Raw genomic sequence first — 72089 nt, forward strand, 5'->3', positions numbered from 1 at the left:
AAATTGATGCTTTATTTTATGACACTCCGGCAATTTACAGGCAAACCCAGTTATAATTCACTAGGTACGGTGAAGTTCCAGCACCACAAAACGAAAGCCAAACAAAATTAAACTCCCGCCCGTCTGGGCTCTAACTAATACAGATTAGTTTCTAGCTCACCTATTGAGTGCAGGTCACACACAGAGATTCCGGCATCTCTAGCCAGCAAGGCAGCCGGCCTACTAGACTTTTCCAGGCATAATTCTCTCAGACTGACAGACTGGGATGTGCTTTTATTTCCCCCTAACGATCCCAGCTGGGTACACCTGGGGATCCCTCAAGATAGGAGGAAATCTGCCCTGGAATGGGGGTGGACTGGGGAGGTCCCACTACCAAACCTACCTTCCCAGTCCAAATAAAATCCAGTCCTTGAACTTGTAACAAAACTGTCTCAGCAAGCTACACCCTGCTGAAACCACTTTAGCTTTTCTGGATTTTACTTACCTCACTTAGTTGAGGAACCTGGGTGAGATATAAACCCCTTCCAAGACTTTTCCATACACTTTACCACAGCGTTGTACAGTTGTATCAAATCTAAATAATGCTCTGTGACCAAAACAGCATGAACTCCTGATTGATACATTGTAGAAAACTGTCAGATTTACTGTACAGTACAGGTTTACTGCCCCTGAATGGAAATGAGTGTTTTCATTCACTGACAACAAACTAGGTGAGAAACTGAAACATAAAACATACTAGAACGTGTAGAGCTTTTCATTTATATAGTGGTTAAGCTTTCCTAACTGTACGCATTAAAGGGCTTTGTGATCAAGCATTTTTTAATTTTGGGGTACACAACTCATTGATCAAACTTTAATTAAAGTGGTATTCTGGTTGTCCACAGGATAGAGGATAACTATTAGATCGGTGGGGGACCACCACCGATCACTGGAACGGGGGCCCAGTATCCCTTGCAGCCCCCCTGAAATGACCAGAGCTGCTAGTGGCCACTCCATTCATTTCTATAGGAGTTCCGAAGATAGCAGAGTACAACGCCCCGCTATGTCCGGAATTCCCATAGAAATGAATGGAGCGGCCGCACACATGCCCCACCAGCCACTCCGTTAATTTCAGGGGGTACGGGGCTTCCGTTCTCGTGATTGGTGGTGGTCCAAACAGTAGAACCTCCACCAATCTAATTGTTATCCCCCAAACTGTTTCTGGGGAGTTTGGGAAAAAAAGAGCAGTACAGCCAACAACTTTGGGATGATAACATAATCACTTTACTCTCTGGGTGTCACGGCTGAGGGTGGGGAAAACCCTCAGCCGTGCGGTGTAAATAATAAAGGGGAGCTGCTGGGCCAGGACAGGAAACAGGTCCCCTCCTATAACGTCCCTAAATCTGACCCTGACTCCTAGCTGTATGAGCCAACCCTGATAGTAGGAGGGCTCATACTCCGTAACCTAGGGTCCCTACTAGCCCTCAGGATAGCCCTGGAACTAGGAGCAGGGTAAGACTACCTGTTCCTCCTAGGCACGGATGAACAGGAGTCTCACTGGCCAAGCTGCAAGGAATGGGGAACATATACAGCAGATGGCAATGGCAGGTAGTGAGACTAGTACAACACCTACCTGCCACAGACTGGAACCCGTGCAGAAGTGCTAATGTCCACACCAAACACAAAAGGACACAGCACACACACAAAGCACACAGGAACCCAGAAACCATAAGCTGCAATAAACAGAGACACCACTAGACATATAATAAGATAAGAACATCTATGTCTAAACATAACTTATGACCACAAGGGTGGCCCTCACAGGATTGATTTTTTTTAAATTCTTTTATGCCCTCACAGGATTGATGATATAATACCAGGAGGATGACTCCAGCATACAGCATGGCTGAAGTACCCCTCAGCTACAGGCAGAGGCTAAATAGCCCAAGTAGCCACACCCACACACAGACACACCCAGTGTTCACACACTAAGGCCTAGTGCGAGTGTACGAGTGTACGGGCCGTTTTTTTGTGTTCCGTATACGGTCCGTATACGGAACCATTCATTTCAATGGTTCCGCAAAAAAAACGGAATGTGTTCCGTATGCATTCCGTATTTCCGTTTTTCCGTTCCGTTGAAAGATAGAGCTTGTCCTATATTTGGCCGTAAATCACGGGTCGTGCCTCCAATCAAGTCAATGGGTCCGCAAAAAAAATGGAACACATATGGAAATGCATCCGTATGTCTTCCGTTTCCGTTCTTTCTGAACCATCTATTGAAAATGTTATGGCCAGCCCAATTTTTTCTATGTAATTACTGTATACTGTACATGGCATACGGAAAAACGGAACGGAAAAACGGAAAGAAAACGGAAACACAACGGAACTCAAAAACGGAACAACGGATCCGTGAAAAACGGACCGCAAAAAACAATAAAAGCCATACGGTCGTGTGAACTAGGCCTAAGAAGGGAATTAACCCTTTCTACACCAGGCAAAGAACGGAAACCACTTAAAGGGAAATACACACATAAACACCACACTCCACCTGTTACCGCTGGCAACGACATGCGTGGCAACCATGTCCTGGGAATCAGCCAGAAGGCCGAGACACTGCCACCACATGCACACAACACCACACGTTACCGCGAGCAACCTCAAGTGAAGGGGAAATGTCACAGTGCACACCATACAGACAAAAGGCACACCTACAAAGACAGATTGCGATGTGCAACCGCATGCCCTTAACAGCAAGCTGCCTAGCAACAGCTCAGGCCGCTATACTGTGAATAACATCATGTTGCCAGCGGCAACCACACGTGAGGCCAAATACTTCAGCCCTCACCTGTGATTGATAACAAGACCAGACCGCGGCAACAGCATGCGGGTCCAGGAGTCACGACTATTAGCATGGTCGTGACACTGGGCAAGTTCGATACTAAATAAAACATTTTTTTTAACTTTTTACTACTTTTGCACAATAAAACTCTTTAAAAAAAATTGTGTTTGCATCCATAACTCATAACTTTTTTTTTTTTTTATTTCTACAGAACTGTGCGATGGCTTGATTTTTGTGAAACAGCTTGTATTTTTCACTTTTTGATTGCTTTTTATTCCGTTTTTTTGGTAGCCAATAAGCAAAAAAAAACAGCAATTCTGCCATACATTTTTCTTCGGTTGTTTTTTATGGTGTTCACCGGGTCGCTACAGACGCTGTGATGCCAAATATATGAAAGGAGTTGACATAAAGCTGTGGAGGCTGTTGACATAAAGCTCGTTCAGATGCTACCAACCATGCAAACTCTGCTTCTCTGAACATGCACGTTTATATGGAGAGAGAGCATCTCTGCAGGAGCAAACATTTAGGCATGGGGCAATCCATCATCCTGATGGGAGACCTACATATACAGTACAGACCAAAAGTTTGGACACACCTTCTCATTCAAAGAGTTTTCTTTATTTTCATGACTATGAAGGCATCAAAACTATGAATTAACACATGTGGAATTATATACATAACAAACAAGTGTGAAACAACTGAAAATATGTCATATTCTAGGTTCTTCAAAGTAGCCACCTTTTGCTTTGATTACTGCTTTGCACACTCTTGGCATTCTCTTGATGAGCTTCAAGAGGTAGTCCCCTGAAATGGTTTTCACTTCACAGGTGTGCCCTGTCAGGTTTAATAAGTGGGATTTCTTGCCTTATAAATGGCGTTGAGGAGAAGTCAGGTGGATAAACAGCTGATAGTCCTACTGAATAGATGTTAGAATTTGTATTATGGCAAGAAAAAAGCAGCTAAGTAAAGAAAAACGAGTGGCCATCATTACTTTAAGAAATGAAGGTCAGCCAGTCAGCCGAAAAATTGGGAAAACTTTGAAAGTAAGGGCTATTTTACCATGAAGGAGAGTGATGGGGTGCTGCACCAGATGACCTGGCCTCCACAGTCACCGGACCTGAACCCAATCGAGATGGTTTGGGGTGAGCTGGACCGCAGAGTGAAGGCAAAAGGGCCAACAAGTGCTAAGCATCTCTGGGAACTCCTTCAAGACTGTTGGAAGACCATTTCAGGGGACTACCTCTTGAAGCTCATCAAGAGAATGCCAAGAGTGTGCAAAGCAGTAATCAAAGCAAAAGGTGGCTACTTTGAAGAACCTAGAATATGACATATTTTCAGTTGTTTCAAACTTGTTTGTTATGTATATAATTCCACATGTGTTAATTCATAGTTTTGATGCCTTCATAGTCATGAAAATAAAGAAAACTCTTTGAATGAGAAGGTGTGTCCAAACTTTTGGTCTGTACTGTATACTGGGTTAGATTGTCACCATTTCTGCCCCCTGCACTTTACAGTAAGAAAATAGCTGCTCATCTTCAAATCTGAATTTTCAATTAAATTTGTTTGAAAAATAAACTTTATTCAATATTAAAGGGGTTGTCCCACAAAAAATAGTCTACATTACTTTTGTAATTGCGTCTTATTAAAAATGTAACATACCCACTGAGTTATTCAAGAAAATCTATTTGTATAGCGCCACCTGCTGTTTGTTCTTTTCCTTATTTCTCTGTGTACCTCACTGATGGGGTCGCACATGCTCAGTTCCATCCTTCATCTGCCATATCTTGTTAGACGCTGAGACAGTTACAGGGAGAGAGCTGCAGCAGAAAGTACACACCTCCTGAGAAAGGACATGCCCCTGAGCTACAGCAGAAAGTACACACCTCCTGAGAAAGGACATGCCCCTGAGCTACATGAGAAAGTACACACCTCCTGAGAAAGGACATGCCCCTGAGCAACAGCAGAAAGTATACACCTCCTGAGAAAGGACACGCCCCTGAGCTGCAGCAGAAAGTACACACCTCCTGAGAAAGGACATGCCCCTGAGCTGCAGCAGAAAGGACGCACTGGCCTGAAAAATATTTAGCAATTAAGCAATGAATGAGAAGATCTCTGGATCCATGTGAGGTACAGGGCTGATTCATTAGTCATTTACTATATGATGTCTGATTGTCATTTTTATATTAACTCTTTTAAAGTTTAGTATTGGTGACCTATCCTCATCGGTGAGGGACGACACCTGACACCCCCACCGATCAGCTCCTGCGTGTGCCACAGCCTTCTCGCAGCTTATCAAGCACAGCGCCATCCATTTGATAGTGACTGTGTTTGGTATTGCAGCTCATACCCATTCACTTGACCACACAGACATAAGATATAATGGAAAGATTGGATCCCGTTCTGTGTTTTTGACCCGCACCCGGTTTGGGCTCACAATCGCTGATGAAAATCAAACACAGACATGTGTGAAAGCGGCCTTGATCTCAGTGGTTGGAGGGCCCATTTAATGATCATAAAATAGATATTTTTAAATAGTAGAACAGGGGTCAGCAACCTTTTGCACTCCAGCTGTTGTGAAACTACAACTCCCAGCATGCACACTTGCTCGGCTGTTCTTATAAGGGCATATGCACACGACCGTATGTATTTTGCGGTCCACAAAACACGGATCCGCAAAAAATACAGATGACGTCCGTGTGCATTCCGTATTTTGCGGAACGGAACAGCTGTCCCCTAATAGAACAGTACTATCCTTCTCCGTTATGCGGACAATAATAGGACATGTTCTATTTTTTTTGCAGAATGGACATGCAGACATACGGAAACGGAATGCACGCGGAGTAACTTCCGTTTTTTGCGGACCCATTGAAATGAATGGTTCCGCATACAATCAGCAAAAAAAGGAGCGAACATGGAAAGAAAATACGTTCCTGTGCATGAGCCCTAACTCCCATAGAAGTGAAATAAGCATGCTGGGAGTTGTAATATCAAAACAGCTGGAGGTTGCTGATCCGCGCAGTAGAATATAATAATGCCACTGGCGGAATTTATCCCAATTATCCCTTTTTTAATGGTCGTGTGACAATATTAGGTTGCACGGCTGGTGTTGAAAAGTTTTCAACAGTTGAACGGGACAGGGGCGGAGCGGTGGCATCAGGGGCAGGGACTCCGTCTCTGGTAAATTTACAGGCTGGAAACAGGTGTACATGTTGCCTAAAAACTACACCAGCCTGGGGCATGGCTGCCAGAGGATTAGCCAAATTTATGGCAAGGGAGTGCAAGGGGAAACAAAGTGCACACGGCTGGTGCCAGGGCATTGTGGACCGCAGTTTGCGGTCTGCAGCACGGGCATGGAGCCCTTACGTTTGTCTGAATGAGCCCTCAATGTCAGCCATTTATCCTTAACGCAATCACCGGCCTGACTGTTTACTCTTATCCTAAATATTACAGACAGCACAAGATGTAATGTAATCTAAGAGGATCTAATGTCATCTGCGCCCCGGTGGACGAGCGCTGTCATGCAGCGTAGGATCAGGACGTGGTTAATGGTACACAGCGGTGGCGGGGTGTATCCCTAGTGACCTGAAGATGCAGGAATGTGGTGGAACCTGCCCCACGAGCTGGTGATAGAGTAACTTATGTTTCAGCCTGACCGAAACTAGGTCCCTTTAAACTGGCACTTAGCTCGAAGAAAATATTTAGCTACGTAGTAAACGCTCTTTCCTTTAGGGCTCGTTCACACGACCGTGTGAAGCCCGTGCCCATGCTGTGGACCGCATATTGCGATCCGCAATGCACGGGCACCTTCCGTAGGGCAGGCGCATGGGGATCGCAGACCCATTCACTTGAATGGGTCCGTGATCCCTCCGTTCCGCAAAAAGATAGAGTATGTTCTATCTTTTTGCGGTGCGGAGGCACGGAACGGAACCCCAGAAAGCACTCTGCAGTGCTTTCTTCCGTAGTGCTTTCTTCCGTAGTGTTCCGTTCAGTGCTTCCATTCCGCACCCTTCCGCATCTCCGGACCCATTGAAATGAATGGGTCTGTATCCGTGATACGGGAATGGGACACCAACGGTCATGTGAAGAGCTGAGAAAAGATAGGTTACAATCTGCCACTCAGATAGGATTATGAAACCAGAGACCTTCAATAACAGCCGACATGTCTATCAATACAATAGATTTTAAGCAGGTTTCAAAACCATAGGAACTGCACTGGAAGAGGGGAAGGGAGTGTATCGGGACTGGTTTTAGAAAAAACCCAGGCAAAAAATAAATAAAAAATGGCATAAATGACCCCCACAGTGCCCAAATAATACTTCTTTAAGGGCCATCATAATACCGCCATATATAGTTTCTACATCCATATTCGTGCAATCCAATTCTCAGATCATACCGCCATACACCACTAAATAATGCGGGGTGATCTTTAGATCATTCTTGGGTTTCTCCTTCTTGAGAGTCCCCTAGAAAACAAGGGCCTTGGGCCCATTGCTTAGTTTGCCAACCCATAAAACCAGACCCTGAGCTTGAGTGCTCATCTTGGGTACCACTAGAGGTAAGTGCTCTGACCAGTCTGTCGTTTATTGCAGCACACTGCCATACTGAATCATAAAGGGCATCTGTCAGCAGTTTTGTACCTATGACACTGGCTGACCTGTTACGTGTGCACTTGGCAGCTGAAGGCATCTGTGTTGGTCCCATGTTCATATGTGCCCGCATTACTGAGAAACATGATGTTTTAATATATGCAAATTAGCCTCTAGGAGCAACGGGGGCGTTGTCATTACACCTAGAGGCTCAGCTCTCTCTGTAACTGCCACGTCCTCTGGTATGTGGAACCATTCAATTCAATGAGGCCGCAGAAAAACGGACATGACGTGTGCATTCCGTGTCCGCATGGCCATTCCACAAAAAAAATAGAACATGCCCTATTACTGTCCACATTGCGGACAAGGACAGGACTGTTCTATTAGGGACACGACCGGTATCATTGTTTTGCGGACCCTCTGTTTGCGGGCCACAATACGGGCATCACGGCCATACGGTGGTGTACAGTCGTGGCCAAAAGTTTTGAGAATGACACAAAAATTAGTTTTCACAAAGTTTGCTGCTAAACTGCTTTTAGATCTTTGTTTCAGTTGTTTCTGTGATATTGAAATATAATTACACGCACTTCATAAGTTTTAAAGGCTTTTATCGACAATTACATGACATTTATGCAAAGAGTCAGTATTTGCAGTGTTGGCCCTTCTTTTTCAGGACCTCTGCAATCCGACTGGGCATGCTCTCAATCAACTTCTGGGCCAATTCCTGACTGATAGCAACCCATTCTTTCATAATCACTTCTTGGAGTTTGTCAGAATTAGTGGGTTTTTGTTTGTCCACCCAATGGGATTAAGATCTGGGGAGTTTCCAGGCCATGGACCCAAAATGTCAACGTTTTGGTCCTCGAGCCACTTAGTTATCACTTTTGCCTTATGGCACGGTGCTCCATCGTGCTGGAAAATGCATTGTTCTTCACCAAACTGTTGTTGGATTGTTGGAAGAAGTTGCTGTTGGAGGGTGTTTTGGTACCATTCTTTATTCATGGCTGTGTTTTTGGGAAAAATTGTGAGTGAGCCCACTCCCTTGGATGAGAAGCAACCCCACACATGAATGGTCTCAGGATGCTTTACTGTTGGCATGACACAGGACTGATGGTAGCGCTCACCTTTTCTTCTCCGGACAAGCCTTTTTCCAGATGCCCCAAACAATTGGAAAGAGGCTTCACCGGAGAATATGACTTTGCCTCAGTCCTCCGCAGTCCATTCACCATACTTTCTGCAGAAGATCAATCTGTCCCTGATGTTTTTTTTGGAAAGAAGTGGCTTCTTTGCTGCCCTTCTTGACACCAGGCCATCTTCCAAAAGTCTTCGCCTCACTGTGCGTACAGATGCACTCACACCTGCCTGCTGCCATTCCTGAGCAAGCTCTGCACTGGTGGAACTCCGATCCCACAGCTGAATCCTCTTTAGGAGACGACCCTGGCGCTTGCTGGACTTTCTTGGACGCCCTGAAGCCTTCTTAACAAGAATTGAACCTCTTTCCTTGAAGTTCTTGATGATCCTATAAATTGTTGATTGAGGTGCAATCTTAGTAGCCACAATATCCTTGCCTGTGAAGCCATTTTTATGCAACGCAATGATGGCTGCACGCGTTTCTTTGCAGGTCACCATGGTTAACAATGGAAGAACAATGATTTCAAGCATCACCCTCCTTTTAACATGTCAAGTCTGCCATTTTAACCCAATCAGCCTGACATAATGATCTCCAGCCTTGTGCTCGTCAACATTCTCACCTGAGTTAACAAGACGATTACTGAAATGATCTCAGCAGGTCCTTTAATGACAGCAATGAAATGCAGTGGAAAGCTTTTTTTTGGTATTAAGTTAATTTTCATGGCAAAGAAGGACTATGCAATTCATCTGATCACTCTTCATAACATTCTGGAGTATATGCAAATTGCTATTATAAAAGCTTAAGCAGCAACTTTTCCAATTTCCAATATTTATGTAATTCTCAAAATTTTGGCCACGACTGTACATGAGCCAAAAGGCATAAGTTTGGGTCTCATGTACTAAAATGTAATTTCCTTTCACAGAGATGCATCGGATTGCCGCAATGTTCTCACGTGACACTAGATGGAGCCTGTGTGCAGCGACACCTGTGCTGCACATAGGGGGAGAGCGCATCCCACCAGCCTCCCCCATTGTGTGCATTCACCTGCCATGAGGAGACACAGGATGGGACTGCCTCATTCTGCAGGCGGCCTGCCCATCGCCACCCACTGCACAGCTCAATCACAGCCAAGACTACACATCCCAGAACCCTCTGCTTTGCCAGGGGAGGGGCCGGCTGCCTGCCTGTGTCTGAGCAAAGGTTGTGCGGCGGTGGAACAGGTTAATGTCGTGAGCCGGGCAGGTTACACATTAAAGCGCGTAGAGCCACGAGGGTGGGGCCCTGACGCCAGGGGCCAGGACGTCTCTGGGCCTGGGTGACCTGTTCTCACCGGTGACAGTTATCACAAAACATGAATGCGGCGTCATGTTTACCCTTCAAAGCCCAATTATAGCAAGCAATATTCCGTCCTTCAGAAAGTCACTCAATAAGGGCTCATGCACACGACCGTATGTATTTTGTGGTCCGCAAAAAACGAATGGCGTGCGTGTGACATCCCTATTGCATCAGGTTTTTTTTTTGCGGATCTGTTGCAACTATGTCTATCCTTGTCTGCAAAATGGACAAGAATAGGACAATTTCTATCTTTTTTGCGGAACGGCCATGCGGACATATGAAAACGGAATGCACATGGAGTAATTTCCGTTTTTTGGAGGACCCATTGAAGTGAAAGGTTCTGCATACGGGCCGCAAAGAAAAACAGAACGGATACGGAAAAAAATACGTTTGTGTGCAGGAGCCCTAAAGAAAATTAGAAAATGTATTTAGTGTGCAAAAATGTTCATGCTTTACCATGTAAGCATAGGAATCCTGATATAGGTATATGGTGCAATTAAAGGGGTAGTCCAGTTGTGACTATCCACAGGGGATAACTGTTAGGTCGGTGGGGGTCCTACTGCTGGGAACCCCACTAATCTAATAGTTATCCCCCATCCTGTGGGTAGGGGATAACCTGTCACAACCAGGTATTATAAGGAAATTAGCGGGTGTTTATGTCTGTATCTAAAGTGGGTCTTAAAGGAGTTGTCCAGGATTAGAAGAACACGGCTGCTTTCTTCCAAAACAGCACCACCCCTGTCCACGGGTTGTGTGTGGTATTGCAGCATGGCCTTATTGACTCCAATGGAGCCAAGCTACAATACCAGAGACAACCCATGGACAGGGGTGGTGCTGTTTTCCTAATCCTGGACAACTCCTTTAAGGGTACCGACACACACCACATGTGGGGTTACTCTAAGGCTACATGCACACGACCGTATGTGTTTTGCTGTCTGCAAATTGCCGGCTTTCTCACTGCGCCGAAAACTGAACGGGACGGCGCAGGCGCGAGATTTACAAGGCAGACGGGGCCAGCAGCAGAACCAATGGTGGCCTGGCCCTGTCAATCAAGACAGAAGGGCGTGGAAATGAGGTGGGCGAACGGAGCCTCTAGGAGCAGGTGCTTGCGGATGCTTGCTATTTTCACACAGACTCATTCACTTCTATGGGGCCTGCGTTGCGTGAAAAACGCACAGTATAGAACATGCTGCGATTTTCACGCAACGCACAAGTGATGCGTGAAAATCACAGCTCATCTGAACAGCCCTGATAAAGTGAACGGGTCCGGATTCAGTGCGGGTGCAATGCGTTCACCTCACGCATCGCATCCGTGCGGAATACTCGACCGTGTGAAAGGGGCCTAAGAAGCAAACTCTGTCAGACAGAGCAAAAACACTAAATTTCAAAAAGGCTAAGGGCTCATGCACACGACAGTATTTTGCGTTCAGTATACTGGCCGTTTTTTTAGTTCAGTATGCGGTACATATACTGAACCATTCATTTCAATGGTCCAGCAAAAAAAAACTGAAGTGTCTCCGTGTGCATTCCGTTTCAGTATTACCGTATTTCCCTACCGTGAAAAGATAGAACATGTCCTATTCTTGTCCGCAAATCACGGTGCTTGGCTCCATTCAAGTCAATGGGTCCGCAAAAAAAAAAACTGAACACATACGGAAATGCATCTGTATGTCTTCCGTATCCGTTCCGTTTTTGCGGAACCATTTATTGAAAATGTTATGCCCAGCCCAATTTTTTCTATGTAACTACTGTATACTGTATATGGCATACGTAAAAACGGAAAGGAAACGGAAACAAAAAACGGATCCGTAAAAGACGGACCGCAAAACACTGAAAAAGCCATACGGTCGTGTGCATGAGCCCTAATTCCCCTGGGTTGAGGGCAGCATTTCAGGGCATAGACTGGGAGCAGCTACTGTCACATAATAAGGCCTCTTGCACACGACCGTATGTATTTTATAGTATATTGCGGTCTGTTTTTCACGGATCCATTGTTTCATTTTTTTGTTTCCATTGTGTTTCCATTTTCGTACCGTATTTCCGTAAAAACATCTCCGTATGGTTTTCGTATGCGATCCGTTTTTTGCAATTAACGTTCGTGTGCAAGAGGCCTAAGGGCTTGTTCACACAAACGTATGGGTTCCGTTGCGATATTGCGGACCGCATATGCGGATCTGCAGTAAACGGACACCGTTCCGTGTGCATTCCGCATCACGGAAGCGGACCCATTCACTTGAATGGGTCCGCAAATCCAGAGATGCGGAGCGGTGCGGAATAGTAGCACGGAACGGAAAACCACAGAAGCTAGCTTGCGCATGGCAAGATTACGGCGCTCTAGTTTTGTGACGTCGGGGAGCAAGGAGGAGATTCGGAGGATGTGGGGCGGTTCTGGGCTCCTACGCAGTGGGCGTGACTGGGCTCAGAGAACGCTGGACTCATCTCTGAGGCATGGAGGAGACAGGACTCATCTAAGGTTCATTTACATATCTATTTTTTTACACAATAAAAGCACACAGAGCTATGGGGACTGAATATTGCGGATGTGCTTTAGGCCATCTAGCAACCCATGTCCTCAGCTATACCATGTCTTAGAACCCACCCTTACTTGTATATTTGACGCGGATCTCACCCTTTAGGGTATATGCACACAGTGCGTATTACACACGGATTTTCCGCACAAAATTTCATACAGAAAATCCACAGTGTAAGGGCTGCGTGCCGGTATTGTGGACCGTGCCCGAAATGAATGGGTCCTTATTCAATCTGCAAAAAAGATGCGGACAAAGATTATGGGCGTGTGCATGAAGCTGGTACTGTATTAGGGCTCATGCCCACGAATGTAAGTGCTCCGTGCCCGTATTGCAGACTGCAAACGGCGGGTTGGCAATATACGGGAACTGGCTCACTTGAATGGGTCCGCGATCTGTAAGATATCTTTGGTCATATCTTTGGCTATATCTTGCAGATCGCGGACCCATTCAAGTCAATCCGCACCACAGAGTGCACACGGCCGGTGCCAGTATATTGCAGACCCGCTGTTTGCAGTCTGCAATACAGGCACGGAGCCCTTACATTTGTGGGCATAAGCCCTAATACAGTACAAGCTTCATGCACACGGCCATAATTTCTGTCCGCATCTTTTTTGCAGATTGAATAAGGACCCATTCATTTCGGGCACGGTCCACAATACCGGCACGCAGCCCTTACACTGTGGATTTTCTGTATGAAATTTTGTGCGGAAAATCCGTGTGTAATACGCACTGTGTGCATATACCCTAAAGGGTGAGATCCGCGTCAAATCTACAAGTAAGGGTGGGTTCACACTAGCGTTAGGGATTCTGTTATGGCTTTCCATTATAACATGGTTATAACAGAAAATAACAGAATCCATAAGACGGAAGGACGGATCCGTTCTTCTGCCCATAGGCTTGTATTATGACGGAATGCAAAACGGAAGCCTTTAAAAGCCATTCCGTTTGCTCTCCGTCCTAATAGAAGTCTATGGGAATCAAAACGGATCCGTCTGGGTCCTGTCGACAGGACTTTGTTTTCCGTCTTGCATAAAGGGACCCAGACGGATCCGTTTTGATTCCCATAGACTTCTCTTAGGACGGAAAGCAAACGGAATGCCTTTTAAAGGCTTCCGTTTTACAATCTGTCTGGGCATTCCGTTATTTTCCGTTATAACCATGTTATAATGGAAAGCCAGAACGGAATCCCTAACGCTAGTGTGAACCCACCCTAACACGTGCAGAAACGCAGTGAAAAATGCATTAAAAACTGTGCAAAAAATCCACGTAAACCACACTGCTGTGTGCATGCACTCTTAGGGCTCATGCACACGACAGTATTTTGCGTTCAGTATACTGGCCGTTTTTTGAGTTCAGTATGCGGTACATATACTGAACCATTCATTTCAATGGTTCAGCAAAAAAAAACTGAAGTGTCTCCGTGTGCATTCCGTTTTAGTATTTCCGTACCGTGAAAAGATAGAACATGACCTATTCTTGTCCGCAAATCACTGTGCTTGGCTCTATTCAAGTCAATGGGTCCGCAAAAAAAAAACGGAACACATACGGAAATGCGTCCGTATCTGTTCCATTTTTTGCTGAACCATCTATTGAAAATGTTATGCCCAGCCCAATTTTTTTCTATGTAATTACTGTATACTGTATATGGCATACGGAAAAACGGAAAGGAAACAACGGATCCGTTAAAAACGGACCGCAAAACACTTATTTTTCCAATATAATAGAGCGCTTTCTATATGTCACATGCATATTCCTCAAGTACACACAGTATAAAATTAGGTAATCGGTACATCCATTGGTCTTCTGTACTACTCGAACATACAAGTAAATCCTGCATATATGACAATAGGACCCGGCGTCCAGGTGGCACACGACTGCAGGGCACAACCTGCTGGTCACACTCTGTAATTGTCTCTTTGCACCACAACTACAAGAAACTACAACTCCCACAATGCATTAGGGCAGAAGCAGGGAGGTGAGGGGGTGGCTGTGTATCTGCTGTGCCTGAAACAGCTGACAGCCTGGGTAAGGTGAATGGAAACCATTACCCCAGAGAGAGAGACAGGAGCTAGAGCTGTATTCCTGCAGGTGATGAAGGAGAAGGATGAAGCCATCACCTTCTCATAGAGGACTGAGGAGGATGACGATGCTGGAGATGATGTGAAGATTGTAGGAATTTGAGCCTGGCTGCAATTGCTGCTTTTGGGTCCCTGCATGCTGCAAGAGATCATCTTTCCATGATAGATCAGACCCCAATCGTGGACATGTGAGGTAGGTGATCTAGCGGATCGTATGTGTTAATATTATATCGGATAACGCGGAACGGAGCATGGTTTAATGAATTATATATCGCCTGCACTCGAGCAGGAGAAGTCAGATCTAGAAACCCTGTGCTGCTGCTAATATCCCGTCAGGTGATCCTCTCATTGACCCGGCACTAACTGATCCCTTCCTGACGGTCAGATCCTATGAGCAGATCCCTCACTTTATAAGTAGAGAGCCCACCGATCTGCTAATATCATCCATTTTGTGTATTTTATATAGGATTCCTATAGTGGTCTGATCACATCCGACCATGCGATATCCTTAAATTAAAAACATAGAGGGCTCCGATCCTTACTCCATTCCCATAAGTGTCCACTGAAGGTATAGGAATGGTTGGTAGGTAAGAAAATGTAACCTTAATCCCCGTGACAATGCCGTGTGACAGGTAGACAGTCGGTGTCAAACAGCAGCATCGGATTTCTATAGATCAAATAAACACAGACCTGGGTTTTAACCCTTCCTGATCCCTATAGACCAGGAAGGAAGCTGGTAAAAATGGGCGCACTATTAAATGTCTGCTGGGAGGTGGGTACAAAACGTAGATGTTCCTCACCACCTTGAAGATGTCTTTAATGATTTTAATGAGGTTTTAACATCTAACTTTTTTTAATCCCTCACAGTTCCTGTTTGAAGCTTTCAGAGACTTGAAGTTCCAGGATCGTAGACAGTCACCTAATTCACCTGAATTTTCAGAAACCTCCACCCTGATGTACCTGAAGGATTTGGCTTGGCCTAAGCAATTTTACTAAAGCGGCTTGATCAGCAGAATGTGTCCTTTGGAAGATGGATGGAAAAATGAGTAATGGAGTTGATCCTGGGTTTAGTCAGGGGCCACTATATGCGCAACTGGTCTTGGACGTCTTTAAATCTCTTTATTATGGAAGTAGGTACATTGGACAAGTGCAATCTTGGGATTAGCATGGAGTAAAATGAGAACTTCCCTACCTTGATCTGCAGGTATGGATGGCTTTCCAAAAGCTGAGACCATGTTGTGGCAAAACTCTAAAGACCCAAAAGAAAATGGGATGTGGCATGATACGGAGGATTATGGAGGTTCCAACCCTTTGTGGACAGCAGTTTTCGATTACGAGGCCACGGCAGAAGAAGAACTAACATTAAGAAGAGGTGACTTGGTGGAGATCCTCTCCAAGGACTCTACAGTCTCTGGTGATGAAGGTTGGTGGACTGGAAAAGTTAGAGACAAAGTAGGCATCTTTCCAAGCAACTATGTGGTCAGTGACCTTAAATATACCACCTGGAAGGCCACCCCGAAAGATTTCCCTCATCCACTGCAGATAAAGTTTGAAGAGCTGGATTTGGAGGAAATCATTGGGGTGGGAGGTTTCGGGAAGGTCTACAGGGGCATATGGCGAGGAGAAGAGATGGCAGTTAAGGCAGTTCGGCATGACCCAGACGAAGATATCAGCGTGACAGCAGAAAATGTCAGACAGGAAGCCAAACTTTTTTGCATGTTGCACCATCCCAACATTATAGCCTTGAAAGGAGTATGTACAACACCTCCGCATCTTTGCTTGGTCATGGAATATGCAAGAGGTGGACCATTACATCGGGCTTTGGCTGGAAAAAAAGTCCCAGCTCACGTACTAGTCAACTGGGCTGTTCAGATCGCAAGAGGCATGAAGTATCTTCACAGTGATGCCATTGTACCCATTATTCACAGGGACCTAAAGTCCAGCAACAGTAAGTGTCTATGAAAACAGGTAGTGCCTGTTGTCTTATGTGGGTGGATGATGGCGTAGGGTTCTTGGGTTCTTGTCTGCCTCTCCCTGTGCTCTTAGCATTTTTAAATGTCATAATTTAGGTCAGATGTGACCTATGGGCTGAAATGCAGAGCATGCCATCATTCACGCTATTGATCCTGTAGAAGGTTATTCATTCATATTTCCATATTTATGGACAGGTTAGTCATTTAAAGGGACGTAGTAGTGGAGATCTAGGCCAGTTGTACCTTTCAACCCTATCCCCACCAGGCATCTGGAACTTCATGCAACTGCTACCTTTGCATCCCCTATAGCTATGTCAGTGATGTCAAATTTGTGACTTGGCCCATGTAGGACCACGTCATAGACTTAAAGAGGTTCTCCAGGATTATGGCCCTTTTAAAATAGCACCGGTAACTTTGGTACCTAATGAAAAAATTCATACTCACGCTGCTCCGTTCTGGTGCACTGGCTCAGTTCAATGATATTACAGTACCCGGCTTATTTACTTCCAGCCATGGTATCAGAGGCGTAGATATAGGGGGTGCAGAGGTAGCAGTCGCTACCAGGCCCAGGAGCCTGAGGGGGCCCAAAGACCCTTGTGCCATATAAGAAGACATGGTATTATAGAAAGCGCATGCTGGTTAAGTTACACCTCTGGCTGGAGGGAAGGGTTAGGTCAAGAATTTTTCAATGTTTCAATTCTTGCCTCAGTCAGCACGAAGGCTATGTGCTTCCCTGCCCCCTAGCCACAAAGCACTGACGAAAGGGGGGGGCCCAAGCTGAACTCTTGCACCAGGGCCCATGAGCCTTTAGCTACGTCCCTGCGTGGTATGGATGACTGGCTTTGGCGGCACACTGCTGCCGGGTCTTGTGCCTCTTGGGGAAGTGTCACTGCTGAGGTCAGTCATTGGCTGCAGCAGAACACTTGACCCCGTCTGTTCACCAGCTAGAAGTAAACAAACCAAGGACCCGAAGATCGACGAACAGAGCGGCGGAGGGCAGGTAAGTATGATTCTTTCCTTAGGTACCACATGCTACGTGGCTAATTCAAAAGAGCTATAATCCGGGACAATCCCTTTAAATGGATTTTCTCATGAACAGCATTTATGTCATATTGTTTTGATATACGATAGACAGAGATGAGTGGACGCCTGTACTTGTTGAAGTGTTGACGGGACATGCCAAGCCTATGGGATATAGAACCATCCTACTGACCCCCACCAATCAGGCATGTGTAGCCCATGAAACAAAAAAGGGTTTTTCCCAGTTTAAGAAGTGATGTCATATTGCTAGTATATAACATCACTTCCTAATCTGTGGGGGTTGGACCCACTGACACTCCGAATGAAAGGGACACAGCACTAGTTAAGGGCTGTAGCTCCTGCACTGACGTGAGTGAATAGGGCCAGGGAGGGTCGGGGAACTTAGTGGCCCTGCAAAAAAATACTAAAAGTGACCCCATGTTTTAGGTGGGTCCAAATTGACAGAAGGCAGGTAACATAAGTAGGTGGGGCCAACACATGTAGGCAGGGATAAGAGAAGTAGGTGGGGCCAACACATGTAGGCAGGGATAAGAGAAGTAGGTGGGGCCAACACATGTAGGCAGGGATGAGAGAAGTAGGTGGGGCCAACACATGTAGGCAGGGATAAGAGAAGTAGGTGGGGCCATCAACACCATAGTACAGAACAAAATACCGCCCCAGCAGAACCAAATACCAAAGTGCAGCACAGAATACTTCCTCACCCGATGTCCCCATGTTGTAGGTGGTTCCAAATTGAGAGAAGGCGGGCAACACAAGTAGGTGGGGCCAACACATGTAGGCAGGGACAAGAGAAGTAGGTGGGGCCAGCAATACAGAACAAAATACTGCCCCAGCAGCACCAAATACCACAGTGCAGCACAGAATAGCTGCCTCCCCCGATACAGTATTCAACTAGGAGGATGGCGATACAGTTGAATTCAGAAGGACTCCTGCAGCTGCCAACCAGAGGCATAAGTACCTGATTAATTATTAATGCTGAGAGTGTCTAATTGTTATGTACCCGTCTGGCAGCCATGAGGAGGGCTCGGGTGCCCCCCTGGGCATCGGCCCCCTGGGAAATTTCCCTGTAGAGTCCATGGCCAGACTGCCCCTGAACAAGGCTGTGTTTTAATTCACCGCACAGATGGGGCCCCTGTAGAGGAGACCAGTCCCTTTTTAGGGGATGTCCCAGAGGTAGGACCCCCTCCACAACCTTCATTTATGGAATATCCTTGCAATATAGACCGCCCCTGGATAGGGCTGTGTTTTAATTCACTGCGCAGATGGGGCCCCTGTAGAGGAGACCAGTCCCTTTTTAGGGGATGTCCCAGAGGTAGGACCCCCTCCACAACCTTCATTTATGGAATATCCTTGCAATATAGACCGCCCCTGGATAGGGCTGTGTTTTAATTCACTGCGCAGATGGGGCCCCTGTAGAGGAGACCAGTCCCTTTGGCCTCATGCACACGACCGTTGTTGTGTTCCGTGTCCGTTGTTCCGTTTTCCGTGATTTTCTGCGGACCCATTGACTTTCATTGGGTCCGTTGAAAACTCTGATAATGCACCGTTTGTCATCCGCGTCCGTGATCTGTGTTTCCAGTCCGTCAAAAAAATAAGACCTGTCCTATTTTTTTCACGGACAACGGTTCGCGGACCCATTCAAGTCAATGGGTCCGTAAAAAAACACGGAGGCACACAAGATTCTCGTCCGCGTCCGTTTTTTTCCTATAATTTGCAAGGCAAACTTGACTTAGATTTTTTTTCACTTTCCTCCATGTCTGGTGATCCTCCAAAAATCAAGGAAGACACACGGAAACAAAAACGGAAACGGATCACGGAACAACGGAACCCCGTGTCATGTGCATGAGGCCTTTTTAGGGGATGTCCCAGAGGTAGGGCCCCCCCCCCCCCCCCCACAACCTTAATTTATGGAATATCCTTGCAATATAGCATAAGATTATTATCATCTTATTTTCCATAGGGTAAAAAAAAAAACCTTTAAATAATCACCAATGTTTTGAATCAAGCAGATGGATAGAGGAGAACCCGCTTCTACACTAAAGGCCCACATACACATTATGCTCGGCCAAACCCACCATTTTCAGCAGTACTGGCCAACAATCTAATATGTGTGACTGGCTGCAATGGTGATGTGTCCCCCGTGTGTCGTGTCACTGGGTCACATGCAGCTTGGGGATCTGTCAACGCTGAGGCCAGTCATTGGCTGCAGCAGGCGCATGTGACCACGTCTGTGCACGGGGACCAGAAATCCAATGAAGAGAGCCAGGGAGCAACAGAGAAGAAACTGAACCGCAGGGGGCAAGTAAATCCTTGCCAACCTCTTAAATTGTGTCCTTCATTGACAACCCCTGTCATGTTTTATATGGAGTCTGAGAAGGAGACGACTAACGGCGCCTACGATGCAGATGTGAACTTGGCCTTAGCTTTAGCTGGTATCGAGTCTGTGACAAAAACCTTCATCCTATATCAGCCTAATAATTCCATTTAATATTTTTCAGTATGTATTGAAGTACATGTATTTCTTCAACAGAGAGGGGGTTATGTAATTGTGTTCCCAAAAAGTGATCCGCAATGAAATATTAGTGGGCCGTAATCGCACATAGTGGAACATGCTAATTTGCATGTAATAGAAGTACGTGATAACGGCATAATGTAAAAGCAATTTTGCAGCTTTTTGACCTTAGTGTTTGATATCAATTTACATACAATTTTATCAGCTTATTATATTACATACGTCCTGTGTTAATAAAATTCCACCGCTTCCAGCTTGTCTCGCATTGGCGTCGTTCTGCAGAGTAGGGCTCATGCACACGGCTGTATTATAGCCCCATATATGCTATGAGTGGTCTGAAGCCATAATATGTCGCCCATAGAAGTCTATTGGGTGATACTGTGTCTTCAATTCATCTAGAATCATCCAAAAATACTTTGCAGTGTAACGCCATATGGGCTCGGTTCGCTGCCTGCTCTGCTGTGCGTATGAGTGAGGCCTTATAGTGAATTCACAAGAACATTTTTGTTTTTTTTGCTGTTATTTCTCAATTTGACTGCGTAATGTGAATATATGCTAAGGTAGATTGGAGAAAATCATATTTGTATATATTTTATAACCCCCCCCTCAGTGTTTGTTTTTTGGGTGAACGTAGTACGTTCATCATGCCATGTCATTTTGGTGTTAGTATAGATGTAGCAGAACTGAGTTTGTCACTTATCGTAACGTGCTATGATATTACCACAGCATACATCAGGATAGCAGGACAGCATGTGCTGGTCACACCACTTCACTGGACTTTACCTTAGTATCTACTATACTTTATATATGAATATACTGTCATGGCACCAGGATAAATTGTGCCGCACAGTGCCCAGATTAACACCACGCGTGTTCCCCGTGGCCGTGCTGCGGGCTGCAATGCACGAACACCGACCAGGGGGGGGGGATGGGGGGGCCGCCGCAGCGGATCGCGGACCCAATCCCTTTAATAGGTCCGCGATCCGGCCGTTCCGCAAAAAGATAGGACATGTTCTATCTTTTTTTGCGGAACGGAAGTACAGGACGAAACTCCACGGAAGCACTCTGTAGTGCTTCCGTAGGGTTCCGTTCCGTGCTTCCATTCCGCATCTCCGATTAAAGTGAATGGGTCCGCATTCATGATGCGGAATGCACACGGAACGGTGCCCGTGTAATACGGCAACGGGACACCTACGGTCGTGTGCAGGAGGCCTAATAGTGCAAGGATTGTCCTATAGCGACCATTTACTGAAAGCAGTAGCAAATCTAAAGCCAAACAGTGCCCAGATAGTGTCATACCATGGCCGCAAAACACAGATCCGGAAAAAAAAAAAACGGCTCACATCTGTGTGACGTCCATGTTGCATCCATATTTTTGTGGATCCATTGTAACAATGCCTGTCCTTATCTGCAAAACTGACAAGAATAAAACATGTTCTATTTTTTTTGCGGAACGGACATGTGGACGTATGGACAAGGAATACACATGTAGTCATTTCCGGGTTTTTTCGAGCCCCATTGAATTGAATGGTTCCACATACGGACCAGTAAAAAAAACGGATCAGAAAAAAAATACGTTCGTGTGCATGAGCCCTTATACTGCATCTAGGACACTGGCGACACCTGCAACATCAGGCCCTCCACTTCAAAAAGATGTAAAATAGGGTTTGGGGCTTTTTTGCGAAATGTGACATTTTATATTTTTACACCACTCGCTCCAGTTTTGAAAAGCTGATGAGAAAGTTGGCTGAGCTAATTTAAGGCAGGTTTATCAACTGCGTCTTTTCAAACAGTCACAAAAATGGTTGCACTCTTAGATTTCAGACACAGTTTTGTTTTTGTTTCATTTTTTGATTTTTTTTTTGCTGCATTTTTTCTTTGGAGTAAAACCGCCAGCTGTAAATATAAGCTGAAGGTCTGTGAGAAATAAGAAACGCGGGACACACAAGCGCAATTTGCAGGAACGGAACAGGCGGCCCATTGTAGAAATGCCTATTCTTGTCCACAAAACGGACAAGAATAGGACATGTTGTATTTTTTTTTGCAGGGCCTCGGAACGGAGCAACGGATGCGGACAGCACACGGAGTGCTGCCCACATCTTTTGCGGCCCCATTGAAGTGAATGGGTCCGCATCCGAGCCGCAAAAACGGCGGCTCGGATGCTGACCCAAACAACGGCCGTGTGCATGAGGCCATAGAGTCAGAAAAAAGTGCCTGTCCCTGCACCACATGTGATAAATCTGGTGCCGATCGAAGGTTACGCCATCTACAGAATTAGTAAATCTAGGCCAATGTGTGAAAAAAACCACCATAAAAAACACAGCAAAAAACCTACCTGCACTTATTCTGGAGTATTTTTATTCATGCATGTAACTCCCCTTGTTATAAATGTTTTCTATAGGTCCTAAAGTCATTTTACTTCTCTTTTAGGCCTCATGCACATGACTGTATTATGGGTCCGCATCCAGTTCGCATTTTTAGGCCTCTTTCACACTATCGTATGGCTATTTCAGTATTTTGAGGTCCGTTTTTCCGTATGCCATGTACAGTATACAGTAATTACATAGAACAAATTGGGCTGGGCATAACATTTTCAATAGATGGTTCGGCAAAAAACGGATACGGAAGACATACGGATGCATTTCCGTATGCATTCAGTTTTTTTTGCGTACCGATTGACTTTAATGTTCTATCTTTGCACGGAACAGAGATACGGAAACGGAATGCATACGGAGTACATTCCGTTTTTTTTGCGGACCCATTGAAATAAATGGTTCCGTATACGGAACGCAAAAAATGGCCCGCAAAACGGGAAAAAAAAACAGTAGTGTGAAAGAGGCCTTATGCTGATCGCATGCAGACCCATTAATTTCCATATGCTTGCAAAAAATGCGGACATGTGCTGTCCACATCAGTTTGTCCGTTCCCGGAAATTTTAGACCGTGTCCTATTCTAGTCTGTGGACAAGAATGGGCATTTGTAGGGACCGAGGAAAGTGCGGGATGCGCACGGCTGGTATCCGTATTCTGTGGATTCGCAGTTTGCAGACCACAAAACGCATACGGCCGTGTGAATGACGCCTTAGTCATCTTTAAGGAGAACAACCAGAGGTTTTTTATAGGAAGTTACAGATTGCCGCTGCAGCATCAAGATGCTTCAACAGCATTACAACCTAAACACGTAAGGGTGTCTCTTAAAGGGGTTGTCCAGGATTAGAAATGGGCTCCTGTCGATCAACAGAACGGGGGCCTGTGCTCCCTATTTAAATGGAGCGGCAGATGGGTGTCCGCCTCTCCATTCAACTCTATGGGACTACCAGAGATAGCGGAGCAAACATGCATAACCGCCGCTTCATTCAAACAGGGGACTATGGGCCCCCATTCTTGTGATCTGTGGGGGCCCCAGCAATCGGACCACCATCGATCAGACATTTATACCCTATCCTGTGGATAGGGGACAAAATTGTTGTAATGGTGCAACCTCTTTCACTGGCCTGGAGTAGTAGTGCCTATATTTTGTCACGTTATAGTGCCTTTAACTGGCCTGGCCTAAGTAGTGCTGAGGTGTAGTGAAAATGCCTTATTCCGGGTTTGGGGGGGGGGGCGAGTGCCCATGTTCTATCGGTACCGTTAACCGGCCAGGGCTGGTGGCGCCCATTTTGGGTTGCCTTTCTTTGGCTCTTTCAGTGGCCACTAGTATCAGTGCCTTTCACTGGCCTGGTGTAGCAGTGCCCATACCGCGTGTAGGTGTAGTATTGTGCTGCGGGGAGGGGCGTCCTGCGCCTGCTTCAGTATCAGTACACACTGACCTTTCACACACTCCTCTCTCCTGAAACCTGTTTGACTTTCTCCTCTGTAACCAGGATTAACCTCTACATTGCCATCACACCAATCCCTTGTTATTGTGCAGAGCCTTGTGAAAGTATTCACCCCCTCCCCTTGGTGTTTTTCCTGTTTTGTGGCATTTCAATTAAAATGGATTTTTGGGTTGTTTATAATCATTTGATGGACACATATGGCTACCACTTTGAAAGTGCAAAATATATATATATTTTTTTTTTTACTGTGACACAATTGGTTCGTTGGTTGGACAGGACCTATATTCGGGGGTTCATTTCAATGTTACAATTTGGCCAATTTTGTCAGGTTCATTACATAAAATGTAAATTAAAAGGGTTTCCAGGAGTAGAATATTGATGACCTAACTGATAAGTGGGGCCTCTTCCTAGTGACCAATGAACATGATGGTCACATGGCCTATTTGTAGCTCAGTCCCATTCAAGTGGACGGGCCTGACCTGCAATACCAGGCACAGCCACTATACAATGGATGGCCGAAGCGCTCACCGGAGCATCGCGACCTCTTCAACGTCTGATCGGCAGGGGTGTCGGGAGATGGACCTCCACTGATCAGACATTGATGACCTCCCCTGAGGATGGGTCATCAATACCGGACTTCCCAAAAACGCCTTTAAAAAACATTTTAATTCCAGGTTGTAATGCAACAAAACAGGGAAAACACTAAGGTGTGGATTAATATTTTCACAAGGTCGGAATGTACTGAGGTTAGCTAGAATGAATAGATGTACAGTATAGCTTGATTATTGATTAGTTCCAGCCTCAGCCGTGGTGTCAATGACTTTTCTGGAAGTAAAATCTCTGTCTGAGGTTGTCAGAGGGGGTTAATTCCTCATTTGCTTCCCGTCATTTGTGTATGCACATCCATTCTTTTGCATAAATGTTCTAGACACAGTGACTATATTGACATAGTAAATTGCAGCTACAGAGCTCGACGGTACGTTTGGTGCGTGCATCTTCTGTGTCTGCACGGCCCTGCCGCACTCTGGGCCTTGAAGGAGAAGAAAAAGTCAGCATTGACAATGGCCAGGATCGGGACTACAGGTTCTGCTGCCATACGCATACTGATACTGCTTATCAGTAATTTATCTTTGTAATGAGACAGTGTGTAAAATAAAAAAGAATGAATTACCCCCAAAAAGTTAAGTGCCAGTAAAAGTAGGGGAAACGGCTAATATGGCTGTCATTTGTTTGCTGACAATTTTCCATTTGTCCTGAAAATGTGAAATACTGGCTGTCTGCTGCTGCCACTAGAGGGAGCTAACTGTGTTATCAATGCCGGAAGATCCTATGCCCCCTCTAGTGGCGGAGGCAGGCAGTGAGCATGTTCTCTTTTACATCTCTGCCTCTGCAGTGGATTTGGAACTGTGTATCAGCAAAACAAAGCTCTGACTGCTTTGAACGTTTATTAAGGAATTAATTGCAAAGAATTATGTCCCTAGTAACAATATGAAGATAAAAGCTGGAGATTCACTTTAAAGGGGATCTCCAGGATTATGGCTACCTTTTATCTAGCCCGTTTGGACCTCATGCCGCAAGGAGGAAGCTGTGCTCACAGGAGTGCTGCGGCCTCCTCAAACAGCTGATCGGCAGGGGTCCCGGGTGTCAGACCCCCACTGATCAGATGTTGATGACCTATCCTGAGGATAGATCATCAGTATAATACACTTGGAAAACCCCTTTAAAAACAGACGTGTTTTTTTTGTTGGTTTCTAAGCGTAGTTATAGATAGTAAAAGTCCTACTGACAAATGGTACTGACACATCTGTCGATCCTTAGGCTCACGTTACAATTCAGCTGAATTAGGAGGGTCTGACTGCTGTGCAATCTCATGATAATCCCTTTTATCTTAAAGGGCATCTGTCAGCAGTTTTGTCCCTATGACACTGGCTGACCTGTTACATGTGCACTTGGCAGCTGAAGGCATCTGTGTTGGTCCCATGTTCATATGTGTCCGCATTGCTGAGAAACATGATGTTTTAATATATGCAAATGAGCCTCTAGGAGCAACGGGGGCGTTACCATTACACCTAGAGGCTCTGCTCTCTCTGCACCTGCCGCGCCCTTTAACACGTCCACTGTTTAGACTTTGAGAAATAGGACACTATGTGTGTATTTGTACTTTAATAGAAGCAGGGATGCCCGCTGTTCGCCCCTGTGAGGATCTCTGGGGCTGGTGTCCTGTCATCAGCATCTAGTTTGTGTGATCTTGGCCTTTTACAATGTATTTGTGTTCTCGGTGATGGTTTTAGCAGAGCGCGCATTACTTCTGCTGTGTCGGCCATTCTATTGCCAGTGAGTCTGAATGCTGCTTGCTACAGTCAGGCACCAGATATCTGTTTGTATTTTCACGTTATTACATTGATTTTCTAATCGACAGATTGTATTCTGCAACGGCATAAAGAGTTTTTTGCATAAAACAATTTCATAGTATATCGACTAGACTTTACCCTGTTGGAGAATATGCATATAAAATCACTTGCGTCTCCATGGTAACAGACAACAAACAAACCCTGTGTAGTCTGATTCTGCAGCCTTAATTTACATGGGACTATTATTGGGCGGATTTTCAGGAAAAAAACATTTGTCCAATTCCTGATAGGTGCTCGTTCATCAGGTGAAATCATTGTTTATGCCGATACATATATGGTCATTTCTGTGTAAACCGCATTCTGCTACCCAGAAACAATGAATCTATATGGTGACAAACAATTGCAGTAGCCATTGTTCGTCTTCATACAGTGGAGATGATTGCGGCATGTAAGTACAGCTCTCGCCCCCTCTGCAATTGTCTGGAAGGTACGGTTGTTTCTCGTTAAATGCCTGTACAGAATACTCTCTCCTATCTGTCCCCTACTTCTTCCTATATCTTTGGTAATTAAAGGGGTTTTCCGGGATTTTAATATTTGCTCGCGGTCAACACCGCAGTGGCAAGCAGGGGTTCACTTCTATGAGATGGCTCTGTAGTATACACTTGAATAGGAAGGAGCCGTCCCATAAAAGTGAATGGGACGGTTTCTAGTAATTACACCTGCTCGTCGCTGCAATGTGGACAGCAAGCGGGTAAACAATGAAAGGAAGGCAGCGCTCACACAAGCTCAGCCTTCTTTTCAAACAGCTGATCGGCAGGGGTGCCGGGTGTCGGACCCCCTTCGATGTGATATTGATGATAGATCATCAATATTAAAATCCTGGAAACACTTTTAATTAAGAATTAGGGACAGAGAGAAGGAAGTATGACTGCAGGGTCTGACTACACAGGGTTTGTTTGTTGTCTGTTACCATGGGAATGCATAGGTCTGCATAGAAGATTTGGAAACAAGACTAATAGCAAGGTTAGGCTAGTTTCACACCTGCGGCACGTATATATTCAGCCGATTCTCCTTATTTTTGCCTGAATGCAGCCACATCTCTGCCGGACCCCATTATACTAACATGGGGCCAGCCGGAACTCCGTTTGTATCAGGTAGAGCAGCATCTGGAGAATTCCGGCAGGCTGTTCTCTGCCGTAATTCACGCTGCAGGTGTCAAATTAGCCTTTCTTTTATGTTTTAAGATGCATTGGAGAGAGAAATAAATTGGTTGAATAGGTCAACATAGCCTTTAGGTGGAGATTAAAAAAATAAAACAAAAAACGGGCCATAAGATGGTAAAAATAACAAAGAATCATTACTTGACTCCACCGATTCTCCACTGCTGCTTCTGTCCCTGCTGCTCTGCACTTCCTGTTTTAACTTCACACAGCTGGAAATACCCAGAAAGACCCGCTCAACCAGTCATTGGCTGAGGTGGCTCATAGCTAAGGCCATTGTTTGAACATGTGGCTCTTTTCTAGTGTTTATGACTGTGTCAAGCCAGAACCAGAGCAGCGGTTGAACAGTAGTCAAGGGAAGCTTGATGGAGGTGAATAAAGATTGATATTTTTTCCATATTCCGGGGACATTTAAAAAAAACAGTGCTGCTGTCTGAGAGTAAGCTGTTCAAAAGGACATCCCTATGTCCGTCCAGGCCCTGCACCGGACGGAGGACAGGGAGTCTGAAAGCCGGACTGTCCGGACTAAAACCGGACCTCTGGCCACCCTAGGGCAGGCTGCTGTGGAGGTCACAGTTAAGTGGACGGTCTGCTATGGAGGCCAGTGTTAAGGGGCGGGGTGCTGTAGAGGTCACTGTTAAGGGGGCAGGGTGTTGTGGAGGTCACATTTTAAGGGAACGGAGCCCTGGAGGTCACTGTTAAGGGGGCGGGTTATTGTGGAAATTACTGTTAAGGAGACGGGGTACTGTGGAGGTCAATAATAAAGGAGCGGCCGCTGTGGAGGTCACTGTTAAGGGAGGAGGGGACTGTGGAGGCCACTATTAAAGGGGTAACTAGGTACTGTGAGGTCACTGTTAAGGTAGCGGGGTACTGTGAGTTCACAGTTAAGGGAGTGGGGTACTGTGGTGGTCACTGTTAAAGAGGAAGTCGCTTTGGAGGTCTCTGTTAAGGGGGCCAGGAATGGTGGAGGTCACTGTTAAGGGGGAGGGGTACTGTAGATGTCACTGTTATAGTGAATACTGTCGACACACACAAATATTAAATGAAATAGATTAAATATACCCGATCGAAGCCCGGGTCCTTCAGCTAGTATATATATATATATATATATATGTATATATATATATGCTGTTTGTGATGAAGCAGCCTCCATGTTCTCCGGTTGTTTTTCTTGCAAAACACAAAGTCATGCCATCCAGTGTTTGCTATGCTGCTGTGCCAAGACCTGCGCTGAAGGACGCTCTTGGCATCAGATAATATAATAAGATCTTGAGCAAAGAACCACCTTGAAAAGTGCAATGAAAAAAGGTTATGAAAAATGTATGCAGACAGTGCACCATTTATGGGCTCAGAGGGGCCATGCTCCCTATCAAACAATGGGATGTTTCTCTTCATTGAGGAAGCCACACCAGACTGACTAATGTAAAACCTTTGTGAAATAACAGTGTGTACTTTCTTGCATTGGGCATGCAAAGTGTGCAAGCAAACAAGGGAACCCTGGGAGGAGTGATTTATTTTTTTTGCATATCACCACCTAGAATCCTCCTCAGTAGAGGAAGCATTTTATCGTTATGGATCATTTAAGACAGATAGAAGATACTGTCAAGTGAACTATCACCTATTAGAGGAGAGTAAGCTACAGGAAAAGGAGTCCTCATCAAATGCTCAAATCTTCAAATAAACACATTACACAGCATACATTTATAGAGGGCAGCTGATGATATGTATGTATATTGGTATGCTGGATACAGTGAGGAACAGAAGTATTTGCAAGTTCTCCCACTTAGAAATCATGGAGGGGTCTGAAATTCACATTGTAGGTACATTCCCACTCTGAGAGAATTAAAAAAAAATAATCAGGAAATCACATTGTATTTGTCTTGCACTGCTAAACATAAGTATTTGAACACCTGAGATACAGCAAGAATTCTGGCTCTCAAAGACCTGTTACTGTGCCTTTAAAAAGTCCACCTCTACTCCACTCATTAAAATAACTTAGTAGCACCTGTCTGAGCTCTTTAAAGACCCCTGTCCACCCCACAGTCAGTCAGATGCCAGCTACTACCATGGGCAAGACCAAAGAGCTGTCAAAAGATACCAGAGACAAAATTGTGGACCTCCACAAGGCTGGAAAGGACTACAAGGCAATTGCCAAGCAGCTTGGTGAAAATAGATCAACTGTTGGAGCAATTGTTAGAAAATGGAAGAGGCTAAAGACGACTGTCAGTCTCCCTCGGACTGGGGCTCCATGCAAGATCTCACCTCGTGGGGTATCCCTGATGATAAGAAAGGTGAGAAATCAGCCCAGAACTACAAGGGAGGAGCTGGTCAATGACATGAAGGTCACTGTCGGTAGAACACTACGCCGTCATGGTTTCAAATCATGCATTGCACGGAAGGTTCCCCTGCTCAAGTCATCACATATCCAGGTCCGTCTGAAGTTTGCCAATGACCATCTGGATGATCCAGAGGAGGCATGGGAGAAAGTCATGTGGTCAGATGAGACCAAAGTAGAACTTTTTGGTCTAAACTTCACTGGTCATGTTTGGAGGAAAAAGAAGGATGAGTTGCATCCCAAGAACACCATCCCTGCTGTGAAGCATTGGGGTGGTAACATCATGCTTTGGGGGTGCTTTTCTGCGAAGGGACAGGATGACTGCACTGTATTAAGGGGAGGATGAATGGGGCCATTTATTGTGAGATTTTGAGCAACAACCTCCTTCCCTCAGTCAGAGCATTGAAGATGGGTCGTGGCTGGGTCTTCCAACATGACAACGACCCGAAACACACAGCAGGATAACCAAGGAGTGGCTCCGTAAGAAGCATATCAAGGTTCTGGAGTGGCCTAGCCAGTCTCCAGACCTAAATCCAATAGAACATCTTTGGAGGTAGCTGAAACTCTGTGTTGCTCAGCGACAGCCCCGAAACCTCAGAAGAAAAATCAGCCGACACTCCGAGTATATGGTGAGCAGTGGGTCGGCGTCCCATCAATCCAAGAACAAAGAAGACCGGCACTTGCTATATTAGATGCAACTTTATCCTTTTAATTCGCACATGGAGGAACAAATGACGCGTTTTCGACTCAAACACTGGCTTGACAAAGACTCGTGTTTGAGTCGAAAACGCGTCATTTGTTCCTCCATGTGCGAATTAAAAGGATAAAGTTGCATCTAATATAGCAAGTGCCGGTCTTCTTTGTTCTTGGATTGATGGAGCCCCGAAACCTGACAGATGTAGAGGAGATCTGTGTGGAGGAGTGGGCCAAAATCCCCGTTGCAGTGTGTGCAAACCTGGTCAAGAACTACAGGAAATGTTTGACCTCTGTAATTGCAAACAAAGGCTTCTGTACCAAATATTAACACAGATTTTCTCAGGTGTTCAAATACCTATGTTCAGCAGTGCAAGACCAAAAAAAAATATTTAAAAATCATACAATGTGATTTCCTGATTTGTATTTTATTTTTATTCTGTCTCTCAGAGTGGGAATGCACCTACAATGTGAATTTCAGACCCCTCCATGATTTCTAAGTGGGAGAACTTGCAAGATCGCAGTGTGTTCAAATACTTCTGTTCCTCACTGTACACCCAAAACCCAGCCCTGGTAATGTTAGAGTGTGCTGATCTGTCCAACCACCTGCCCCACATGCCTACAAATCACTGCACGGTGCCACATTTCATCTGGATCCCATTTTCATATGTAATTAACCCTTCACAGTATGTTCAATCGACTTGGAAAAAAATCCACTGTGCATTTGCCACTGGAATCTGCAGCAGAAATTCAAGGCTGAGCCTCAGCTTTATGCTGTGGATTTGTACTTTGTGTTACCACAGATCCAAGTGTGGATTAGCCCCATTCATTGGGTCTAATCAACGTACAGCTACGCAACAGCATTCTCAGCCCAGATTTCACTTGGATTCTGCTTCAAGAAGTGGCATGAACAGCAACTCCGGTTTCGTTGGAAACAATGGGACACGGATTGGGAAATTTTTGGAAATCTTTGTGCAGTTTAAGTCGTGTGAACATACTCTTAGGCTGAAAGGACATCGTTTTGTTGTGTGTCTTTCGGCTGGAACGTGTGGTTTCACCCTTTTGGTCAGAGAAAATTCATCCAGTCAATGGTAAGCAAGACGAGCAGAGATGATGATTGCGTTCATATGCAGCAATCATCCATTCTGTATGGGGATGAACAATCGCTTCTATGATCGTTCATTCCCATACAGATTCATTGCTTGCTGGCAGCTCCTTCCTGTATACACAGGATGATCTGTTGCGGCAAACTCTGATTTTACGTGCCACATAAAAAATGCGATCACCGATGTCATGGTAGAATTTTTGTATGATCCCTAAACAAGGGGTCTGGCCAGTGGCCATGTTGTCTGCAATGCTCCAAATCTTAAAATTTAGTCTAGGGTGAAAGATTGAGAAGACATGACTCATTGTGGTATTTGAGTCTTCCTCTTCCAACCCCAAAAGACAGAAGAAGCCTTTTATTAGCAAAAATGTGGGTGTTAGCCTTACAACCTAAAAATACAGGATTCTGTCACTCAGATCTATATGCTTTCACAACATACCATCTCATTACAATTTAGGCTATTTTTTCACATCTGCGTTTTTTGCTGGATCCGTCGTGGATCAGCAAAAAACCCTTCCGTTATGATAATACAAGCGTCAGAATCCGGTATGAATAGATCTGGTTGTATTATCTCTAAAATAGCCATGACCGATCCACCACTAAAACCATTGTAAGTCAATGGCTGCGAGATCCGTTTTCTTTTGTGTCCGAGAAAATGGATCCGTCACCATTGACTTATATTGTGTTTCATTCTGGATCCATCTTGCTCCGCTTCCCATGATGCACTCAAAAACGCTGCTTGCAGCGTTTTTCTGTCCAGCATGGGAACGCAACCGATGCACTCCGTTCCGTTCAATTTTGTCCTCATTGACAATGAGCGTTTTCCTCTGGTATTGAGTTCCTATAAGTGATCTCAATACCGGAAAGGGAAAGCGCAAGTCTGAAAGTAGCCTTAGATACAGTAGTGCGGAAAAACCTAAGCAAGGGAATTCCATTGTCTAGATACATGACATCCCCTCTGTAGCCATTTAGTTTGTATACTAAATATTGCAACCTAGGTATATCCAAGATTTAATTATGTTTCCTCATTCTTACTATATCATTGACAAACGCACTCTGTGACTAAATAATGGCATCACTGCAAAACTGGGTTCATCGGTTTAAATCCAACAAGACAACAGAATAAAATTCCCGGATCATGTGAGAGTGGGTTAAAAGAAATGTACTAAGCCTTAAGTAAGGCAAAGTGACGGCCCATCATTAATCATGTAATTTTACAAAAAAATATAAAGTATGTTTTAAATGACCTGCATTGTGTTTCTTCCACCCACAGTCTTGATACTTGAGAAGATTGAGAACAACGACCTATATAACAAAACCTTAAAGATCACAGACTTTGGTTTGGCCAGGGAGTGGCAGAAGACCACTAAGATGAGTGCAGCGGGCACCTATGCTTGGATGGCTCCGGAAGTCATTCGTCTCTCGCTATTTTCCAAGAGCAGCGATGTGTGGAGGTAATGTCTGTGTTTCCTTATGATAATAGGAGTTCATCATTCAGAACTTTTATTTGTTAGCTCTAACAGCAGATACAAACGGCGCCTCTTATTTTGGAGGACCTGACACATCTGTACAATACACTGATGGCCCATTGATTTCAACTGGAGTTGTGTAATGCTTCATTTTTCCTGCGGGGACGCTGCAGGAAAAATGTCCCTCACATATTACAGGTGACTAATGGAGTGGACCCTGTGATTATATTGTCAGGTAGCCCTTCTTACAGAAAGGAATTGGCCAAGGTAGCCAACCCCTTTTAAGCTGTTTAGGTAAAATTAACGTTGGCGGATCCCATTGGGAATCCAGTATGTATGGGGCCTCCTGAAGATTGTGTATGTTGGATTTCAGATTGCCAAATCCTTTTGTCCTGCCGAGCCGAGCACGTACATAGAGAGATATGTCCTATACACAGACATGCTCAACATGCCCGATCCTTCTCTCTCCCAACATTTCTTGTCCAGGAGAATACAACTAATATGTATGGCCAGCATAAAATTACTGGTTTCCCTATTAAAACACGTGTTTGGCTCTCCCAAATGTGCGTATTCTGTATAGAGGAGGTAAAGGTAAGCATCTGCCAGACTGCCAGGGATTGTGTGAACATGGAATATATGTACAGTATATAGAATACCCAGAAGGAAAGATCTGAAGATAGGTTGCACATCAGCTCTTCGCCCTATGAAAGTCTCAATGGCTGGACTCAGAATTCATATTCCATTATGTCTTGCAGTTTTGGGGTTCTTCTGTGGGAGCTGCTTACTGGGGAGGTGCCTTATCGGGAAATTGATGCTCTGGCCGTTGCCTATGGAGTTGCAATGAACAAACTGACTCTCCCAATCCCATCAACGTGTCCGGATCCATTTGTAAGGATCTTAGAAGGTAAGCCGTTAACTTTCAATATGTCACCAGACTGTTGAGTATTTTTTGTCATCCTGATTTAGAGACCAATCCAATCCATAATGTTTTGACCCTGTAAATGCAAGAAAATTACAACCACCATTCATCATGGCACCAAGTTCCAGATTGCTGGGCATTTAAATACATGAAATGTAATGATTGCATAAAGTAAAAAAATATGAGTTCAGAACCAGATGGTCTACCTTTGTCTGGCACCAACTTAAGCTATGGAAGTCTAGACTATTTTTAATTTTTTGTCTTCTTAACTTCTTATATTATGATTTCAGCATGTTGGGACCCAGACCCTCACAGTCGCCCTTCATTTTGCACCATCTTGGAGCAACTGACCGCCATAGAACAGTCAGCCATGTTCCAGATGCCTCTTGAATCCTTCCATTCCTTGCAGGAAGACTGGAAAATAGAGATTCAGCAAATGTTTGATGAGCTCAGGAATAAAGAGAAGGTAAACCTTAGTGTCATGGATAGATGACACAGTGCTTCTTTGATAGTGACCAAACTGATAAAATGTTCCTGGCTTAAGAGATACTGTATATGTTTTTCTCATTATAGTTCATATTAGTCCTATAGGGATGTATGACAAACAAAGCCATCATATCCATTCTGGAGGCCAACATCTGTGTATCTCAACTAAGGTTCAGCATTCCTATGGTATACAATTTCAGCAAAACTGTAAAAATGACAAAGTAGTTAGATTACAACATTATTGATGACATGGTCTTCAGGCATGTGCTATAAGCAAGGAGGGGTGATGTGACATTATCATGGAAGAACTGGCAATTTGGAAATGGGTGGCTACAACAATCATCAATCTTGACACTCGGGTGTTCCAAATGAGCATCAAGTTATCGGAAAGTCTTCTTGGTTGAAAAGATCTCACTTACTTCTCTCATCTTCTTGGTGATTGTCTTCAAATGTGGACTATTCGATGATTTCTCTAAAGCAGGCATGCTCAACCTGCGGCCCTCCAGCGGTTGCAAAACTTCAACTCCCAGCATGCCCGAACAGTCTACAGCTATCAGCCTACAGCAGGGCATTGTGGGAGTTGTAGTTTTACAACAGCTGGAGGGCCACAAGTTGAGCATGCATGCTCTAAAGGTTCTGATTTTGGAAAAATTGCAACTGGAAAATACGGAAGCAATTTTATGATCTACAAACTAGAATATCTACATATTTTTGATGGCTCTTATTCAAAGGATTAACTAATGAAATAATGCAAACTGTCGGAACCGAATCATATGAACTGGACAACATCACAGCTATATATCTTGAGCCTTAACATACTAGGCACCCATGGGCCTCTATACATTAGAATCAGTAAGGAGAACTGCAAAATGTCTTAACTTCTTCAAGGGAGTCTTTCAGCAGGAAATTCACTGGTAAGCCGGGCACAATGCCTTGTAGGGCTAGATCGGCTGAATGTAATGACAACTTTTACTTAGCGATCTATTGCTTCATTCTAGAGAAAAAGTACTTTCAATCCATATGCAGATGAGCCAATAAGACCACCAAGGGCAGACCAAAACCCCTCTGTGCACCATTGCTTCTCCTTCTCCCTCTGCAAGCCCCCTCCCTCTTCTTCCTGATTGATATGGCCAGGTGAGATCACTATGCAGCAACCTATTCCTGTCAATCAAAAAGGAGAAGCCAGCAGACGAAGCAAGAAGCGCACGGGTGCACAACAACCTTTAGGCTACTTTCACACTTGCGTTTGGTGCGGATCCGTCATGGATCTGCACAAACGCTTCCGTTCAGATAATACAACCGCATGCATCTGTACAGAACAGATACGTTTGTATTATCTGTAACATAGCCAAAACGGGTCCGTCTTGAACACCATTAAAAGTCAATGGGGACGGATCCGTTTTCTATTGTGCCATATTGTGTCAGTAAAAACGGATCCGTCCCCGTTGACTTACGTTGTGAGTCAGGACGGATCCGTTTGCCTCTGCATCGTCAGGCGGACACCAAAACGCTGCAAGCAGTGTTTTGGTGTCCGCCTCCAGAGCGGAATGGAGGCGGAACGGAGCCAAACTGATGCCATCTGAGCGGATCCTTTTCCATTCAGAATGCAATTTTGTGAAACTCGCCTGTAAAATCTCTTTCTCGCAGGGTTCATTGGGGGACACAGGACTGTGGGTATAGCTTGCTGCTGCCACTAGGAGGCGACACTAGGCTGAAAAAAGACTTAGCTCCTCCCCTGGAGGCTATACCCCCTCCAGCCTGGAGAGAGCATGTCAGTTTGTGCACAAGCAGTAGGAGCAGTAGAAAGCACGTGCCCAATAAGGGAGAATGCAAGAATAATAAATACTGGGTGGGTGCTGTGTCCCCCAATGAACCCCGCGAGAAAGAGATTTTACAGGTGAGTTTCACAAAATCTAGTTTTTTCGCTGGTATCATTGGGGGACACAGGACCATACGAACCCACGACCTTCTGTATCAGAGGCAAGGCACTAAATCACACAGCTATAAGAGCTGCATCCGCGACTACCGTCAGCAAAAAGAAGGTAATGGGCGGAGCACTGCCTTATGCGAGTACCTGATAAGAAAAATGTACTCACAAGAAAGGCACTCCCAACTCCCAAATTCGTTGGGTGGAAAAGCCCGCCCCCAGGAATGCCACCTTCCGAGAATAAAAAGAGGGGAAGAAGACTCACAAGGAGGGGACCTGTTCCACACTGAAAAGCCACCAAACGACCATTCGTCATCTGGACGAAACCAGGTACTTGGCCCTAACCCCAGATGTAGTGACTTGGAAAAAAGTACGTACAAGAAGGCGCTATCAACTTGGAAAGCCGCCGGGTGGAAGATCCCGCCACCCGGAATTCCGCCTTCCTAGAAATAAAAAAGGAGACGAAGAAGTCCCAGAGGGAAGCCCCAGAGAAGAAGAAGTCCCAGAGGTGGCTGGGACGAAGCCGGCTGCTGGCCACAACTGTGGAAGCAGAACCAAAATCCGGGTCCGCAGGGTCCTCCTCTGGTTAAAAGGACACCCCTTAGAAAACGGTATTTGGTAGACTAATGCCCCTAGAGCCTACAGGCTTGTGGTGAGACTTCTAGCGAGAGAAGCTGCTTGAGAAACTACTGAGAAAAAAATTCCTGAGCCAGGCGTGCCCAACTGCAGGCCAAAGAACCAATACCTCGGATAAAGGTAGAATCAAAAAAACGATGTGAGCATCACCGGTGATGGAAAACCCCATAAGTGATATATATTGACCATGCAGAGACACTGCCTGGAAGGGCAGATGACCAAGATACGAGAATACTCCTCGTGGAAAAAAATTGATTCCGGATTCCCTAGCCGTACAACCCAGTGCTACCGGTCGAATAGATCGAAGGGGAAGATGGCCAGCCAGAGGAAAGACAGGAAAGAAAAGGGAGTCCCGTTCCAGGAACGAAACCCCTACCAGTGGAGGCAAGGCGTGACTGACCCCCGCTCTGCCCGGTGTGGGGGGACCGTAGTCCACCCCCGGAATGAGCAGTGAAAGGAAAGAACACCAACGGCTTGAGGAGACACAGACAGTAATCATAATTGAAGAAAGGTATCACTGTAGTGGTAGACGAGTGCCCAGGGACTCAGCTACCCAGTAGAGCGCACCCAAGTAAGGCGCTGTCAGCTATGGCATGTACGTCACTGCACAGCCCGAGTTGACGACAGCAGAACCACAGTTGTCTGAGCAACGGTCAATTAACAGTAGTATAGACCATTAAGAGTCCAGGGCTAAAGCCCGTTGCCATCAGAGACTGGCACTCTAAGAATCTCCTGGTAATGCAATACACCGCCTGAGGAGGAGCCCCGACAAGGGAAGCCACAAGAGTAATGCTAACACCATACTCCGGCTGAGGAGGAGGCCCTCCACCGTAGAGGATATCGATTCCAGAGTCAGTAGAAACTGTCATCTGACGAAGGAACTGTGCAGTAGGAACCCTAGTATGTAGTGGGGGTGCAAATACCTCTTGTACAGTAAGAGCTACAGCATGCTCTGCCAGCAAAAAACCGAGAGAGAGACCTAAGGATACCCAGAAGTAGCATGGTACCATGCTGTCTCAGTTAAGTAGAGTCATCCTGAGGTACTCCGTGAATAAAGAGGGGTGAACCGGAGCAACCGCCAAAACAGTGCCAGGGTAGAACCCTTACCCGAGGGGGCTGTCCCACTGCAGCGACTACGATCTCCGGCCCTAGTGTGAAAGCTTCCCCTGCTTAGAAGAACGCTCTGTAGTTGCCAATGCAGGATTGCCAGCAAAACACCCTCACCTAGATAAGGAAGAGTGGTGGCACAAGGATGACACATCTGCGCCCCCAACCAGCGCCGGAAGAAACGGGAGGATACAATATGGAAGTAGCCACAGTATCCAGTGGCAGTATCCATATGTCACTAGATGAAGAGTATAAGGGCAACCAACAGTGACGACTGTTGCCACGGCCCACCTGAAAGAAGGCAAGGCATCTAGTGTCGTGGCTTAGTTGAAATACAGCATGCAAGATGCTTAGTGAATTCCCGTTAGTTGTAGAAGGGGGTAATGCCATGACTGTTGAATAGTATTCCGTAGAAGCACAACCTCCGGTCAAGGAAAGGGGGTAGCACCATAATCAAAGACATATCCAACGGTAGTGTAATCGCCCCTCCATGGAGGAAGGGGGGGTACCTACGGTAAGCACTGAACTCCGTGGAAGTGTAATTACTCCTCCTATGAAGAGGAGAAAAATATACAGGAAGTACTGTATCCTGAGTCAGCACAAGAACCTTGTCTATGGCAGGGAGCAATGCACCCAGCAGGAACTGAACAATGATAGAGAATTACGCCCCTAAGGAAGGGGGTAATGCATATGATCAGTCCTGTACCCGGTGGGACGAGAATTTCTCCACCTATGTAAGGGAATGCTTACGGTAAACACTGCCACCAGAGATATTGCCATAACGTCCCCTATGAGAGAGGCTAATGTATACTGCCAGTACTGTACCCAGTGGAACGGATATTCCATCAAGTACGGAAGGAGGGACGCAAATGGCTGGCACCGAGACCAGTGCTAGTGCAGTCCGTCCACCTATCCAGTAGTGGTGCAATGCCGCCTAAGGAAGGGGGTAATGCATACCATCAGCACAGCTGGTCAGTATGAATGCAATCATAGAAGATTGAACTGGATTCATATCGGAGTCCGCAGACCAGATCCCCCCCCCCTTTCCTCAGAACCAACCCCTGCCGGAAGGGAGGGTTCTGAATATAACCTTATTGAGGAAGGGAGGAGGTGCGGAGGAGTCCGAGGAGGAAACATGTCCTGCTCTGGCGCCCTCGTGCGCAGTTCTACCTCTCAGCATCAGCCATGCGGATGCAGGCTGAGTCGGTGATGAAATAACAATCAAACCACCCAGGAGGTGGAATCGGCACCTCCACAGGACCGCTCACTGGATTGAGTGGGCGGTACTTAATCAACCCACGACCCCGGAGGGTGGATTGGGAACTTCCAGAGGTTCCCCATTGGATTGCGCAGGTGGAGAATTATCAACCAAATGACCCAGGGGGGTGGATTGGGAATCCTTCAGATGTGCTCCCCTGGAATTGCGCAGGTAGAGCATTATCAACCAAACTGCCCTGTAGGGCAGATTGGGATCCTTCCGATGTGCTCCCCTGGATCTGTGCAGGTGGAGTGTTATCAACCAAATGGCCTTAGAGGGCGGATTTGTGTAGGTGGAGTATTATCAACCAAACGGCCTCGTAGGGCGGATTGTGACTACTTCAGATGTGCTCCCCTGGATTTTGTGTAGGCGGAGTGTCATCAACCAAACGGCCTCAGAGGGCGGATTGGGAATCCTAAGATGTGCTCCCCTGATTTTGCGCAGGTGGAGTATCATCAACCAAATGGCCCCGTAGGGCGAATTGGGAATTACAGAGGTCCTCCACTGGATTGCACAGGTGGTGGCCTTTCAACCAGACGACCCAGAAGGGTGGTTCGGGAATTCTTCTGTCCTTTTATCAACCAAACGACCCCGGAGGGCGGATTGGGAAACTGTGAGCAATCCTCCACTGTCCAGATAGGACATGGGCCAGTCTAGTATCACACCATCAGGATGGTCTGGTGGTGATGTGGGCTGAGGGGGGCAGGACTATCAGTAATGCCCCCGCAAAACGAATCAGAGGCAGGAAGAGGTGAAATTTCTTAAACTTAAGTCATTTGGTCTGCAAAGGGGACACTGGCATATCCAGTGCCTGCTGCAAAAATGCGGCTTACCATGAAGGGTTAACCCAGCTCAGAGGACCGGAGGCGGAGCTCCGCTGGCACCTGGGGGAGGGGGACTGCTAGTCAGCGAGAATTCGCGCCAAAGGGACGAACCCGCCCCCTCCATAATCGGAATGAAGTTGCAGCCTAGTAGGCCGCAAAGCCGGGACATAAAGTCGGCGCATGACCAACCGGTACAAGGAGGGACTTGCAGTTCTAACTCCCAATCGGCGGTCGGATGTATCCGCTGCGTCAACCTGCCGCGGCCGCAACAGCGCGGGCATAGTACCGGAGGCCCAAAGAGAAGCCGGGGCCTAAATTTTTCGGTCGGGAAGCGGAGTGTCCGGATTGGCGCTCTCAAGCGCCCTGGATGCATACCGGCCGCGGGTGCTCACCCCACATGCCGGATAAGCTGAGGCCGCGGAATGAGATCCCCCCTCTCAGAGATGCGCCCTTAGATGATCCCCCCGATTATGATGGGGGAACCCAGGCCCCCAGACATGGATAGAAGCCCAAACCTACCTCAGGTGGCTGAGGTAATGTGGGGGCCCTCACCGGGGAATGGTCCACTTTAAAGACAAGAAGGTTCTCCATTTACTGACGAGGTGACTGAGGGGGGGAGGGGAGCTGAGGATACTTACCCACTCAAGACTACTCACCTGCCTTCATCTGTGTTCTTCACCCTTGTGACATGGACCAGCAGAGCCACCTCTTCAGTCCCTGGCACAAGTGACAGGGACCGGGTTGAAGGGCGGGAACAGGTGGCCCTATGGCTGGGGGGAGCAGGAAGGTCAAGCCCTCCTGGTCCACTTTGTCTTCTTGTGGGAGGCAGAGCGGTGGAATAATCGTCACCGGTCAGCCCCCCAGGGGATGCAGAGCTCTTAGTAGCTCTGGACCCCCAACCTAAAAGGAAATGAAATAGGAGGCAGGGGGTCTGCCTCCTACGACACTAAGCTAAAAACTGACATGCTCTCTCCAGGCTGGAGGGGGTATAGCCTGCAGGGGAGGAGCTAAGTCTTTTTTCAGCCTAGTGCCACCTAGTGGCAGCAGCAAGCTATACCCACGGTCCTGTGTCCCCCAATGATACCAGCGAGAAACTGATCTGTTTTGGACCGCTTGTGAGAGCCCTGAACGGATCTCACAAACGGAAACCAAAGCTCCAGTGTGAAAGTAGCCTAAAGGTTGCAACCCATAAAACCTAATCTTTTCAAAAAGTCTGAGGTATTTTTCTGGCTAGAACCTCAGTCTTAGAATATTTTGGTTCAATTACAGTGTTGGTTCCATTGAGTTCCCACCATATGGACCTAAAATGGGCACTTTTTTTTTTACAATTTCCAGAACTTTATAGAAAAACCAAGCAGCAAAAAGTAAAACATGTATTATGTTACATTTTACATATTTCCACTTCACACTGTTTATTTTGTATTTTTTTTTTCAATGTATTTTAATCCCCTATCTTGTCATATACTGGAGATATATAATTATTATTTTTATTTATATATATATATTTTTTTTTTTACAAATCTTTTGGATCTTTCATTAATTTTTGAAATGCAGCAAGAACTGGATATTAAAATCATAAAACATAGAAGAATGACACCAGAAAAAGACCACATGGTCCATCAAATCTGCCCTTTTTTTTAGAATAGATATTTTTTTTATTCCAGACAGGTTTACCTTCACTTACTGTGGATCTCCAACCGTCTACTTTAAGCGGAATAATATTTCCTGCCGTTGCTTGGGATCTTCTCCCAACTCATTTCAGATTGTGCCGGCTTGTTTTTGTGTTTTACATTTTCTTTAATTAAAACACTTCCCTTTTGAACTTTCTTTTAACCTTTAGCATATTTTAAGGTTTCAATCATGTCCCCCCTTAATTTTTTCCTCAACTCTATGCAAATTCTCCTGTCACTATAAAAATGCAGTGCAATCTGCAGGCATCATGTTGTAAAGCAGGAGAAGCTTAGGAGTCAAGTGAATGGACCTATCATGATTAACATCTATATACCCGTTTATACAGCGAAGGCCGTCAGTCACTGATAGGCCTTACCCCTGGACTCCTAAGCCCAAGATAAGCAGAGGTTTGAATTCATAATTTAATTTACTAGTTCTACTGGATGATTTTCCACAAAACATGGATATATATCAATCTGCTCAACTCCTCCTGCTCTATAACATGCTGCCCACAAATCGGACTGCATATTCAAATGACGGCTTCCTGATAAGTTCTGTGTGTGGCGCCTTCCACCAAATTTGTAGCCTGTCTTTGAATCCATTTGCTTTTTTATCAGTTCACTTTATTACGTGGACGTTAAGCCCTCCACATAAGAGTAAGCTCGTGCTGGAAGTCAAATACTGGTGGATGATTCCATGATGGAGATCCTGGAGGCATGTCTGAATATGACTAGTCAGGAGTTGAGTTAAAATGGAAGAAGAATACCTCGAAGAAGATTGTAGAAAGTGACCACTTTAAGTCTGTCTTGTGGGATGAGGACGGGACCACCCTTTTAATTGAACCAGAATTAGTTTAAAGAGAATTTTTTTAGTCGTAAGGGACCTCCAGAATTTATGACAACATCAAAAGTTTTGTTTGTCAGCTAAATATCTGAGGATCTAGCAAAATTCAAAAGGAATTAGAAAATTTGAAACCACATGCCTCCTCAAGTAAGTAAGAAAGATCACGTTCTTTGTACAGCAAATATGGAGGACGTAATGTACAAGAAAAATAATTGCAAGAGGGTCAGAAAATGAGAGCAAATATCTGATTAGTTTCCATGGTGAGCACTATTGTTCTCCTTTTCTTAGTTTCCATTCATGGTCCTCCAGATGTCATGGGGCGTGGAGAAAGATTCCTTTAATGTTCAGTTAATCCTTTGTTTCAATGAAAGTTAGATTAGATCCATTCTCAAGAAAAGTACAGACATTTTACCCTTTGAAAGATGGTGATGGATCTTCATCATAAAACTGCTTCTGTGTTTTCCAGTTACAATAAAAAATAAATTAAAAAAATCTAAAATTTTCAGACCAATTCCCCAGAACTATTAGGGTAGGACCGCATGTGCTGGAAATGTCAGATTAGTGGTGGAATTTTGGTTGCAGAATCCACACCTATACTCTGCTACAAAGTACAGTAAAATGTGAACGAACGGCTTATAACCCCTTCCCATCATTTGTTCTATATCCTCACCGGAAGTGAATGTATTGAGTGGGCTCAGGAGCTAAGCCCACTCCAAAAAGCAGCGATTGTCATCTGTATTATATAGCTGACACCTGCCTGCATCTGTCAGACTCAGGATCAGAGAGAACTACATCCATTCTACTTAACCGCGGTCAATAGCTACTGCGGCATCTAAGCAGAGAGAGGTGGGGGCTTCTTCTTTCACCCATTTGCACCCTGCAACACAATCATGGGGTGCTAATGGGCGGTCATGGCAGCTGGAAGCCTAGTTAAGGCCCCTACATCTGCTATTTTTGTACTTTTATTATACCCTGCGAGAAGAAGGGTGTAATAGGATAACGTGAAAAGTACTGAAGTATTGCAGTGTATTATGCAAGTGTATCACATTATTTTTCTCACATGGTGAATGCTGCAAAAAAATAAAATAAAATCCCAGCGTGAAAATTGATCACTTTTGTGATCACCTCACTGCCCCCCAAATGTGCTAAAAAATTCTGATTGTAGGCATGCTTCAAATCCACTGCGGAAATGCTACAGACTTCATTCATTGTGATGCGATGAGTAAATCTGTGTCAAAATCTGTGAGCTAGACCCAGCAACTGCTGTAGGGAACCCAGCGCTAAACTCATGCTCTTCCTGACATGAATGCACTGCATTTTTCTTTCAGCTTTTACTAGGGGAAGCTCAATGCTAAAAGTTTTTACAGCTTCTATTGCATTCAATGCTATCTGTATAAACTCGTATGCACTGAGCTCCCTCTAGTGGTGGCTGCAGGCAGTTATATATGATAGGAGAAACAGAGGACTTAGAGCTATATGAGAGATTTATGAATTTATTTTGCCAATGTTTAATGCCACTTATCTGATGATTGTCTCCTTGGAGAAGATTGATTTCCGTTAAGGGAACAGCATGAAGCATTAATAGGACATTGGTAGAAAGGGTGAGCAATTTTTAGCTACTTGGTGTCCACATAGCTAAGGGTCTCACTTGGTCAAAAAGGGCCAACAACATTTTCACTTTCTCCGAAGGCTGAGGAGTGTCAACCTGTCACAGCAGATCCTCTGCAACTTCTACAGGTCTACCAGTTGTATTATGGCCGCGCTATTGCTGCTGAACATAACTCCCTGCAGAGGGTGGTGAAAACTGCCCAACATAACATGGCAGCTGCCCTACCTAGACGGAACATTCACAATAAGAGATGTATGAAGAACCCCCACAACGTTTTCTCTGACCATACACACCCTAGCCACCTTTTGTTTCAGCCTCTGCCATCCGAAAAGAGGTACCAGAACATTCGAACCAGAACCACCTGATTCAAGAACATTTTTTCCCTACAGTTAAACTGGTCACACCAGTAACACTTACAAGAACATGAATACAGACTGGCATACGCTCAGCCCATACATAGCTCCATCAGTTTATGGGACTGTACGCACATTGCACTTAATGGAAACTTCATATGTGTATATTTAGCTATTCACTTCCATACTTACATTTTTTTTGCTGAAAGCTTGTACTTGAACTGAACATAACAGATGAACAGCAGTTTATTGAGATGCTGAACATATATATAAATATATATATATATATATATATATATATACATACATACAGTATATATGGTAATTTTGCCCGCAGCAGCACCTTATATCTTTCAGTGTCAGTGTAGAAAGACATCTAACATTGTTATCCCTGTCTCTCCTGTATGTGTTTGTCAAATTTTTTTTTACACTTAACTTTATTACTAACATGACAACATCACCTAGAGACAGGCAGCCATTTTACAAATCACCTTGAAACAGGCAGTCATGTAAAGCCATGTAGTTACCCCATGGAAGTGTCCTGTGTGCTGACCCAGCACATACGTGTCATGTAACACTTTTGCTTACTGTCAGTGGAGTGTTACATGACTGATGCCATGGATGCATTACACAGGACTGACCGATTCATGGGCTATAAGATTCTGTAGTGACGATAGGACAACCTGATATAAGATGGGTTTGCAAGTAAAATGTTAAATACATGTTTATTTGAAAATTGTATAATTTCCTAATATGTAAACAAATAAATAAATAAATAAATTCTAGCTGGAATACCCCTTTAAGTTATTAGTGCTTTTTATTTATTTATTTATTTATTTATTTTCAGTTACTGTATTGGTAAGTAGTGTTTTGTTATGCTGTACAATTCTGTATTGGTATAATAAAAATAAAGTTGAATTGAATTTCCATACGTAGCATATATATTATGGTCATTTGTGTCCACCCCGATGCAGATACCTGACATGCAGACCCTCTATTGCTTCACCATCTAAAGTTCAGTAACTTTTTCTTCTCAAATTGGCTTTAAATATATTGAATAGCATTATGAAAAAAAAATATCACTTTTATCAACAGAACAAATGGCAAAGACGCAGTCCTTGAGGCTGCTGTTGGGTCCTTGGAAAGAGAGAGAGACCCAGACTGAGCACTTCCCTGATATTAATGTTTTGAGGCAAGCATGTGCCAAGTTCGCAGTACGGGTGGGTTCACATGACATTTTTTGTGTCCGTTTGAAGTATATATTGGGAAAAAAGGATGCAAAAGTACAGCACACTATGCTTTTGTATTCTGCAGTCCCGTAAAAAAAATATTTTTTCAATAATGTAACTCGGTGAACGGATGCTACTGTATGGCATCAGTCTGAGGATGGATGGGAAAAACGTGATGTGAACCCACCCTAAGATGTATGTGTTCATTTGCTAATGGGCCCACACTTCTATGTATTCCTCTGGCCATTGCAGCAGGATATCATCATAAGGGCAGATGTTTTCCACATGATAGAGAAGTAACAAATCTAGTAATGTGATGCATGTTCCATCATATTAGGAACTTCGCAGTCGGGAGGAGGAGCTGGTGCGTGCAGCTGAGGAGCAGAGGAACCTGGAGGAGATGCTCCGAAGAAGAGAACAAGAGCTGGCAGAACGAGAGTTTGACATTGTAGAACGGGAGCTGAACATTATAATGTACCAGATGTATCAGGAGAAACCCAAGGTGAAGAAGCGGAAGGGAAATTTTAAGAAAAGTCGTCTGAAGCACAAGGATGGAAATCGCATCAGCTTACCCTCAGGTAGGGGACATTTATGGGTCAGGGAATGCAGGTTAGTCCATTCACCCAGCATTATAAATATGCACCGTCACCACCACTCAACACCCACATCATCTTGTGCACCCACATCATCCTGAACACTCTACACGCACATCATCCTGTCCACTCCATCTCTCTACACATACATCATCCTGGGCACTCCAGCAATGTACTTCCACATCATCCTGACTCTGAGTACTCCATCTTTCTAAAGCCACATCATCATCCTGAGAACTCCACACACACAATCATCCTGTGCACTGCATCGCTCTACACCCACATTATCCTCCAGACATGTCCTCTTGTGCACTCCACCTCTCTTCACCCACATCATCCCATGCACTCCACCTTTTAAGACCAAATTATGCTGTGCTCTGCCGCACTCTACATCCACATCATCCATGTACTTCAGCACTCTGTGCTGGCATCATCCTGTGCAATGCACTACTCCAGCACTTTTAACCCACATCATCATGTGCACTCCAGCACTCTTCACCCACATCATCATGTGCACTCCAGCACTCTTCACCCACATCATGATGTGCACTCCAGCACTCTTCACCCACATCATGATGTGCACTCCAGCACTCTTCACCCACATCATCATGTGCACTCCAGCACTCTTCACCCACATCATCATGTGCACTCCAGCACTCTTCACCCACATCATCATGTGCACTCCAGCACTCTTCACCCACTTTATCATGTGCACTCCAGCACTCTTCACCCACATCATCATGTGCACTCCAGCACTCTTCACCCACATCATCATGTGCACTCCATCTCTCTACACCCACTTTATCATGTGCACTCCAGCACTCTTCACCCACTTTATCATGTGCACTCCAGCACTCTTCACCCACTTTATCATGTGCACTCCAGCACTCTTCACCCACTTTATCATGTGCACTCCAGCACTCTTCACCCACATCATCATGTGCACTCCAGCACTCTTCACCCACATCATCATGTGCACTCCATCTCTCTACACCCACATCATCCTATGCACTCCACCTTTTAAGGCCAAATTATCCTGTGCTCTGCCGCACTCTACATTCACATCATCCATGTACTTCAGCACTCTGTGCCGGCATCATCCTGTGCAATGCACTCCAGCACTCTTCACCCACATCATCATGTGCACTCCAGCACTCTTCACCCACATCATCATGTGTACTCCAGCACTCTTCACCCACATCATCATGTGCACTCCATCTCTCTACACCCACATCATCCCATGCACTCCACCTTTTAAGGCCAAATTATCCTGTGCTCTGCCGCACTCTACATCCACATCATCCATGTACTTCAGCACTCTGTGCCGGCATCATCCTGTACAATGCACTCCAGCACTCTTCACCCACATCATCATGTGCACTCCACCACTCTTCACTCTCTTCATTATGTGCACTCCAGCACTCTTCACCCACATCATTATGTGCACTCCAGTACTCTTCAACCACATCATCGTGTGCACTCCACCTCTCTACAGCCACATCCTCCAGTGCACTCCACCTCTCTACACTTACATAACATTACATGCATGGAAGAGCAAACCACTGGTGCCCTCAGATATCGCTGAATTACGCTTTACCCCACTTTGTTGTCTGCCCTCAGGTTTTGAACACAAGATCACTGTACAAGCTTCAACAACTCTGGACAAGTGCAAAGGTCAAGGATCAAGCAGTTGCAGTCCTCCCGGAAGCCCCCTGATCATCCCTAGGCTGCGTGCCATTCGATGTAAGTAGTTTCGCTCTAGGTTATACATAAGGCTATGGTTTAAGAAGGTTTGTGCTGAATTTGAATGTTCGTCTCCTGAATATTAACTTTAAATTCTCTCAGTGACCCCTGTAGACGGCAGTAAAACCTGGGGACGTAGCTCAGTGCTGAAGAAGGAGGAGGAGACCTCAACCAAGAAGAAGGGGAGGACATGGGGTCCAAGTTCTACGCAACCAAAGGAAAGAGCCGGAGGAGAAGAGAGGTGACATTGCTCTTTATACTAATCTCATCCATGTTTGTAGCCATATGGCATAATATAGCCCCTACCATAAAGTATTAGAATATTTGAATCCACCGAGGTGGTCTGTGACCATAAACGCATGAGGTTGCAGGATGAGTACATTTCTAGGTTACACAAGTAAGCAATGACTTCTAATATTATTCATTACTTACAACTTGTTGTACATTATTCCTTATAATTTTTTATTATAATCTTCTTGAAGAGTAAGGAGGAGATCCTGCCCACAATTGATTGGTATGATACACCCTTATTTTGTCAGTGTAGTGACTACCATGGGGCCAGTAGTCAGAGGGGGCCCAGCTCTGAACTGATTCTCCTAATTTCTGACCCATATTTATAGTGTTGGTCTGCATTGACCAGTAGGGGGAGCTCACTACATATAAATGTTTATAGCATAGCGGGCCAGCGATGCATCAAATTTTTTTTTAGAGGTTGACACCTCTTAGTAAATCTCACTCTAGTGCTAAATCGATCAAGACTGGCATATAAAACCCCTTGATAAATCTCCCACCATATTGCCTGTATAAATTCATATGCAGTCAGCTCCCCCTAGTGGTAGCTGCGTGCAGCTAGCATTTTATCATATAACTATGGCTGTGTAAATTAAATGGGTTTTCTACTTTTCAGATATTGCTAACCTATACTCTGTATAGGTCATCAATATCCGATTGGTGGGGGGTCAACACTCGCACCCCCATGATCAGCTGTTTTTGACAGGGCGAGAGAAACAAAACAGTGAATGGAGCAGAAGGATCTGTTAACCATGTAGGGTCTGTGTGGCAGACCTCAAAATTGTACACTGTATTTAAAACTCAGACGAGGCCCCTAAAATCAGCCAGACCACTACTTCTACTAGGAATATTAATCAATTAACAACTACTACTCCAATTTTTGCCTTTACTACCACTCCCTCCTTCTTTTACTCTGTGTGCTACTGCACATCTGCTTTTAATTGCTAATCAATTCATTCTATAACACTGTACTGCTGACTCTGTTTTCTTGCCAGAGGAATTAGGTTCCTAGCTTGCTAAGTTCCTTGCTGTGCTGTTTCCTGTTTTCTGCCCATGTACTGACCTGTGCCTGTTTCGCCGTTGTGACATTCTGCTGCCAGTCCTGACCTTGGACCAGTTTCTTTGATTTGAACAAACTCTACCTGCCCTCACCTCAACCTCTTTCTGACTATGTGTTTAGCTTGTTCCTTCAGTGCCATGCACCAATATCTCTGACCCCCATGCGTTAGCTGTCAAAGAGGTAGCCGTCTGGTGGTTCTTTGAAGTGAAGTCCAATTCCCTGTATAGGGGTTAAAGGGTGAATACCAGGGAGCCGCCGCAATAATGCCCTTAGGGCAAGATGGGCGAGTACTTACCAGTAGTGTGCTCTCCCTGGCCTGCAGACGGTCCATTCAGGTCTGTAGCCACAAGGTTGGCCTCAGAAAAAAAGCAGAATCAGTACTGTTGCTTTAGTGTGAATGGGGTTTTTCTGCTCCTCAGTTCACACAGCAAGTCTTGAAGTGAAGTAGAAAGTCTAGACTTGAAACAGTTCCTCCCCAACCTATGGGGGACAGCTTCACACAGGTTTGTGAGTGTACTAGAGACCCACACTTTTAGGAGTGCGGGATTTGTGAAGGTGAATAGTCAGTGATGGATTAAAGGTTGGAGGGTGCATTCAAGTGGCCTGGCAGGGGAAGAGAGGCAGCAGGATCCGGACAGTGGTCATCCAGTTAGATACCCCTGTCCTACAGGAATAGTTACGGTTCAATCATTATCCTACAGGAATAGTTAAAGGGGTTGGCCCAGAATTTCTGAACTAACTACAGGATAGGTGATAAATGTGTAATCAGTGCTTGGACCCCCACAATCACAAGAACAGGGATTCCTGAGTCCCCTGTGTGAATGGCGTGACCACCGATCAATTCACTTCTGCAGGACCGTGAGAGAGAGCAGAACGCTGTACTCAGCAGTCCCATAGAGAGTGAATGGAGTGGTGATCACGCATTTGTGCATTCCTGCTCCATTCACACAGCTCAGGGATCCCATTCTTCTGATCAGTGGGGGGTCCCAGCAACCGGACCCTGAGCAATCATACAATTATCCCCTATCCTAAATGTTATTATATTTTTTTTCTTGTGGACCAACTCCCATAAAATGTTCTATTATAGCACTGTTGCTATGATGTCAGGAAAAATGGTTTTGTCATAGCAACAAAGTTCTCTTTATGTATTTTAGCAAATATTTTTGAATTGTTTTCATGGAGGAAAGAATCTTTTTTGTCGGGTTAGCTTCAAGAGGACCAGTAACCTCTCCTGACATGTATATTTTGCATTCCCCATGTAATAACAATTTTGGAGCATCTATTCTTATGACTCTATGTTGTGTCATTCCTTTATTATTCCTGCAAATTAATTACAAGCAGTTTGCAATAAAGGTCCAGCTGAGTGAAACCAGTTGGGGGGGGGGGGGAGTGTCCCTGCACAGTCTGGCACTGATTGGATAGTGTCAGACTGTGCAGGGACACACCCTGAACTGGTAATCCCCATCTGGACCTTCATTGCAAACTGCTGGTAATTCATTAATGGACTTCTAACAAGGATGATAAAGTAACAGCACAACATAGTCCTGCAAATAGATGCTCCAGAATTGTCATTACATGGGGAATGCAAGTAGTTACTAAACCAGACATGTCAGGAGAGGTGACAGCTCCTGTTTAAGACCATAATGACCATTCAGGATGCATATAAGTGAAGGAGCAATGATGGATATAGAATTCGTTAGTATGGATTAAGCAATTACCAGCTATTCATTATGTAATCAGCACAGTCCACTAATATAGTCTGCTCTGGCTGGTATGTAAGGAGGCTTTGTATAAGCTTTCTTAGTAATAATGGTACCATTTAGTAGCATGGCTGCCAACAAAGGAGACAAAAAAAGGGTAAAAAATGGAGTCCGTAAATGAAAATTAAATAGATATAGTAAAAGTAAAAACAAAGGGCATATATAAATGTAAAGAACTTCGAATACTCTGTTCACTTCCCAGAGGTGAAGCTAAAGCTGGCCATATACACATGAGGTAAGTGTCAGTCAGAACACCCCCGATCCTCCCAAACATGTGCATGCTTGGCTTGGCTGAGCATGCATATCTAGTAAATGCCACTGGCCGACTTCTCTTGCCGGTGGCTTATCTCCCCGATAGCAAAAGGATCAGGCGTTGAAAGCCAACGATACTTACTGTATCTCCCCTGACATCTGCCACCAGCAGGACACCACACACATTAGGCTACTTTCACACTTGCGTTTGGTGCGGATCCGTCATGGATCTGCACAGACGGATCCGTTCAGATAATACAACCGCTGCATCCGTTCAGAACGGATCCGTTTGTATTATCTTTAACGTAGCCAAGACGGATCCGTCTTGAACACCATTGAAAGTCAATGGAGGACGGATCCGTTTTCTATTGTGCCAGATTGTGCCATAGAAAACGGATCCGTCCCCATTGACTTTGGATCAGTTTCGTCAGACGGACACCAAAGCGCTGGTGTCCGCCCCCAAAGCGGAATGGTGACGGAACGGAGTCAAACTGATGCATTCTGAGCAGATCCTTTTCCATTCAGAACGCATTAGGGCAAAACTGATCCGTTTTGGACCGCTGCTGAGAGCCCTGAACGGATCTCGCAAACTGAAAGCCAAAACGCCAGTGTGAAAGTAGCCTTAGCTGTTCGAAATTGGTGGATTTGACTGCCATAGATGAAATGTGCATCTCCAGCTTTAGTGTAGAAATGAGAGGCTCTTAAAAGCACAATATAAGAGTCAGCGCAAACCTCATCCCAAAACCGTGCATTCTTTACTAAAATTGCTTATAGTTTAATTTTTGTTGCATATTTTGTAAACGTAACATAAATATAGATTTTCCATTTTAAGAAATAATGTGACAGAAATTGCTATGAAAATAGCTATAAAAAACACAGCATGAACACGGGGGCAATTACTTTTTCATATGGAACCAGATGGTGTTGGATTAATTTTTTACTTCATAAAATAATCATTGAAAAATGTTGAATTTACCAGGGTTGTGTTATATATTTTATTTAATTTTATAACGTGAAACAAGCACAAAAAACCCAGAGGAAATCATCAAATACCCGTCACTGTAATGGTCAACATAATCTACAAAAATGTGAAGAAATCCAGTGTTCGGTACTAAAACAAATTCTCTTTGCCCGTGTATAGGCTGAAGGCACTTGGAGAAGGTAGCAAGCAGTGGTCCAACAGTGCCCCTAACCTAGGAAAATCACCCAAACACGCACCTATCAGCGCTGGCTTCGCTAGTCTCACAGAAATGGGTAAGAGTCAGAAGATTTACATACTGTTCTTTTTTTTTTTAATCTATCTCCTATTTATTTATCTTCTATCTATCTATATCTAATATCTATCTATCTATCTCATATCTATCTATCTATCTATCTATCTATCTATCTATCTATCTATCTATCTATCTATCTATCTATCTATCTATTATCTATCTAATATCTATCTATCGCCTATCTATTTATCTTATATCTATCTATCTATCTATCTATCTATCTATCTATCCATTAGAATCTTATCTACCATGAGAACCAAGGATCAGGCATACTGAATTCCAACATGCCCAATTCTTCTGTATTCCGCCGAGCCCCCCCCCGCACCACACAACAAAAACACATCTGCCATTGTGGGTTATTTACGACACCACACAGGTTCAGCCAACATTCATCTCATGTGTATGGCAACTTTAAAGTGCACCCAACATTTTCCCAAACTTCTAATTGTTTGCAGTCTGGGTGCTGAGATCCCCCCGATCAGTAAATTCAGGGTGCAGAAGCTCTACGCAGACCTCTGTTCATTTCTGTTGGTGTCCTCAGAGTCCATAGACTGTCTTAGGATCCATCTACCGCCCACTTCGCTCCGCAAAGAGAACCCAACAGAAATGAAAGGCCACGGCCCTCGCCTGAATGGGACTGAGCCGCAGAGAGGCCATGGGACCGATGGACGTGACGTCACCAGTCCTAACACATTACCTGATTATTTTTTATCGTTGCAGAGGAATATGCAGAGAATGAAGGCTCCGTTCCCCAGTCCCCGTATTCCACACAGTCCTACCTCACGTTACCCCTCCAGACCGATGTCAAGAGTAACACCGAGGACTCCAGCCTATCTGCCGCGTCATCTTCAGACAGTCCTAAGCGCACCCCTCAGTCGCGCAGGAAAAGTGAACTGGTGCTGCTAGGATGTGCGTCCCTCTTAGCGGCCGTGGCATTGGGTACTGACCTCACCGAACTGGTGCCCCAGGAAGAAAAGAGAAAGGGAATCTTTCAGTGGGCAGGAAGGGGTCAGCGACGCAACGCCAACTCCCCCAGTCGCTCTATTTCTAAAGAGGAGCCGGTCATCCCTCCCAGTTCAGTCACCCTCATCTCCTTGTCTTCCATCTCAGACTGTAACTCCACCAAGTCCCTTATCCGTTCAGATAGCGACGAGGCTGTTTTGGCCGGTGATAACGCGCCCTGTGGGCACCTAGGTCCCAAGGAGACCGGTAGGGAGCAGAGCGATGGGCAAAACCCACTTGTGGACTATAAAGTGGAAAGCTTTAAGCGGGACCCCCGGCAATCACTGACTCCTACACACGTCACAGCCACCCGTCCTAACTCCTCTTCTACAAGAGGTCACAGGAGGACTCCATCTGATGGGGCCATACGGCAGGTCACACAGGGTCACCGGCGCTCACCCTCAGATGGCAGCACCCCGCCTCAGCTGGGTGACACAGGTCAGTATTTTTTGTTTTTATTGGTAGCTTGTCTATTAGATTTTTTCTTGTTGAGGACATTATGCCAATGTCACCTGGTTGTTTTAGCAGAACACAGATACCCAGTGCTTAAACACTCTGTGCAGCTTCAAACTGCAGGCAACCTACATGCCATGTTTGACGTTGACGTGCTCAGGAATTAAGGCAGGGTTGGACTGGGCCACCAGAGGATCATCCGGTGGGTTCAAGCTCTGACAATAATGGACCCCTAATAAAACAGGGCCCTTAAGGTTCTGTATGCGCAGAAGGTGGGCCTTCAATCATTTCCTCTGGTGGGCCCAAGGGACTTCAGTTTGGCACTGAATGAAGGCACCGGGTTCCCAGCCTGTATGTTCTATACAAGAGCATGTATACAATATGGCCAGCCAAGGTGGCTGCTTTGGGGCTCCTGAAGGATAGGGGCCCCTTCTTCTCCATGTGTAATGTGAATTGACACAAAGCTCCTCAGTAGGGGGTACCATTTTGCCCCCACTCCTCTATGTCTGGCCCCTGTGGCTATATAAATGGCAGGCGTACAACAACACTTAGGCCCCTTGCAGACGAGCGTGTCCGGATGCGTCCCGGTGCATTGCGGCAAACCCGCGCGAGTAGGTACGCAATTGCAGTCAGTTTGGACTGCGATTGCGTTCCGTTGTTCAGTTTTTATCGCGCGGGTGCAATGCGTTTTGCACGCGCGTGATAAAAAACTGAATGTGGTACCCAGACCTGAACTTCTTCACAGAAGTTCAGGTTTGGGTTCAAGGTTGTGTAGATTGTATTATTTTCCCTAAATACAGAATGCATAGTACAATAGGGCTGGAGGGGTTAAAAAATTAAATAATAATTTAACTCCCCTTAATCCACTTGTTCGCACAGCCGGCATCTCTTCTGTCTTCTTTTGTGAGGAATAGGACCTTTTGATGACGTCACTACGCTCATCACATGGTCCGTCACATCACCATGGTGATGGATCATGTGACTGACCATGTGATGAGCGTAGTGACGTCATCAAAGGTCCTTTTCCTCACAGATGAAGACAGAAGAGATGCCGGGCTGCGCGAACAAGTGGATTAAGGTGAGTTAAATTCTTTTTTATTTTTTTTAACCCCTCCAGCCCTATTGTACTATGTATTCTGTATTCAGAATGCTATTATTTTCCCTTATAACCATGTTAAAAGGGAAAATAATAATGATCGGGTCCCCATTCCGATCGTCACCTAGCAACCGTGCGTGAACATTGCACCGCATCCGCACTTGCTTGCGGATGCTTGAGATTTTCATGCAACCCCATTCATTTCTATGGGGCCTGCGTTACGTGAAAAACGCACAAAGAGGAGCATGCTGCGATTTTCACGCAACGCACAAGTGATGCGTGAAAATCACCGCTCATGTGCACAGCCCCATAGAAATGAATGGGTCCGGATTCAGTGCGGGTGCAATGCGTTCACCTCACGCATTGCACCCGCGCGAAAATCTCGCCCGTGTGAAAGGGGCCTTACTCTAAGAAGGCATGTTTAATTAGACAGGTAGCACAATAGTGCAAACTGGAGTCATTGGACCCCCAGTATTACAGGTCCCAGATGGTTTATGACACAACTTTCCTAGACTTCTGAATGGCAAAGTATCACTGCAGAGAAAGGACTGTATGAAAGCTGGATGACAACTCCTATGGGAGCAGTAATTGTGACCACATTGTCACCCATCTTTTCCAGAAACGGATGTAACAAAGAAATGCTGTTTAGACATTGCAAGAGACCTTTCAAGGACTTGCATTTGCCGGTTATTGGGGAAGGGGGGGGGGGGCTCCCCCTATGTAATGTGAGGCTACTTCAGCACGGAGTCATTTTGTCCACATAGCAGGTAGATGTGAAGTAACATGGGTCGTGCGTAGATTTGTCCTCTACAGCGTGTAGGCGAATGGGAAGTGAGGCAGATATAATTTTTCTGTTTTTGGAAGAGCTTTGTGCGCTGTGGTCTGGCAGGGAATGAAGACTCCCCCAGAATGCCCTTTAAAATCATCTGCAGCATCAACATAGCCGAAGCGCGTCAGCTGTATTCAGTCTGCAGTCGACCTAGTATCAGAGTATCCAGGAGTGTTTCTGGGTTGCTTTCTAGTTACAGATGATATAGTCGATAATGTACTGTAAATTATAAAGTGCACCCCAATCAGCGCTTTTATTTCTGCACCCATAACAGTGTCAGCCATGATTGCCCCCCTTATAATAGTGTATAATGTCAGCCATGATTGCCCCCCCTTATAATAGTGTATAATGTCAGCCGTGATTGCCCCCCCTTATAATAGTGTATAATGTCAGCCATGATTGCTTCCCCCCTTATAATAGTGTATAATGTCAGCCATGATTGCCCCCTTATAATAGTGTATAATGTCAGCCATGATTGCTTCCCCCCTTATAATAGTGTATAATGTCAGCCATGATTGCTTCCCCCCTTATAATAGTGTATAATGTCAGCCATGATTGTTTCCCCCCTTATAATAGTGTATAATATCAGCCATGATTGCTTCCCCCCTTATAATAGTGTATAATGTCAGCCATGATTGCTTCCCCCTTATAATAGTGTATAATGTCAGCCGCGATTGCTTCCCCCCTTATAATAGTGTATGTCAGCCATGATTGCTTCCCCCCTTATAATAGTGTATGTCAGCCATGATTGCTTCCCCCCTTATAATAGTGTATAATGTCAGCCATGATTGCCCCCCCTTATAATAGTGTATAATGTCAGCCATGATTGCACCCCCCCCCTTATAATAGTGTATAATGTCAGCCATGATTGCACCCCCCCTTATAATAGTGTATAATGTCAGCCATGATTGCCCCCCCTTATAATAGTGTATAATGTCAGCCATGATTGCCCCCCCTTATAATAGTGTATAATGTCAGCCATGATTGCTTCCCCCCTTATAATAGTGTATAATGTCAGCCATGATTGCTGCCCCCCTTATAATAGTGTATAATGTCAGCCATGATTGCCCCCCCCCCTTATAATAGTGTATAATGTCAGCCATGATTGCTGCCCCCCTTATAATAGTGTATAATGTCAGCCACATATGACCTGTACAGAACCAGCCCCACACCCATCAGCGAGCCTTGATCACCAATATCACTGTTGCCAGTTCACTGGTTGTCCTTCCATGGATCTTTTTTGGTAGGTACTAACCACGGCATACTGAGAACACCCCACAAGACCTGCCATTTTGGAGCTGCTCTTACCCAGTTGTCTAACCATCACTTGCCCATTTTTCCCGCTTCCAACAAGAACTGTTTACTTGCTGCCTGATATATGTTCCAAAAATGCTCGAGTTGTGAGATTATCTCTCACAACTGGTCGTCGCTAGGATATGCCCCCATTGTCTGATAGGTGCAGGTCCACCTCTGGCACCCGCACCTACACAGAGAACGGAGCGCTGAACGTGGTGGAGGGCGCAATGCGTATGCGCAGCCGCATTAAATTAGTTTCTATAAGGTTGCCAAAAATAGCTGGTCGCTGGCTCGGCTATTTCCGTCAGGCCCCTAGAAGTGAATGGGAGCGGTGGCTGCGCATGCGCAATGCGCTCCCATTCACTTCTATGGGGAGAGCGCTTGGTGGTGGCCGGATCTGGGGAAACCCGGGGTCCTCCAGCCACAACCTTTCCTGCTCCGTTCTCGATATAGGTGCGGGTTCCATTGTCTCAGATGGGAATACCCCTTTAAGTCTCCTCTTCCCATCAACCTTCACAATGGGCATGTATGTTATTTAGTAAGGGAGATAAGTGGGTCCCCTATATTGTTGCCGTTACTTATCTTTAGGAATCATACAGTAAATATAATCTATTAGGTGAATATTATAACAATCAGTTTTTTTCCCCACAGGTTCCAAAGAGCACACTCCTTTTCCTCGCCTTCCGGACCCCCACTTTGTGTTCCCCCCTCCAGCCAGACGTAAACCCTATGACAAGGATTCGGCAGTAGAAAGACCCACCACCTTGGAATTCGCACCTCGGCCTCGACCCTCTTCTAGCCGGCCCCGTTTGGACCCTTGGAAATTTGTGTCCCTTTCTCGGACTCACAGTTCATCTCCATCTGGCAGCGGGGGGGATGCCAGCTCCAGCGGATCCGCAGATGGTATCCAGGTTGGGGGGGTCGAGGAGACCCTGCTGGACATGGAAGTAGAAGGGCAAAGACTGGACAACACTGTCCCTTTGTGTGGGGGAGGGGTACAGCCACAGACTGACCCTTATTATAATACGGGAGCGGACGTGTCTTAACCGTAAAAGGCCATTGGCACCAAGTATTATCCGGCCGCTGCCTCGTGAAGGGAAGGAGCGGCTCTCATGAATGTATTTTGTGTTGTTACCCCACGGGTTTAAAAAAAATATAGAAAATAATCAAATAAAATAAGGGGTGGACCCCCTCCCCCACTTTATTCCTATTGTCAGGAGTAGCTGAAGCGGAGCAGGCAGGTTCCAGTCCATGAATTATCTGGGACTCTTAGCTCATTAAAGTGTTCAACATGGTACTTCACCAGTCCTTCTACACACCGGGGTTGGATTATCTAATTGATTTCTGTGAAAATGTCTGAGCCTTTGCCTAACCCACCTGTGTTTACAAGTATCCTTACCATCAGCCCCGTCTCGGAGCGCCAAAGACCTTGCCGAAATCTTGGAAGTCGCTGGCTTAGCTGCATTGTAGCATGGCAATAGGCAGGGTGTGGTGACTTCCAGCAGCTAAAGGGTGTAAGACGTACCCCAACTTGCTCCATCCGTTGTCGTCTTAATGGTGACTGAAGTATTATTAAAGAATATTACCACTCTGGTCTGCGGCGAGTTTCTGTCATGTCACATACATGTACCGTAATATCTGGATAGGTTACTGCAAGTCTCACAGTCCACATAAGGGTTAATAATGGCACCATCTAAATGCATATCCTGAAATGGCAGCACAGGGCGAAATCAAGGTCAGTATTGCCAAACTTCAGTCTCTGTCAGGGAGATTTGTAAATTACCCCCTTAAAGGTATTGTTCACCCCCATGGACCTTTGAGCCAGAGGGGCTTGAGGGGCCTCGGAGACCCCTCGGCCGCATAAGAACAGACCAGTATTACAACCTACAGTTTAGATTATTTTCTGTAGCATCCACTCTTCGAATTTGTAGTTCTTCCTCTGTTGTTCTGCCTGGAAAATAATATGAATAAACGGACAACTTGCTGTTCAGATTCCACCTGCCATTTGGAAATTTCCCAACACACAAACCATCAAACCATTGCTGACAATGTCAAACTGTGTGTAGAGGCAAACCAGACTGGAAAAGGGAATACTAACCCCTAGCTGTCATTGTAGTCCTACATTTCCAGGAGGAATAACAGAGGGATGACACAAAAATAAAACAGTTATTTTACACTGAAGTCAATAGAATGATGATTAGCAAAAAGAAAGCGTCATTTTTTTCATGACCAACTAAAATCAAAACGTATTTGGTGTAAAGAAGCTAATGGATTTTTTTTTCAAATTTTTTTTTTTTTATCCACAATAGGGTGGATTAAAGGGCATCTGTCAGCAGGATTGTACCTATGACACTGGCTGACCTGTTCCATGGGCACTTGGCAGCTGAAGACATCTGTGTTGGTCCCATGTTCATATGTGCCCACATTGCTGAAAAAAATGATGTTTTAATATCTGCAAATGAGCCTCTAGGAGCAATGGGGGCGTTACCATTACACCTAGAGGCTCAGCTCTCTCTTCAGCTGCTGCGTCCTCTGCACTTTGACAGGGTCACGTGTGATGATGTTTTCACTGCCTGGTCCTGTCAATCAAAGTGCAGAGGGAGCAGAAGTTGCAGAGAGAGCTGAGCCTTTAGGTGTAATGGCAACACCCCCGTTGCTCCTAGAGGCTCATTTTCATATATTAAAACATCATTTTTCCCAGCAATGCGGGCACATATGACCATGGGACCAACACAGATGCCTTTAGCTGCCAAGAGCACACGTAACAGGTCAGCCAGTGTCATAGGTACAAAACTGCTGACAGATGCCCTTTAGGCTAGGGCTATGTATCGCATGACATATAGGGTACAACTACACTGTAACATGTGTCACACAACATATTTTGTAATGATAGTCAATGGTGGCGCACTACGACATGCTGCGACTGTGACATGACAGTCACACAAAAATCCATCCTGGATGGAATTTTTTAGACTGTCGTGTTGCAGTCGCAGCATGTCGCAGTGTGACACCATTATACTATTATAAAAATTGTCACGCGACAACTGTCGCCATGCGGCTCTAGCCTTAATTGAAATAAAGTAAATAAAGTAAGCAAAATAACATAAATAAAATGAAAATAAACTAAAATAAAAAAATAATTAAAGTAAATTAAGTAAATAAAATAACGTAAATAAAATAAACAGCATGAAAATAAATAAAATAAAAGTAAGTAAATAAAGTAAGTAAAATAAATTAAAAATATTTTTAGAAAATCAATACAGTTAAGACTGGGAAAAATTTTCCTTCCATATCTTTGAAAAAAAAACTATCATTGTTATGACGCGACGATCACACTGGATTTGCATTGCTATAAATAAAGCAATTTTTTATTTTTCTTTAATTTTTTTATTTTTTTTTACATTTGAAAAAAGATTCAGGAACAGAGTTTGTTGGCTTTTATTTACAAAAGAAAGTCCTACACGACATCCTTTATGTTTCTGAGACTGAAAAACAAAGCACGGTTTCACTTCATATGGCATGAGGGAGTCGCTCTGTCTGAATGATGTTTCCCGCTTATGCCGAAAGTGCCAAGCGTTAAATAGAAGTGTAAGGTGCAGAGGCGGCGTTAAATGATCAGGTATCACACTTCCTTCCATTTTGTGTAACAGTCTTGATCATTCCTGTAAATCTGAACACAATGCAGTCACTTGTTTGGTCGTCCTCTGAGCGGGCCGGCGCAGAGGGGGAGGATAGGTCGAGATGCACACATTTGCAATCGGAAGTCTCCATTTCACATGGATCTAAGTCGAGGGAGTCAGCTTGCTTGTATCAGCCGGTGGCTCGTTATGTCATTGGGGCAGTTTTTCTTAATAGATGCAATATATGGCATGGATGGAAGCTGAGATTAGGAGCTTGGTTAATCAGCATGCTGCCTCCAGAGCTACTGAGCATGACCCGTCCAAATATGAATATGTCCTATATCTATGTGTGTGTTGTCTAGACACGTAATCATAGAGAAACACACACATGAACACTTGATGCATGCATTGACACATTATAGGTAGTCGAGAGGCAGATAGATGTATAAAATAATCTTTTTTTTCATTAAATAATTTATATAAAGTGCCAGAGCTGCATGATTCTTTTATATCGTGGTCTCTTGATGAGAGAAAGACTGTTGAGGTTTGCACAGGGCGATGCTCAGTATCAGCCACCATGCTCTTGCTCACAGTATCTCAACATACAAGTCTGGTGAAGGGTAGGTTCAGGTCCAACGTTGGGCTATCCAATCACCTCCTTAAGACCTTTCCTTTCCCGTTGGTTTGACCGCTGCACTTTCATTTCTGTCAGCTGGATGTAGCGAAGAACGTTAGTGTCTGTATGAAAAGAGAAGAACAGTCACATTTCAGCTCTACGTGTTGAAATGGGATATGCAAATTAGCTTAAAGGATGATTCCACCAAAAATCCCTAATGTTCTGCCCGTTGTAGGCAGTGTTCATGCAGTTTATTTGCTTTATGGTTTGCATTTTTTTTCTTTAAGGGGAACTTCGAGATGTACGGAGACCCATCATCCTATATAACGCTAATCTCAGCATAGCTAGGATAGGCCTTATTCATTAAGGTGACCATCCAATGACACCATGTTTGATATCTCTTATACAAAAATTTCTATAACAAAACAAGCCTCTAAAGGAGCACTCCAGGCAAAACTGGTAAGTGGGATGTCTAGTGCAGGGCTTTTGGGGTGGAGCATAACAATGGGGTACAAAGAACCCAGGGTAGAAGTCATACAATACCCTCTTAGAGCCTGCATTAAGGCCCCCATACACATTAGTAGTACACATGAGTATTTTTGTCTGGTTGTGCCATTTTGACAGGACCAGCCAAAAATCGAATGTGTATGGGGAGCTCCCAACATTCCTCGACAGATGATGTTAAGGGAGAGAAGAATCGGAACATGTTGACATTGTGTCATCTGACAAGGAAAAGAAGGATCCGACACATTGACATACAGTAATCTATCAAGGAAGAGAAGGATCAGACATGTTGACATAGTCTATCAAGGAAAAGAAGAATCAGACATGTTGACATCATCTGTCATGGGAGAGAAGGTTCTGACATGTTGACATCATCTGTGAAGGGAGTTAAGGGTTGGATACGTTGACATCAGCTATCAAGGGAGAGACGTATTGGACACGTTGACATCATCTGTCAATGGAGAGAAGGTCAGACAAGTTGATATCAGCTGTCAAGAAAGAGAAGGATCGGAAATGCTGACATCGGCTGTCAAGAGAGAGAAGGATCAGACACGTTGACATTGGCTATCAAGGGAGAGAAGGATCAGACATGTTGACATCATGTCAAGGGAAAGAAGGATCGGACACATTTACATCATCTGTCAAGGGAGAGAAGGATCGGACACATTGATGTCATTTGTCAAGGGAAAGAAGACATGAACACATTGACATCATCTGTCAAGAGAGAGAAGGATCAGACACGTTGACATCATGTCAAGGGAGAGAAGGATCGGACACAATGACATAATCTGTCAATGGAGAGAAGGATCGGACACATTGACGTCTTGTGTCAAGGGAAAGAAGACATGAACACATTGACATCATCTGTCAAGGGAGAGAAGGATCAGACACGTTGACATCGGCTGTCAAGGGAGAGAAGGATCAGACACGTTGACATCATCTGTCAAGGGTGAGAAGGAACGGACATCTCAATTTTCAATGCCCAATCCTTTTGTTCACTTGGAAGTAAGCCACCACCAGAGGGGTTTGGCAGCAGTTCTCTCCTCTCTCCCCTTTGATAGAACATACATGCTTGGCCGAGCAGAACATGTATGTGTAAGGGGGATTTGTTCGTCCAACTGCTATCAATTGGAAGATTTAATTAAAGGGGTTCTCCATTTTGTAAAATTCCTACTTAGAAGATGACTTGTCAATAACCAGGACATCAGGGCCCAAATACCTCGAGTTAAATACTTTGAGCTACACCTCTGTGTCAAAATGTGGCAAAAAGTCCTGGAGATCTGTGTCTAATACAAAATGGACCTCCATATTACATACAATGCTACCAATGATTGGGGGTTTATATACCTGTAGGCTCCCGACTTCGAGCGTCCTTGAGATAGAGCAGAGCATTGCCATAGTCTCCTAAGTGGTAGAAGGCGATGCCGGCTCGATATGTGGCTTTAAAGTTGCTGTTCTGTTTTTCAAGCACCTTCAGGCAATATTCCTTCACCCGCTCGTAGTTTACCAGCTCAGACTGCAGCATACAGGCTGTGGGGAGCAATCACCAGGGGACAGAAGATTATTATTAACATTCATTAATCCTAGAGAGAATAGGGCAGAGTATAGAGTGACACAGGCAGAAAGGAGGAAGGAAGCTTGGCATTAGTAGCCAAATGGAGATATGACAAATGGGGTCTACTCCTGTAGCCAAGACTGCCAATGTCAGCTTATGGATCTTCTGTAAACCTGCAGGGAATTTATGCAGAAACTTAAAAAATACTGTAATTTTAACCCTCCCCCTTCCCCAAATATATAGTAAAGCAGCAGGCAACGACCAGCAGGTCGTACACTCAGATCAATAGACACTTGTGGAGATCTGAATGCATCGGTCATGCTCTATTGATGGTCATGCAAATAATTTGTTTTAACGTGGACAAGGAGTCATATTGCATGGGACTTTATGCGTTCTCTACTTTTGCCAATTTTGCTTCAATCATTGGGTTTGAGGTTTTGCTCTTCATGGTGCTGTGGTGCAGATACAGAAGAGAAGTTACCAGACGTCAGAAAGTGTTGAAGCGCCTGTATCGGCACTCATGCCCTTTTCCCTGAAAGCTCCAAATTTAGCATTGTCAGGGCAGGGTATACAGTTGCAAGAATAAGTAAGTGAACCCTTTGGAATTATCTGAATTTCTGCATTAAAGAGGTTTTCTTTGGATTATCATATTGATGACCTATCCTCAGGATACGTCATCAAAAGAGATGAGCGAATTTCTGCTTATGAAATTCATTCACACTTCGTTTGTTGGTAGAAGGTAAATTGCGTTATGGATTCCGTTACCACTGACCATAACGTAATTCTATGGCGGAATGCATAACGGAATGCCTTTAGGGATTTCGTTATTCAATCCGTCATAATAGAAGTCTATGGGCTGCAAAACGGATCCGTCCCATTTCCGTTATGCAGGGGAGGACTCCCCTGCATAACTGGAACGGGATGGATCAGTTTTGCATCCCATAGACTTCTATTATGGAATGAATAACGGAATGCCTCTAAAGGCATTCCGTTATTCATTCCGTCATAGAATTACGTTATGGTCCGTGGTAACAGAATCCATAACGCAATTTACCTTCTACCAACAAACGAAGTGTGAACGAATTTCAAAATATAAAATTCGCTCATCTCTAGTCATCAATATGAGATCGGCGGGGATCCCGGCAGTCAGTCCCTCCGCTGATCTCATATTAATGTCTCGATGATAGGTCATCAATATGATAAACACAGAAAATCAGCTGTTTGAGGAGACCACAGCCATCAATATGAATATTGTGGAAAACTCCTTTAATTACTAATAAAATGTGTTCTGATTCAAGTCACAATTATAGACAAGCATAATCTACACTAATAACATGTAATATCTAATATCTGAGTCTCACTTCCTTCAGGGATTCGCGTCCCCACCTATCCCTTTGATGAGCTTGATGGACTTATGTCTTTTTTCAACTGTATTACGGTAACTTTGTAACACACAGACCATTCATGTCTTTTATTGAAAGCTTTGAATAAACATCCAAAGTGCAGGGAGAAAAGGTAAGGCCTCTTTCACACGGGCGTTGCGGGAAAAAGTGCGGGGGCGTTGTGGGAACATGCGCGATTTTTCCGCGCGAGTGCAATACATTGTAGTCGTTTTGCACTCGCGTGAGAAAAATCGCGCATGTTTGGTACCCAAACCCGAACTTCTTCACAGAAGTTCGGGCTTGGGATCGGTGTTCTGTAGATTGTATTATTTTCCCTTATAACATGGTTATAAGGGAAAATAATAGCATTCTGAATACAGAATGCATACTAAAATAGCACTGGAGGGGTTAAAAAAAAAATAATTTAAATTAAACTCACCTAAGTCCACTTGATCGCGCAGCCGGCATCTCTTCTGTCTCCTTCTTTGCTGATTGCAGGAAAAGGACCTGTGGTGACGTCACTCCGGTCATCACATGGTCCATCACATGATTTATCACCATGGTAAAAGATCATGTGATGGATCATGTGATAACCGGAGTGAGATCATGTGATGACCGGAGTGACATCACCACAGGTCCTTTTCCTGCATTTAGCAAAGAAGGAGACAGAAGAGATGCCGGCTGCACGATCAAGTGGACTAAGGAGAGTTTAATTTTTTATTTATTTTTTTTAACCCCTCCAGCGCTATTTTACTATGCATTCTGTATTCAGAATGCTATTATTTTCCCTTATAACCATGTTATAAGGGTAAATAATAATGATCGGGTCTCCATCCCGATCGTCTCCTAGCAACCATGCGTGAAAATAGCACCGCATCCGCACTTGCTTGCGATTTTCACGCAACCCCATTCATTTCTATGGGGCCTGCGTTACGTGAAAAACGCACAAAGAGGAGCATGCTGCGATTTTCACGCAACGCACAAGTGATGCGTGAAAATCACCGCTCGTGTGCACAGCCCCATAGAAATGAATGGGTCATGATTCAGTGCGGGTGCAATGCGTTCAACTCACGCATCGCATCCGCGCGGAATACTCGCCTGTGTGAAAGGGGCCTAAGGGAACCTCTGTGTGGCTTTTCAAAGAGCTAATTGGCAAAAGGTGTTTCATTAAAGGAGAGGAGATTGGAATTGTCTTACACTGGTGCTTTGTACATGGAATAAAGGCACACAAAGCCTGGTTACTGACAATTTTCGTCAGAAGGCTTGGTTAATATGAATTATGTCTCAATGCAAACTACTTTTAGAAGATGTGTTATAGAGATGCATGACATAGGAAAAGACTACAAAAACATTGCTGAAGAACTGGGTGTACATCAGTCCATGGTTAAACAAATTATCTACTAGTGGAGAAAGCTGTTGCTACTTTCCCTAGGAGTGGACATCCTGTGAAGATCACTCCTAGAGTACAATGGCAATACTAAAACAGGTGAGAAAGAACCCAAGGGTACAAGCAGAAGTACGACGGGCGCCTCACCCCAGGGCCTCTATATCGCGTCCCAGGTGTAGTAGGGGTGGTCCGGCCTAAATGTCTCTATGTGTCACGGTGCTCGTACCTGGATACTGCTGGTCCCCAGGCTTTGGCTCCGAAGCAAATAATAGGGGGAATAATTGAGGGATTGGAAAGAATAACTTGAGTCCAGACCTTGAGATGAAGTTCAATGGCAGCTTTACTTTGAATAAACATTTCTTCAAACAGTTTACAGGCTTTGTCTTGGTTCCAGCAGGCTTTAGCATTAAACTGGCAGGCAAACTCAACTCTGCTATATCTTTCTCCCACTCTGCAGTACTGACAAGCTGACTGGATAACTTGGCTTCCTCTTTACGCTGCACTTCACTTTTTAGTCGGACTAAGGGTCCATTCACACGTCCATAGTGTATTGCGGATCTGCAATACAACCAGCCGGCACCCCCATTGAACTGCCTATTCTTGTCCACAATAGTGTGCTCTCCACATCCATTCCTACCCCATTGAGAATAAATCGGTCCGCATCCGTTCCGGATATTGCAGAACGGATGCGGACCCATTCCACGGACGTATGAATGGACCCTTATCTTCAGCCAAGGAATAGGTTAGAATCCTGGCAGCTCCAACAGGGAGTCTCAACCAGCACAAACCAGAACTGCCCCACCTCCTTCTGGTAGCAAGCAGGACTGGCCCACTTCTAACCAAAGGGTGGGGGAGAATGGAATGGTGAGTTCCATTCTATCTAACTATAGCTCTGCCGTGTTTGCTGCCACCTGCTGGTGAACCAGGCATATTACATATGAACAATTGCATAACAAGATTAGGAATGCACATTGTGAAGGACCTGGGCAAAAATACATAAGGTGACACTGTGTTAGCCCATTAAAGACAGTAGCAGGGTTCAGGAGTGGTAACACCACTCTGGGGTGTTACAGAAGACCTGCTGAAAAATCTACAAACTGTAAAAACCTTTGTTCAACTGAACAATATTGGTGTTCATGGAAGAGTGCCATGAGGGAAGCTACTGCTGTCCAAATGAAAAATCATTGTGGCCCATCTCAAGTTTGTCTGAGACCATCTTGATGTTCCACAATGCTTCTGAGAAAATGTTCTATGGGCACAGGAGACAAACATGTGCCCAATAAAAGACATGGACAGTACACGTCTGTGTGTTATTAGTTTAATTACATTGTGTTTGTCTACAATTGCGAGTAATTAATGCAGATTTCCAGAGTTCACTTACCCGTTCTTGCAACTGTATTTTAGAAGGTTTCATCCCATCCTCACTGCCTCCTTAGGGGGTGTAATGATCTCCTTTTAAATGGAGAAGTTTCAACAAAAGCATATTCTCCAGACATACTGCTTTCTTTTGTCTTAATTGAAGGATGCTGAATTGTTGATTGTTTGCTTCTGGCATTCAGAAGGTCCCAAGTCCAAACACCAGAAGTGAAGAACCTCCTGCCTTACAGGGGTTGTTCAGCTTTCTGGAGTTTTTATTTTATTTTATTTTGATAGGGGCCTGTTGGAAAAACCAAATTCACCTCCTTTCTGCCACTCCCTTCCAGCTCCCTGGATCCATGGCTTCCTTCAATGGTCTTCCGATCCCTGTCCTGTAAACTTTCGGATGGATGGGGTCATGTGTGCCGCTGCAGCCAATTATTGGCCTTAGCGATGATGTGTTACCAAGCAGTATGTCACTGCTAGGTCACGTATCGTTTGGGTATATGTCAACGCTGAGGCGGTCTACGTGACCCCATCTATCTGGAAGTTTACAGGACGGGACTGGAAGACCAGTGAAGGAAGCTAGGGACTAAGGGAGCTGGAGCGGGGCAGCGGAAGGCAGGTGAGTATGGTTCAGCTTCAGTCAAAAGTTACAGAAGTCCAGAAATCTGGACATCCCCTTTAATTAGAACCTGTCAGCACTCCTGACATGTCTGTTTTAGTAAATACTTGGATCTACCATGAAAGCATCTTTTCCCTTAACTCTCCACTTGCATTGCAGTATGGGGATTGTACATAGCAACACACAAGTTGCCACGACCATGACATGCAAGTCACAAGAAATCCGTCTGGTTTGACTTTTTTATAACTTCATTCATGTGGCTAATGTCCCGATACTGCGTTCACATGGCTACGGTCCCGATACTGCGTTCACATGGCTACGGTCCCGATACTGCGTTCACATGGCTACGGTCCCGATACTGCGTTCACATGGCTACGGTCCCGATACTGCGTTCACATGGCTAAGGTTCCGATACTGCGGTCAAGTGGCTAAGGTCCTGATACTGCGATCACATGGCTAAGGTCCTGATACTGCGATCACATGGCTAAGGTCCCGATACTGCGATCATATGGCTAAGGTCCTGATACTGCGATCACATGGCTAAGGTCCCGATACTGTGATCATATGGCCAAGGTCCTGATACTGCGATCACATGGCTAAGGTCCCGATACTGTGATCATATGGCCAAGGTCCTGATACTGTGATCACATGGCTAAGGTCCTAATGCTGCAATCAAGTGGCTGAGGTCCCGATACTGCGATCACATGACTAAGGTCCGAATACTGATATCATATGGCTAAGGTCCCAAAACTAGAATCACATGGCTAAGGTCCTGATACTGAGATCACATGGCTAAGGTCCCGATACTGCTTTCACGTGGCTAAGGTCCTATTACTGCGATCAAGTGGCTAAAGGTCCTGATACTGCGATCACATGGCTAAGGTCCCGATACCGTGATCACATGGCTAAGGTCCTAAAACTGCTATCACATGCCTAAGGTCCAGATACTGCGACCAAGTGGGTAAGGTCCTAATACTGCGATCACATGGCTATAGTCACTATGTATCCCTGGCCTAATTCCTCATTGAATTTTATAAATACATTGACAACTGGCTATTATCATTCCCCCGGTCAAAGGATTGTGTTCCTGCAGAGGCTGACACCCACAGCACTGATTGGATAGTTCAAGAATTGATAGGGACACCTCAAGGGGTTTAGCTAAGGCCTCTTTCACACTTGCGTTGTCCGGATCCGGCGTGTACTCCACTTGCCGGAATTACACTCCGGATCCGGAAAAACGCAAGTGTACTGAAAGCATTTGAAGACGGAACCGTCTTCCAAATGCGTTCAGTGTTACTATGGCACCCAGGACGCTATTAAAGTCCTGGTTGCCATAGTAGTAGTGGGGAGCGGGGGAGCGGTATACTTACAGTCCGTGCGGCTCCCCGGGCGCTCCAGAATGACGTCAGAGCGCCCCATGCGCATGGATGACGTGATCCATGTGATCACATGATCCATGAGCTTGGGGCGCCCTGACGTCACTCTGGAGCGCCCGGGGAGCCGCACGGACGGTAAGTACACTGCTCCCCCGCTCCCCACTACACTTTACCATGGCTGCCAGGACTTTAGCGTCCCGGCAGCCATGGTAACCACTCTGAAAAAGCTAAATGTCGGATGCGGCAATGCGCCGAAACGACGTTTAGCTTAAGGCCGGATCCGGATCAATGCCTTTCAATGGGCATTAATTCCGGATCCGGCCTTGCGGCAAGTGTTCCGGATTTTTGGCCGGAGCAAAAAGAGCAGCATGCTGCGGTATTTTCTCCGGCCAAAAAACGTTCCGTTCCGGAACTGAAGACATCCTGATGCATCCTGAACGGATTTCTCTCCATTCAGAATGCATTAGGATAATCCTGATCAGGATTCTTCCGGCATAGAGCCCCGACGACGGAACTCTATGCCGGAAGAAAAGAACGCAGGTGTGAAAGAGCCCTTAGGCTAATGGGCCCCAGTGCAACAGTTTGGCTTAGGACAACCCCCTCCCGCACTATTACTCCATTACAGTCGGCTGCAGCCTCCACTTGACTTTCTGTTGCATCCCCGGCAATGGTCCCTCTAAACCAGGCATGCTCAACCTGCGGCCCTCCAGCTGTTGTAAAACTACAACTCCCACAAAGCCCTGCTGTAGGCTGTTAGTTCAGGCATGCTGGGAGTTGTAGTTTTGCAACAGCTGGAGGGCCGCAGGTTGAGCATGCCTGCTCTAAACCTTTGTAGCAAGTGAGATGGGAAGTTAGCGATCTGGGCAAATGTAAATGTACGACTGCAAAATATCTCTCTATGATCAGACAGAGCGATTCAGAAGTGATCTGCCTGGTTAGTCAGTGTGGTGACGGAGGCTTGCTGGCTTAGGGGCCTGGTCGCAACTGCAGCCTCTGCCATCCCTACAGCTACGCCACTGGACACCCCCCACAAATGGTAACACTCAGTCATGAATGCATTCATAGGTTTCTGGTAGGAATAACAGGGGAACAACACAGAGCTTTAAGAAAGGATGCTGCAGAATTGTTATTTCATGGGTGGCAATTCAATTATTTACTAGAAGGGACATGTCAAGAGAGTTACCAGGTCCTCTTTAAGGGTGCCTGGACACTGGGATATACCCCAAGTGAGAGCAGTGTCCTATAGGCACGATGAGGTCCAAGTCCCCAAATGAATTAAGCACTAAGTGGTCGTTGATTTTTAGGAAAGCACCTGGTGCACTCACTATTATGAAGGTTCCAATTGTTAAAGGAGTATTCTAGTCTTAGCGAATAAATGTTATTCTATCTGTATTTATTCCTCGCGGTTTTCAAGATCTCTGCTTGCTGTCATTCAATAGTAATCCACTGTGCAGCATACAGATAGTTGTCTGGCCATTCAATCAATATGTCCTCATCTAAATCACTTTAAGTTATCTAGCGCTGCACTAGTTAGATCCAGTGAGGCAGACAGAATAGACCGACCCCCTTCTCCTTAAGGGTGACATATGAACACATGGAAACTAAGATTTTCCTAGATATTTCCTTCGGAATTGGTTCTCTCATCAATATCAGATCAGTGGGTATCCAACACCCGGCGCCCCCTCCGATCAGTTGTTTCAGGCAGAAACTGTACAGTGAATTAAGCCTAAGGCCTCAATGGGTCCGTTGAAAACTCGGCTAATGCACCGTTTGTCATCCGCGTCCGTGATCCGTGGTTCCAGTCCGTCAAAAAAATATAACCTGTCCTAGTTTTTTCACGGAAAACGATTCGCGGACCCATTCAAGTCAATGGGACCGTGAAAAAACGCGGAGGCACACAAGATTGCGTCCGTTTTTTTTCCTATCATTTGCATGGCAAACTTGACTTAGACTTTTTTTTTACTTTCCTTCATGTCTGGTGATCCTCCAAAAATAAAGGAAGACACATGGAAACGGATCACGGAACAACGGAACACAACAACGGTCGTGTGCATGAGGCCTTATGCAGAAGGCTCCATACGCCATGTAGTGGCTGCGCTGGGGTACTGCAACTCAGCTCTCATTCAAGTGACTGGGAGCTGAGCTGCAATGCGCCAGCATC

General features: G+C 45.1%; 2 protein-coding genes across 3 annotated transcripts in view; one reads left to right on the plus strand and one right to left on the minus strand.

Moving 5' to 3' along the window:
* Positions 1-14404: 14404 nt before the first annotated feature.
* Positions 14405-59100, plus strand: MAP3K10 (mitogen-activated protein kinase kinase kinase 10). 2 transcript variants are annotated; one of them, XM_040405076.1, is made up of 11 exons: positions 14405-14673; positions 15348-16428; positions 32801-32981; positions 33752-33900; positions 34206-34381; positions 46196-46436; positions 48072-48194; positions 48297-48435; positions 52699-52811; positions 53552-54271; positions 58159-59100. In XM_040405076.1, the coding sequence occupies exons 2-11, from the start codon at positions 15687-15689 to the stop codon at positions 58551-58553; spliced, it is 2979 nt and encodes a 992-aa protein (XP_040261010.1). In that variant the 5' UTR covers positions 14405-14673; positions 15348-15686; the 3' UTR covers positions 58554-59100. The 2 variants fall into 2 exon arrangements, with proteins under 2 accessions (XP_040261010.1, XP_040261011.1); XM_040405077.1 differs by having other exon boundaries at positions 53552-54266; positions 58154-59100.
* Positions 59101-61770: 2670 nt separating this feature from the next.
* TTC9B (tetratricopeptide repeat domain 9B) overlaps positions 61771-72089 on the minus strand; it is a 12850-nt gene continuing 2531 nt past the window's right edge. Inside the window, exons 2-3 of the mRNA XM_040405654.1 lie at positions 63595-63777; positions 61771-61865 (exon numbers count right to left, since the gene is read on the minus strand). Of these exons, the coding sequence (XP_040261588.1) occupies positions 61771-61865; positions 63595-63777 (278 nt within the window). The remainder of the gene's footprint in view (positions 61866-63594; positions 63778-72089) is intronic.

This window comes from Bufo bufo, chromosome 8, assembly GCF_905171765.1.
Source record: "Bufo bufo chromosome 8, aBufBuf1.1, whole genome shotgun sequence".
In the NCBI taxonomy this organism is placed as follows: domain Eukaryota; kingdom Metazoa; phylum Chordata; class Amphibia; order Anura; family Bufonidae; genus Bufo; species Bufo bufo.

Excerpts from the sequence above, each read along its gene's own strand:
- MAP3K10 (XM_040405076.1), top strand. The coding sequence starts at position 15,687 with ATGGATGGCTTTCCAAAAGCTGAGACCATGTTGTGGCAAAACTCTAAA. Across the intron at positions 32,982-33,751 it reads AAGAGCAGCGATGTGTGGAG|TTTTGGGGTTCTTCTGTGGG; the intron begins GTAATGTCTGTG and ends TATGTCTTGCAG. Across the intron at positions 54,272-58,158 it reads GCCTCAGCTGGGTGACACAG|GTTCCAAAGAGCACACTCCT; the intron begins GTCAGTATTTTT and ends TTTTCCCCACAG.